The following is a 60,948-nucleotide window of genomic DNA, read 5'->3' as shown; positions in this document are numbered from 1 at the left end:
TACATGCTTCCATTAGGTCAGATTATCTCGTTGCGTAACGTGAACTACCACAGCTATGCTGATGACACGCAACTGTATTTATCAATAGCACCTGATGACCCTGACTCTGTTGTTTCACTAACACAATGTCTTACTTGTGTTTCTGAGTGGATGAGTAGTAATTTTCTCAAGCTAAATAAAGAAGAAACTGAAATTTTAGTGATTGTAAATAATGGATATAATGAGGTTATTAGAAATAAACTTGATGCATTAGGATTAAAAGTCAAGACGGAGGTAAAGAATTTAGGGGTAACTGTTGACTGTGACCTGAATTTTAAATCACATTTTAATCAGATCACTAGGACAGCATTTTTTCACTTAAGAAATATAGCAAAAGTTAGACCTCTTATACTGTATCATTGAAAGATGCTAAGAAATTAGTTCATGCTTTTGTTTTCAGTCGACTAGATTACTGTAACGCACTCCTCTCAGGACTACCCAAAAAAGACATAAATCAACTGCAACTAGTGTAGAATGCAGCTGCTAGAATCCTAACTAGGAAAAGAAAGTCCAAACACATTTTTCCATTTTTGATGTCACTACACTGGTTACCTGTGTCATTCAGAATTGACTTTAAAATGCTGCTTATGGTTTACAAAGCCTTAAATAATCTCGCTCCATCTTATATTTCAGAATGTCTGACATCTTATATTCCAAATTGTAACCTTAGATCTTCAAATGAGTGCTTAGAATTCCAAGAGCTAAACTTAAAAGAAGTGGTGAGGTGGCCTTCTACTTTTATGCACCTAAAATCTGGAATAACCTGCCAATAGGAATTCACCAGGCTGATACAGTAGAGCACTTTAAAAAAACGCTAAAAACTCATTATTTTAACATGGCTTTCTCATAACTTCATTTTAATTTAATCTTGATGCTCTGCATGTTCAATTAATTATAATTACTATTCATTGTGGCTCCAAAATCCGTACTAGCCCCTACTCTCTCTTCTGTTCTTTTTCCGGTTTTCTGTGTTGGCGACCTGTGCCACCACCACCTAATCAAAACACTGTAATGTCCCTACATTAATGGATTAAAGGCCAGAAGTCCATATGACTGTCATCATCAAGTCCTTCCATGAGAACCATGAATACAATGAGGACTGATCATTTATGTTAGGTAGAATGCCTCGAGGGGGCTGGGCGGTCTCATGGCATGGAACCCCTGCAGATTTTATTTTTTCTCCAGCCGTCTGGATTTTTTTTTGTTTTTTCTGCCCTCCCTGGCCATTAGAACTTACTTTTATGCTATGTTAATTAGTGTTCCCTGATTTTAATTCTTACTTTGTCTTTTTTCTCTTTCTTCATCATGTAAAGCACTTTGAGCTACATTATTTTTATGAAAATGTTCTATATAAATAAATGTTGTTGTAATATGCTTGTCTTGCAGTGTTGTATGTATGTTATCATCCAGTTGACCCACAAAACTGGCCAACTGTATTTAATTTGAAAAGCAACAGGGGCGCGGTGGTGCTCAAACATAAAGAATGCTGGTGGTCACCTCCATTTCACCCTCTTGTTTTTTTTTAGTTGTTTGAGAAAAACATAATTAAAAAAACACAACGTTAAAAATAAACATAAATTAAGAAACAAAGAATCGCTAATGTCCTTGTCTTGCGGTCTTGTATGTATGTTATCATCTAGCTGGCACTTGGAACCGGCCAACTCTATTTAATTTGAAAAGCAACAGGGGCGTGGTGTTGCTCAAAAATAAAGAATGCTGGCAGTTGCCTGGTATATACTAACTGTGTAAGCACGGGATCCTAGTAAGTATTTTTATCGTCAGAACTACTCTGGGCATCTCTCTGCTAGAAGGATTCATGTTGCCGAAGTGCTCTCATCATTTGCGCATTAGCAGCTAAGAGACTGTCTTTCTTTGGAGGTTTCCTTTTGCCGGTGTACTGGCCTCGCTTGCATATCCTCGGAGCTGGAGCCCTCCCCCGACTCTACGTCTCACTTCCGGGCTGGGCAGACACACACACTTCCACGCATAGAACTGTATTTAATTTCAAAAGCAACAGGGGCGCGGTGGCGCTCAAACATAAAGAATGCTGGCAGTCGCTTCCAGTTCGCCCTCTGGTGGTCATTCTGAGTGTCAAATGGATAATAACATGCATACAAGACCGCAAGATTACCCCCACCCTACCCAGAAGGGGTGGGTTACGGCTGATTTCACCCTACAGTATTTTTAGTTGACCAATGAGGACATTGTACCAAGTGTACCAAGATTCATGAAAATCGCTCCAGCCGTTCGGACGTGATGCTGGAACATACTTACACAAATTGACTTTTATATATATATAGATATAGATAGTGTTCCACAGTCAGTTAAACAAGTAAAACAAAGAACAATGCAAAGTTTCTTCAAAAATAAGTAATCCAGAAAATCCAGTGTATTTGGTGAAGGTTAAAATCCACATATAAAATGATCCAGACATCAGGTTACTATCCCCACCCAGTCTAAGTTTTCCCAACTGACCCCATTGGGTTTTCTCAACTAATTCAAACACCAGCAGCTGTGGTCACATTTTTCGGCTCTCATACTGATTTCCCCCTTTGGCGTTTGCCGGGACTCTCTTAGCTCTTTAAACTGTCTTTCCTTACCCCCATATTCCCTCTTCTATTTTAATAAAACATAACATTTTCAAGCCCACTTAACAACTTCAAGGTGACTGGGGCTGGCACCTATCCTTACAACACTGGGCATAAGGCAGGAATCCACCTGTGATGAGAGAGGTTCAGGATGCTGTAAATTTGAAATAAATAATCGAAAGTCCCAGAATGTACAGACTCCAGGTGCATGTGGGAGTGACCCCAAAGTTGATTGGGGTGTTTGGCTGATCGTGTATTCATGTGCAAATGTGAGTGGATCAGTCAAGTACAACATTCATACCTCAAGGCAGGGGACTGTAACAGTACGATGGTGGTGTTCTCCTAGAGATCCTGAAGATGCTAGGAGAACATAATGGAAGACGGAGGAACAGCCAGCTTGGAACATTTTGGCAGGCACCAATGGATGCAATCTGGAGTGTGGATTACAGCTTCAGTAATCTCCAACAGTTGTAAGATCTGCTGAGGAAACAAAGGAGGCAGACACGCTGGGTTCAGGTGGACAAGAAAAAAAGAGAAAGTACCTGATGAATGTGTGGTTATATGCCAGTTTTATTATAGGGTTTTATTGGATTTTTAATTTAAATTTAATTTATTGTATTTAATAATTTATTGTATGAAGAGCACTTGCACCTACTCTTGCTGACTCTGTGTGTGCGTCTGTCTGTGTGTTTTCATTTGCCCAGCTCATCCTCGCTTTCTTTATTAGTGGTTCGAGGTTCAAGACGCCTGGGACCATGGAGTCAACCTGGACCATCACACCTCCCTGGGTAGGCGGTCAGCAGGGCCCACGCACTCACACCCAAGTTTAGAGTTGCCAGTTAATGGGATGTGCAGCTGACAAGTTGTGAGCTCCCCCTTATGGCTCACTGAGGTGGTACAGTAACCCAAATTTCCTAGGTTTGAAACTGGCAGGCAACGCTCAGCCACAACATCACAGACACAGCCGCTGAGCTGAGATTCAAATCTATGAATATAGATCTGTTACGCAGCAGCAGTAACTTCATTAATTCACATCCACAATAAATTTTTCCAAAAAAAAGGAAGAAAAAAGTCTTTTTGAAAGAAGTACACCTCACATCTTGAGTACAGTCTGACTAATACCCAAATGCGAGACCACTGACTGATGAGACCAAACTTTACAGTTTTAGCTTCAGGACTCAATGTTGTGTTTTTCATTAGGTGTAGAAACCAAATACAAAACTGGAAGCATCAGTCTTTAATACACACACACACACACACACACACAAAAGTAAGTCTCCTTTCAAATTACACAGTAAGTTAGTGGAAGACATTAAACTAGCAATCTTGTACTTTACAGGCCGATGGTTTAGCCACTAGGCCCAGTATGATCCTGTCAGTTGAATGGTAGAAAGGAATGGAAGAAATAATTAAAGACAGTAGTAGACAACAAGAAAGAATGGTAAAACACGGAGCTATTTAAATTTTATTTTCCCTTAAATTTGCTGGAAGTGCTCCACACATTCAAGCCAAGCTCCCAGTTAATCAGCTAAGCAGTTCAGCATTGTGTGTTGTTGAATAGAAATCTAAATATAGACATTGCTTGTCTGTAAATTGGATGCATTTTTTTATTCATTGTTATGCGGGGACAGCTGTTTTTCAAGAGCATAATTAATATTTTGCAACATGCTTGTTTAAAAATGAGGTTTGTCTCTTAAATGTGACCTTTTTATACCTATCAACTGTCAGAGTGCAGCAGTCTTGCTATGTGTGTTTGTCTGATTAAATCATCTCAGAGCAGAAGTGTGCGGGGGTGAGGCTGCTTATAACAACTTCATTTCATTCCTAGCCAAAAGTGTTGCTGAGTAATGGTCTTTTTAATAATGGGCCCCACTGAGATTATTACCCATTGATTACAAGATTTTGCTAAGCAGAGCCTGGCTGTGTTTCTTTACGGTCGTCTTCAGCACATTCAGCCTGTCTTTTACTTCTTTCATTAAGACAAGTAGCTAAATATCAGCTGTCTTAATTGTTTCTTTTTAACACACTATAGACACACACCTTATGAATGGGTGATAATGTACCAATCACTTATTTTAAATCACCAGTAAAATAACAGATGCAAATCAGTAAGTGTGTCCACTCAACAATGCACTAGTGTAGTTTTTAGTTTTGGCAGCCTTGTAGAAATATGTGAGCACACCCTTGCATCGTGTCTCAATTCTGCATGTTCAACCCTCAATTAAGCACACCCAATTTATAGGTAAAGAGGGGCAGCTTGGTGGTGCAGTAGTTAGTTCTCTGGGAACCTGAGTTCAAACCCTAGCCTGTCCACTCTCTGTGTGAAATGTGCAAGTTTTCTTCAGTTTTTCACAAATTCTGGTTTAATTTCAAATGTCAGGAGTGTCTTATGCTTTTATGACTCTAGGTTGTGTGAGTGTGAGTGCTCTGATGTGGACAGTGCTCTCGTCTAGGGTATGTAATGGAAAATGTAAATGGATAGAATGTAAACAGATTGCAGAACTACTAGAATAAATGAAGATTTGGATTTTGGAGCAGATTCACAGTTTGGAGTTGATAGAATATGCCACTTTTTTGTTTTTCCCCAGTTCTAAGTATGCCTTGTACATGAAATACGGGATTGTGGTTTTTTTGTTATTTATTTTTGGTATAATTTAAAATTTACAAAGCTTAATTTCCATAATATTGTTGTGCCACATTGTTTATAGTAGAATGTTGACTGTTGCCACAGTGATCTCCCAGAATCACCTGGGAGTGTGAGAAAACCCAGCACTTTCCATTCCAGAGCATCCAATATTAGGATTCCTGTGTTGGTGTGCATTGTATTAATTCGATTGGTCAAAAAGTAGTTACAAACTGATATTCATCTGGTTAAAAGACTTTGATATTTTTGTTTTGTTTTAAACTGGTCAGCTGTCTTTTCTGATTTGAAGTCTTGCATTTTTTCTCGACTGTGTGTCATCGCCTGATCCTTTATTCATCAAAATCGTTTGCCGTCTTGTCTTGAGGCAGTACAATTTTATACCACATACTGCATCTTTGTGTGCTGACAACTCCATTCACCTCATTTACTGTTTAGGTGTTCTTAGCTCTTTTCATATGACTATAATATGCACTAAATATATTAGAAATTAGTATGCTATTGTAATGTCTGCTTCAAGTGGTTTTGCATGCATATTTTATGTCATTGGCCATATTTAACTGCTTATGAATAGACTATAGATTGCATGTATACACACATTAAAGTGAAAGCAGAATGACAGCTGCTGCTATCATCAGTATTATTCTTTATTTTATTTTAATAGCAAACCAGATGATGTGTGTGTGTGTCATTATGAGAGTCAGAGAGATATCACAGACATATCATATGTGTTCAGTACTTTGTTGAGATTAGTAGAACAAAAGATGGCAAAAAGAGTGAGGAGGCCTCCAAATACTACCATCCAGGCAGAGACTTCACTATCCTGCCCCAAAGTAGACCTCACCCCAGGCAGCCTGACTACAAAGTGAACAGGCAGGCTTCAAGGCCTACGCGAGCTGAAAATGGTGTGTAGGCTTTTAAAGTTCATAAATATCAAGTCTAGTTTTGGAAGTCCCTTCTTGGTAGCATATTCCACATGTCTAGGATCCACTATGTCACAGGTGTCGAACTCCAGGCCTGGAAGGCCACAGTGGCTGCAGGTTTTCATTCTAACCCTTTTCCTAATCAGTGACCTGTTTTCACTGCTAATTAACTCCTTTTCCCTTCATTTTGATAGCCATGTTTTTAAGGATTTAGTCCTCTCAATTGATTCTTTTCTTCATTAAATGGCAGCCAAATAGAAATTAGATGTGAAACAAGCCAACAGATGATAAACTAGGGTTTCAAACTCCAACCAATTTTACTCCAGCCAGTTTTTTGAAGAGAAGCCAATTCTTGCTGTTAAATAAACCCATTACTTAATTCCACGGCTTGCTGCTGCTCTCATTCAGTACAGCAGACATTTCCCAAACTGTTGATTTTCTGTTTCTGATTATTGACCTGAGAGATTAACCTTACCGAGCCCCTCACCTTTCTTTATGTTCAGATAATGTGGTTAGCTGGTCACCTGTTTGTTCATTTTGTCTCTCATTATTGTTTGGTTGCTAATTAAGGAAACAGAAGGAACTAAGGGATCTGAGTCAAGTTAATTAAAACTAAGGCAGAAGAAGTTAATTAGCTGAAAAAACAGGTCATTAATTAAGAAGGTGATTAGAATGAAAACTTGCAGCCATTGTGGCCCTCCAGGACCGGAATTCGACACCCTTGCTCTATGTAAAGAAAAACATCATAATGTTTGAGCAAAATATACCCCAACAAGTTTCCAATTGTTTCTCTGTGTTCTTGATGAACTCATTTTAAAATAATAGTCTTGCTCCACTGGGCTGATTTCCTTCATAATTTTAAACACTTCCATCATGTCACCTCTTAATCTCCTTTTTTTAAAACTGTAAAGGCTCAGCTCTTTTAATCTTTCCTCATAATTCATCCCCTGTAGCCCTGAAATCAGCCTAGCCGCTCTTCTCTGGACCTTTTCTAGCGCTGCTATGTCCTTTTTGTAGCCTGGAGACCAAAACTGCACACAGTACTCCAGACGAGGCCTCACCAGTGTGTTATAAAGCTTGAGCTTAACCTCCAAGGACTTGTACTCCACACATCAAGGCGCTATATAACTTAACTTTCTTAATGACTTCTGAACACTGGCCGGCAGTTGATAGTGATAAGACCACTACAACTCCTAAATCCTTCTCATAATATTCCAGACCGCCCATTGTGTATTCAGACCTAACATTTTTACTTCCTTTGTGTAATATTTTACATTTACTGATATTAAAATTCATTTGCCACAAATCTGCTCAAGCCTGAATGTTGTTCAAGTCTCTCTGTAATGATTTAGTGGATTCCAAATTATCTGTCAATCCACCTATCTTCGTATCAACTGCAAACTTAACCATCTTGTTACCTACAGTATATTGCTATCCCAATCATTTATATTTATTAAAAATAGCACGACCCCGTGGAACACCACTCTTAACATCAGCCATTTCTGACAGGGTTTCCTTGCACCATCAAGCTCGGCTACCTGAGTCTTAGCCAATTCTGTGCCAATCTACAAACATCACTCTGAACTCCCACTTCTTTCAGTTTGATGCCCAGTCTCTCATGTGGCACCTTATCAAATGCTTTCTGAAAATGCTAATGATTTCTGAAATGTATGCTTTAAAAGCCCCACATTTACAAAAACACCATTCAACAGAGAGGAAACTGTAAAACCTCTTGCTTAAGAAGTGAAGACCAATGGAAAATCTTTATAAATAAGGAATGTATTCAAAAATATTAAAAAATGGAGGAGAGAGAAAGGACAGAACATACACAAAAAGGGCATGCCTACAAAGTCAACCCAAGACAAACAAAAAAACTCTGAAATCGAGAGTAAAATCCAAAGACAAAGTAAGAAACAATCAAAAAACAGAAAATCCAGACAAAAGTTATATAAAGATTGTAATACTCTGTGTAGCTGCTGGTAAGTAAGGCAGGATCAAGCGTGGGTCAAACGCGTACCAAAAGAAATCTCTCAGTCCAAAATAGGTTTGTTTTAAATACTTTTAGTGAAAATTCAAAGCAAACAGTCCACACAAGAATAAAGAAAATAGGTTGTTACACACATAGAATAAAAGGCAAAAAGGAAAAATGTTTCTTCTTGTTAAACGTAAGTTGTTTTTATGCTTAAGGATGAGTTACAGTATTTCTCATAAGCTCACCTCTGATTTGATGTACAGGTACAAATGCTACTAAATGTCCTAGTGAAACAGAAAGACACAGTTTTAAGCACTTTACAAATTTATTCTTTTACACTTACAGAGTTTAACAGCTATTTTCCAGTTATTTAGGACACGTCAAGTTGACAGAAGTATTTTCTTAGTTATATTAAATGTTTGCTTATAAATTAGTGCATAGTGTATGGAAAGTTCTTATAACCCCCACGAGCTAAATTGAATTGATATATTCTAACTATTTCTTGTTCCTCTGACCGCAGATTAGACTGATTAGACAGTTAGTGACCTGCCTTGGAGGGTACACTTTTTCAAACTGGGCCTTAATGTGCTCAGTTGTATGTACAGAGCTGTATGTTTAGAGTGTACTGAATGTGAAGCGTAGAGAGATGACCTTTTAACTTTTCTCAGACCAGATATTTACCCAAGGCTTTACTTTGGGACCTTTAGATAAAGAATAGCATTGTGATGTTTAAGGGTCTTAGTGTTTAGTGTCCTTTTATTCCTGTAATTAGAATGCTTCCTTGACTGTTATTTAAAAGACCCTAACTGTCAAAAGAAGTTATTCTCTTAAAGACTGATCAATCTTGCCATAGAGAACTCAGCTGTTCATATGGAGGGGCTCCATCTTTGGATTAATTTATAGCGGTGACTCATGACTATTCTTTATCTATTCTTCAGAGTATTTTCTCTAACACACTCCAACAATTAATGAACTCAGAGTTTCTACCTGAAAATAAAGACTGAAGGTGGTCCCTCCCCTTGAATCTTTGTTGTAAGGAAACAGAGCACATAAATATTAAAAATACATAAAAATAAACCAGATAATATTCATCCCATATTGACTAAAGTATGAATAATAACATAGTACAGTGGTGCCTGGTATTTCAAATGATTCTAACTTTGCACATTCCAGAGTTTAAACTCTAAATCTGAGAAAAATTTGATCCAGAGTTTGAACGATGCTTCTACATTTGAACTGCGCACGCAGTGAAAAAATGCAGCAACAGATGGCACATACACAGTGAGCATCTGTTGTGCGCCCAACTCGTCTCTTGCTCTCACTGTGAAAGCATCTCTTGCATTACACTCGTTTGTTTTCATTGCTTTTTTCACTTTATTTTTGGTGTGTTTGGTTATATATGCATAACTCTTATCTTTTAACCATGGCATCCACATGGGATATCGCCACTCCTCACTAAGGTACAGTAAGTTTATTAATTATTTTATTTCTTGTTTTCATGTTTTCATTTATTATTTAGTGAATATAATTGTGTCATTTTTATTGTAAATTATGTGTATTTGCTCTTTAAGTTTATGGAAAAGGGTATTGTTTAGGATTAATTCTCTTTCTCTTATTTCTAATGGGGAAAATTGATGTGGACTTTGAACAATTCAGTATTCAAACAAGTATGAGGTTCAACTGTATACAAAATGATATTTAAAAAAACATAAAAATAACAAAATAAAAATGTGCCTGAGTCAGAAATAAAACCCTGGCTAAAGCATAAGACAATAGTCGCCATCTTCTTTAGTTACACATTGGATTCTGTCACAACTGGCTGCACAACACTCTATACAGCACCTGCTCATCCCAGGGCTGCAGGACACAAAATAACACCGGCACTGCAATAGCTGCCTTCTGTTCAGGGCATATATAACACATGCTGCCATAGAGTGACAACACTGTTTTGAAAGATCTCTGTGACACTCATGATACTAGAGTCCTCAGTTCTTTTCTGCAAAGTTGATGATGTCCTCCGGCTTAGAGAGTTGAGAGAGCTGAGAGTTTCAGTCACATAACTAGTCATCAGTTTGAACTTGACTAGAATTCCTCACCTCCAGTGAAAGTGGAAAACCAATCATTATTGTATGACATTGCCCCTACTTTCTGACCTGTCTTCTGTATACTCTGCAGCTTCTGCCCCCAACATCTCATCAGCCACTACCCCTTGGCACCAGGTCTGCTGTTGTGCTCTTCTTGTTTTTAAGCCCTCTGTAGTTCTTTCAGGTCATTAATAAATCCTTTTCTCAGACTAGATAACACTCCTGTTTCTTCTTGTTTGTTGTGTACCTTGAGGTGCTCCATGAGGCCACAGAAATGATGCTTCACTTTATCACACCACTGAAATTGCATTTATTTTCAAACCAACTGTGCAGTGACTGGTAAAAAGCTCAGGGTCAAAAGTCAGGATTTTCAATGTTGACTGCAGAACACTGAAAAGGATTAAAACAAAGCAAACGAGAATAACAACAGAAAATCAGACAAAATAATGAGAGAGGATCAAGGTCACTACAAAGACATCATGCACTTAATCCAAGTTTAGCATCTAAGAGAAGAGAACAGAGGAGCTGACCCCCAGTGGAACGCCATTCGATGACAGGGCACACTCGGGCACACACTGGTCATTTTCGACTCACCTCTTATACATACAGTATACTCTTATATATACAGTATATCCTCAGGGATGTGCATACAATATTATTTATCTCAGTTTTAAGAAGGCTTTCGATAAGGTTTAATATGAGAGGATCGTGATCAAACTAAAAGAAGTGGGGATTCAGGGTACAGTGTGTTGTTGGATGGAAAACTGGCTTAAACACAGGAAGTTAAAGGGTATGGTCTGTGTTTTCTCTTCTGAATTAGGTACTGTTAAAAGTGGTGTCTCTTAGTCATGAGTTGCATGGCCACTTCTCTTTAGAATATACATAAATATTCTTGCTGTAAATGTAAGTAGCACCTGGTTACGTTTGCAGATCAGGGACCTTTATGTGTGGCGAAGAATAGGATTTAAAACTCAACTTGATGTTTTTTTTGGAGAAAGGGTAGATTGATTTGCTGAGCTTTGTTTGGCTAAATGCCCTGTTCTTCTCAAAAATGTCCTAATCTTCTAATATTCCTGTTGATTCTAAACTACAGTTGGATCTGGATAGAATTTAGAATTTACTTATCATAAATAAATGTAAAGTACAAATGTTAGATCCGAGTACACATTGGAAGATTGAGTTTTTGAAAGTTCCCCTCATAACAAGGTATGATGCCCTGTGCCCTCGGGCCTCAGTAGGCAACTTGTAGTTCATTACCGAGTGATCAGGGGGGAGATTGACAGATACAGAAACATGTTCAGTGGGAAAATATTAAAAACTTTATTCCATTCAGTGCCAAACAGGAAAAAAGTTGTAATATGGACGCTTTATAGCTCCCGACCCGACACAGACTGACGCAGAGGCACGTATAAAATTAACACAGGCTTTATTAAGTCTCTTTGGCCATGGGACACATCTTCCCTGTGTCACACAGCCCAACACAGTCCCAAAGCACAATTACAACACACAAAGGAAACACCACAACACTCTTCTCGTCCATCACTCCTCCTCACCAAGCTTAGTCCTCCTCCTCCCGACTCTGGCCCTCGAGTGGTGGTGGTTGGCCCCTTTTTATAGCCCACCTGAAAGTGTTCCAGGTGCTTGACCACCTGGTCCTAATTGCACTTCTGGGTGGGGCTGAAGACTCGTCCAGCCGAGCTGTTGACTACGTGCAGCTCCTCCTAGCGGCCATCCGGGCTCCCAAACAGGCTGTGGAGGACTCCATCTCCCTTAGAGCCATGCGACCGATTGGGGGATTACAGTCGGCCAGGGAGGCTGCCACCAAGCGTCCCGGGGAGGTATTGAGCTGCCCATGGTTGCTCCAGATGCAGTAGGGGCGTCCCAGCCGGGTCCATCACAAAGTATAATGTACAAAAAACAAATTTGTTTGCTTTCCCATTTCCTTTTTAAAAGTTTCTCAGCTGTAAACAAAACATATGAAAAGCCAGCAACTCACTCAGTGTATCCAGTTCATAAGGTGAATCAGAGGATGCAGATGACTTGTTCACCACACCAATGCCAGATTCTGCCTCCACTTAATAGGGCAAATCGGAGGCCACCATATCAGACACTGCACCCAATCTTCTCTCCAAAATGGAGCAGTTAGAATGTTACTAGAAACAGATAGACTGAACAACCTAGAAACAAGAAAATGATAAGACAAGAAGACAGACAAACGTGAGTCACCCTCTAGAAACTGATGCACCATTTTATATGTTCCCGGGATTGCTGCAACCAATGTCAACTGACACTCCACTAATCCTCACTAATAGGGTCATATGTTGCCAAATTCGCCATGCTGCATGTTTGCATCAAGAGTTAACTAACATGTGATTCAGATTCATGCACATGCAAACATGTGGACATATCCAGTGCTCAGGTAACTTCCCTTGAAGTCTCTTCAGGTAAAACTTTCCTGAATTTTTTCTCACAATTCTTTCTCTTCACCTGCTGGCAACTAACCATTAGCTCTTTCCCCATATCAATTAGGCAATGTCGAGACAATGACACCTCCACACTCGGACACGTGTTCAGCCCTGCTGGCCTCCTTGAACACCACACAACTGCTGGTACGTGCTTCCTCCAGCTTTAATGCCCCATTTGCTGCTGGTACCTTACACCACACCACCTCATTTCATTGAGGTAAGTACCTAAAACTATTTATAAAATGAAAGGGTAAAGCTACTGTGTAAATAGTTTCTCTTCTATAACTAAGCCACATGACACAGCTATTCATACAAGGACCAGACAATCAAAGTGGACTCATCACTTTCCACATCCAGACTGTGTACAGAAGTGATTAAGACAGATAGGATGTTAGGTTATGTAGCCTGATGTGTAGTGTACACGTCAGTGTAACATGTTGTGATTGTTTGTTAACCTGTGATATAGCTTTAGGGTGTCGCTATTTTTAAAAAGTGAAAAATAAAATTGGACTGCCATGTTTGGATATGGTGGTGCACTGTTAACACTGCTGTGTCAAATCCCTAGAGTCATTGCCTTTGTGGACTTTGCATGTTCTCCCTTTGTGTTGAATTGTATTTCTCCCATATTGTGCAGACCGGCATGCTAGAATGATCGATGGCTAAATTTGTCTCATTTAAGTGAGTGTGCATGACTCTGATCTGTGGTGGACCAGTGTACTGTACATTACTGGGGCTGGTAGGATCTGTACTAACTCCCAGAGTAGCTGCAATGGTTAGAAGGAATGAATGGACAAATGAATATACATGTATGTTGAGGGGAATTTATAGGAAAATAAGCAAGAGTTTTGCACTTGTTGCCTATGTATAAATGCAATCTTTTTAATGCTGCTTTGTGAAGAACTCATCTGTTGGCCCTGCTAATATTTGAGCCCAGAATTATATGGATATAGATTTAGAAACACATACAGTGGTTGGATTTGTTGACTATTAATTTATTTTATGTCTTTTGTTTGATGAAAAGCTTAAGAGTATATTTTTTTATTACTTCTATAGAGCTCAACAAAATAATCTGGGTTTGTTATTAATTTTGTTGAAGCAAGCCCGATATAGTAACTTAATGTACAGTGTTTTCATTATTATAATAGGTTTTAGTAGTGGAAAATGGCATCATTATTGCCTGCTGTTTAGGCTATTTTGAGGTATACATCTGTAATATTAAAAGATGACTCATTGAGGGCTGGTCTTCCTTAGTTATAAAGATAAGTACAGTATATGAAAATTTTTAAGGTCCATTCTGTATTGCCAAACAAGTATGTTAGGGTAGTCATCATGCAAGGACCATCTTGCTTGGAGACTGAAGAAGACTCATCGTGCTACTTCAAGGTGCAACTGTTGTGAATGAGAGTTTTGGAATGTTGGGACTCTATTATCATCAAATGTGCACTGTCTTGTTTCAGTTTTTCAGTTTTGCGTGAAGTTAAGGGAAAGAGTCGTGGAAGCTAGGGTTAAGAAGGGATATGGTTTCATGCTGGGAAAGAGCACTACAGATGCGATGTTTGCTTTGAGGGTGTTGATGGAGAAGTATAGAGAAGGACAAAAGGAGTTGCATTCTGTGTTTGTGGACCTGGAGAAAGCATACGACAACAGTGCCTCGAGAGGAGTTGTGGTATTAGGAAGTCGGGAGTGGCAGAGAAGTATGTAAGAGTGGTACAGGATATGCACGAGGGAAGTGTGACAGTGGTGAGGACTGCGGTGGGAGTGAAAGATGCATTTAAAGTGGAGGTGGGATTACATCAGGGATCAACTCTGACTCCTTTCTAATTTGAAATTTTGGTGGACAGGTTAACAGATGAGATTAGACAGGAGTCCCAGTGGACTATGATGTTTGCGGCTGACATTGTGATCTGTAGCAAGAGTAGGGAGCAGGTTCAGGAGACCCTGGAGAAGTGGAGATATGTTCTAGAGTGGAGAGGAATGAAGGTCAGTAGGAACAAGACAGAATACATGTGTGTAAATGAGAGGGAGGTCAGAGAAATGGTGAGGATACAGGGAGTAGAGTTGGCGAAGATGGATGAGTTGTAATACTTGGGATCAACAGTACAGAGTAACAGGGAGTGTGAAAGAGAGTTGAAGAAGAGAATACAGACAGGGAGGAGAGTCAGGAGTGATTTGTGACAGATAGGTACCAGAAAGAGTGAAAGGGAGGTTATAGAAGTTGGTAGTGAAACCAGCTCTGTTATATGGGTTGGAGATGGTGGCACTGTGACCAGAATGGACAGGAATGAGTACATTGGAGGGTTTGGAGACAAAGCCAGAGAGGTGAGATTGCGTTGGTTTGGACATGTGCAGAGGTTAGATGCTGTATATATTGGGAGAAGGATGGTAAGGATGTAACTACCATGTAAGAGGAAAGAGGAAGGCCTAAGAAAACGTTTATGGATGTGGAGAGAGGGGACATGCAGGTGGTTGCTGTAACAGAGCAAGATGGGGGACACTATCAATCAAGCCTAAATTCCAAAAGAACACACAATGACAGGTGAAGTCCAAAACAAACAGGGATTTATTGAGGTCGGGTAAAGTAACACCAACAAATAGTGACCACAAAGAGTGAAATAAATTATACATCAGATGCCTCAACTCACCATGGCTTAAACAGGCTTCACTCCCTGATCCATCATGGTCTCACTTTATCCTTTGAACCTTCCTTTGCTTCAGATGAGTATTTGCCTCAACTCTAAACTCACCCGGCTGCTGCACCAGTGGCCTTTTTAAAGGTTGTCCTTCTCCATCTTTGAAGTATGCAGCTGTCTCCTTAAAGTGCCCCAGTTTTTGGGCGGAGCACATCCTGATAGGCCTGAGTAGCTGGGAGAACTAACTGTTGTTCTCCTGAACTTCTCCAGCAGCCTTTAACCTTCTGCCTGGAGTGTGGCCTCCTTTAACTCTTAGATGGCTCCATGTCATCCCTGTGGTCCAGGCCATCACCCAGGTGGAAGTAAACTCCTGTAGTGGCTCTACTGCTATATAAATTATATGTTTTATACATATATATAAATTATGTTAAAATATATACTCACTGGCCACTTCATTAGGTATCAGGTATTAAGTACCTGGTTGGACCCCCTTTTGCCTTCAGAACTCCTGTAATTCTTTGTGGAACAGATTCAACAAGGTGCTGGAAACATTCCTGAGAGATTTTGGTCCATATTAACATGATACCATCAACACAGTTGCTGCAGATTTGTCTGTTGCACATCCATGTTGCGAATCTCCCTTTCCACCACATCCCAAAGGTGCTCTATTGGATCTGGATCTGGTGACTGTGGAGGCCATTTGAGTACAGTGAACTCATTGTCATGTTAAAGAAACCAGTTTAAGATGATTTGAGCTTTTTGTCATGGCGTGTCACCATGCTGGAAGCAGTCATCAGAAAATGGGTACATTGAGGTCATAAAGGGATGGACATGGACAGCAACATTATTCAGGTAGGCTGTGGCATTTAAACAATGCTCAATTATTAAGGGGCCCAAAGTCTGCCAAGTAAATATCCCCCACATCATTACGCTACCACCACCAGCCTGAACTGTTGGTACAAGGCAGGATGGATCCACGCTTTCATGTTTTTGACGCCAAATTCTGACCCTACTATTAGAATGTCACAACAGAAATGGAGACTCATCAGTCCAGGCAATGTTATTCCAGTCTTCTATTGTCCAGTTTTTAATTGTTGCCTCAGTTGCCTGTTCTCAGCTGACAGGAGTGGCACCAGGTGTAATCTGCTGCTGCTGCTGTAGCCCATCTGCTTCAAGGTTCGATGTGTTGTGCATTCAGAGATGCTCTTCTGCATACCTTGGTTGTAATGAGTGGCTATTTCAGTTACTATTGTATTTCTATCAGCTCACACCAGTCTGGGTATTCTTCTCTGACCACTGGCAACAACAAGGCATTTTTATCTAGACAACATCTGCTTACTGGATATTTTCTCTTTATAAGAGCATTCTCTGTAAACTATAGAGATGTGGATCAGCAGTTTCTGAAATTCTCAGACCAGCCCATCTGGTCCCAACAACCATGCCACGTTCAAAGTCACTTACTCACCTTTCTTCCCCATTCTGATGTTCAGTTTGAACTTCAGCAGGACGTCTTCACATTGTCCACATGCCTAAATGCATTCAGCTACTTCCATGTGATTGACTGATTAGATATTTGTGATAACATGTGGTTCAATGCATGTACCTAATAAAGTGGCCAGTAATTAAAAATGAGCTTTAATTTTTTTTTTCACTTCTGTTTTATTTTTGTATACTAGAATTGTAGACACTTTGACTTGTTTTGCAATGAGTATTTGGTCAAGGAATAGCTGGACATGCTGTTGCTAATCAGCTCTTCTGACAAAGTTCTAGTGCCTGAAGGAGGATCTCTGATGTTTTTTTCCACTGAGGTAGGTGTTATTGTTTGTTGATCCATCCATTTTCAAGGTTTAGATTTAGGTTTGCGGAGGGCAAAGCTGAAGGCAGTAACAAACAGAGTGCTAGGATATCATGAGAACACAAATATATACAATACCAGACCAATTATGACTATTCACTTAATCTTCAAGCACATTTATTTAAGGATATGAAGGAAAACTAACATACCCTCTGAGGCAGTGACCAGGAGCTTTCAGGCAGAAGAACTTGCCATCGAACCATAATTCTGCCCTTTTGTTCAGCCTATTTGTTTGACCTCTTAGCCGTAAGATTTTTTTTTAAATCTAATCAAACAAGAAAATCACCCTATTCTGTACTCCCTATTCACTTTCACTCACATATGGCTTTTGTTCTGCTGGGAATGGTCAAGTTGAAGCTCCTTTGGTCAAATAAATGTACAATGCAAGCTGAGTACACTGCAGTAACAGGACTTTATTAGCCATCCGACCGCAGTTCAAAGCAGAGGTGATAACGTGCTTGCATGTGTGGTTTTAAAAGTCATTGTTCCAGCTGTCTATTTTAAAATCGGAGCCCTGAGGTATGCTGCTGTGGGTTTATTGTTATTATTATTATTATTATTATTTTTGTACTAACTATAAACATGGAAGATTAAGGTCATAAATTGGAAGCCATTATTTTAACTTATTAAGTTAAATGAAGCAAAACAATGTGGGATGGCCATCATGCTGGAAAATGATCAAAGGCAGAATGAGGCTTTAGGCGGGTAAAAGAATCGTAAAAGCAGCAGGTCCTGACTGGCAGCACATGCTGGACCTCTGTGGATTACAAGCAGTGGCTTCTTTAATGTACTTCAGGCTGGATTTTCCCCAATAAAAATGGTAAATAATAAAAGTGAGGTTATAAAAATTGACTGAGAAAACCCCATGGAATAGGTTAGCAAGTGCACCAAAATCCTCCCTCTCACCTAATGACAGAGCATCCATTTTACTTCCTGTGCTCATCGGCGGTAACAATTTATGAAAGCATTACAGTTTATGTTTTACTCATTTCTTTTTTTCTTTATTTTAAATTATGGTTGACAACAGTTTACACCAAGCTGCTATCTGATCTAATTACTGCTCACTGAAGTTTCTGTTGTCGTCTCTCATGCAAGCTCAGTTACAATGTAACTGTTCAGTTCCAAAGATTTCTCCCCAATGTGTCTCTACTTTTAAAAAGGACTCTATGACTTATTTGAGTCTTGAGCCCAGGAGGGTGATTCTGATTGTGGTTGAAGGTGAATGACAATTCTGGAATAAACTTAATGTTGTTCCGGGTAAAACAGAAACATAACGATATGAGATCAATCACCTACAGAGCCAGAGAAAAATGAAGAATGGGCAGATGTGCCCAACAACTGCTGTCACAGACTCAGTTTAAGATCTTTGTGCACATAAAATGTGGCCAGACAGAAATAGAATTTTATGATCATGGCTCTCAATATAAAATTTTATATATCTATAGCTGGAGTGTAACTATTGATGGGCCCTAGGCTAGGCTCACATAGTCAAAAGGCTGAGCTATGCAATTGTATTGCATTTGGTTATATAATTGAGCCTTGCTGTTATTCTTGCAATTTGTTCATTAAAGTGACCTTTTTGGTTTTATTGTCATACTAGGCATGGCAGGCTGTCAGAGACAGGTAATAAAATAATTTTAAAAATATTTGGTATTTCTTGTTTACATCATGTACTTTCAGGGCCTTTCTTCTGTATCCTCATGTGTCTAAACCTCTGAGAAGTAAAAAGTCTTTTTCAGAATTTCTATGCGGAGTGAATTTGTAAGTCATCCATCCATTCATCAGTTTATATAACTGGGTTCTCCTTTACATAGCCAAAAAAACATATATTCATAAAATACTAAATTAATGCAGAGTACACTCTCACACACTTCCACACAGTCTGCATTCTGCTCCTTCCTTTGCATTTTACCGTGCACTGTGGTGCTGATGAGAGAGTGTATGTGTTTATGGAATACAACAAATGTGTCCTGGTAGGTCTGCCTCTGTTAATCATTTTGTTTTCTGTCCTCCCCAAGCCCTCATCCAAAGCCAGGAGGAGTAACTTGGTTAAACTGATATCAAATTCAAGCTCCACGCTGACCTTGCAACATACAGGACAGTGGGAGAATCGTAAAGACTAAATAAAGGTCAATATCCATGATTGTCACAGCTGTTATCAAAACAATATAAATAGCCTTTCTTGCAGCTCTGACATGAGTATAATATGCTAAAGCTGATCTTCACTTTTAATTTTAATGCAAAAAATAATGGAGTCTTCCCACAAAGATTATTTTACAGTTTGCTTACCCTTTATGTGATGAGAGCTATTTTTATCATAAATCTGGGTTTTTTTAATCTATAAGAGTTATATTACACAGTTTTGGCATAAATAGCTTTTGTTTATCCCTAATGTTAATTATTTTAACCTTTTAATGTGGCTGTTATGTAACTATGTTACATCATTTTTGCTTTCTGTGTCCTTCCCAGATGACTCCATTTTGTTTGGTTTTGTCACAGATGTAGCCATTTTGTTTATTGTTCCTATGGGTGTTGCCAATCATGTGGCACATGTGACATGTCTTAGTTTGGACCATATTTACTCCCTTAATCTTACTGTGTTTTGCTTTAATTGTTTAGTGGTGGGATGCTGCTAAAAGGCACTGCCAAGAAGATTTAGTGTCAGGACTTTCTGCTAGTTCTATGACTTTGCTTCTGGATTTGTGCCCTAGTGTTTACCATCTGTTTTGGTTGCTTTTCTGGTTTTCTGACTCTTGTCTGTCCTATGACCATGATTCTGCATTTCCCCTTAGTTGTTTATTCATTTTTTAATAAAGAATAATTTTGAATTCTTTCTAACAAATGTTTTTTTTTTTCTGCATCAAGTGATAGGAGGACTGATGGTTGAGGCATAGATGTGGCAGTAACAATTTTATGGAGCAGCTGACAGAAACTACCTGAACTTTGTTGAGAATAAATAAAACCAAAACTAATTTTGTATCTACATTCATCAAGGAAACAAGCCATTAAGTGGAGCACTAATTTAAGCCTGCATTCTTTTTGAAAAGTCAGATGTTGTTTAATGTAGTGGAAATTATGGCCATATTCAACATCTGTAAGAACAGAGGTAATTGAACCCAAAAGGCAGAAAAGACTTCTGGAGGAAACCCATCTGGACCTGAAGATTTACCATTTTGGACAGAAAATGAATTGATTTCATTCACCCCGCTTTTGGATTCTACTTAAATTTTACACACTCCATAAACCTAATTTAGTTAATATAGTGGCCAATTATTCAACTACTTTTGCATGACATTTTGTCCTCCCTGCAGCTCCTCAATCTTACTGAAAACCCTTTTCATTTTAGGCTTGCTCAATTTACTGACAGTATTTGTAAAAAAAAAACACAGTTCTTTTCTATTTGTATGCTTTTGTAAAAGACATGGTTTAGGTGTTGAGGCAAAATGATTGTTAAAAAACAAGGACAAGAAATTTTTACTGGAAATGCAAATAAGACTGGCAACCAAAACCCAAAATGCAAAATAAAACTCAAGCAAAATTTTGTGACCAAAAATACAAAAACCACAAAAAAAAAATTGTATTCCAGATCTAGGATCTCAAATGCTGCATGTTGCCTACTTACCATCAGCTGTTAGTGACGTGATGAATAGAGCAATGTGGATGACATAACGGCCACTATAAACGATACAGCGGTACTCCATAAAACAATATAAAATGAGTGAATATGGAGCAAAAGGAAAGGAAAAAAGAATAACTGATTTAAATGCTAATTAATCAAAAATCACAATTTCTTTGTGACAAAAGCCTTTTTGACCCAATGGGTTTCTGGGGATAAGTGAAGGAATAGGTTTACGTAAACCCTGATTTTGGGAAGTATTTAGTTTGAAAAAGTGGTAAAAAAGCAAGCGGATCTCCAGTGCAAAATAAGTATTTGCTGTTGAGGTCATGTGGTCCTCTTCCCATGAGATATAACCCCAAATCAGAAAAAGTTGGGATGGTATGGAAATTTCAAATAATAAAAAAACAGTGATTTTTAAATTTACTTTGACTTTTATTTAATTGCAGACAGTATAACCCAAGATGTTTTATGTTTTGTCTGGCTAACTTAATTTCATTTGTTAATATACCTGTACATTCATTCCTGCATGTCAGGCCTGCAACACATTCCAAAAATGGTAAAATAATTAAATAATGATGTGATTCCATACAGGTGATTGTAATCATGATTTGGTATCCACAAAAGGTTGAGACCTTGAGGAGCAAAGATGGATAGAGGATTTCCAGTTTGTCAACAAATGTGCTAGACAATTTTTGAAATTTTTACAGTTTTCCCCAAAGAAAGATAGGAAGGGATTTGCATATTTGTCCCTCTACAGTGCATAATATCATTAAATGATTCAAGGAATCTGCAGGAATTTCAGTGCATGAAGGGCAAGGGTGTAAGCCTAAGCTGAACACTTGTGATCTCCAATCCCACAGATGGCACTGCATCAAGAACATTCACCTATCACTAGCTGATATAACCACATGGGCAAAGGGATTACGTTGGCAAACCTTTGCCAAGCTCTACAATGTGAAGTTAACTCACAATGCCACTTAAAACTTTACTGCGCACAAAAGAAGTCTTATGTTAACCATGTCCAGAAGAGGCGTTGACTTCTCTGGGCTCAGAGACAACTAGGATGGACATCACAGAGTGCAAACTTGTATTGTGGTCAGACGAATCAGTATTCCAGATCTTTTATGGAAGAAATGAATACAGTGTTCTCCGGATGAAAGATGAAATCGACCATCCAGACTGTTATCAGGAACAAGTCCAAAAGCCAGGGTCTGCCATGGTATGGGGTTGTGCCAGTGCCCTTGGCAAAGGTAATTTATACTTCTGTGATGGCAGCATTAATGCAGAAAAGTACATTGAGATTTTAGAGCAATATATGCTGCCTTCAAGACGACATCTTTTCCAATAAGACAATTTAAAACCACATTCTGCACACATTACAAAGGCATGGCTGTGGAAGAACAGGGTATGGGTACTGGACTGGGCTCTCTGGAGTCCTGACCTTTCCCCAATAGAGAATGTGTGGAGAATTTGGAAATAAGAAAGGTGACCACAATGACCTTGTACTCTTGTACACTTTAAGACATTTTTGCAGGAAGAATGGGACAAAATAACACCTGAAATGCTTCATCACTTGGTATCCTCAGTGCCAAAACATGTTTTAAGTGTTGTGAGAAGGAATGGTGACTTACAAAGTGGAGAGTGCTTTACAATCCCACCTTTTTTTTGGAATGTGTTGCAGGCCTGAAATGCAGGATGTATATTTATAAATGAGATGACGTTGGCCAGACAAAACATGAAATATCTTGGGTTCGCATTTTCTGCAGTGACAGAAAAGTCAAAGTAAATTCAAGAATCACTTCATTTTTTTTTTTTTGCACTTTCTGATTTGGGGTTGTACTGCTTTATCTGCCTATGATTGGTCCAACTTTGTGCACTTCCTAACGCTCTAGGGGTTTGTTTTGGCCTTGTGCCTTATGTTAACTGTGATAGGCTCCAGCCCCTACCGACCACACAACCCTGGTTTGGACTAAGCAGGTTAGAAAATGACATGAAACGACTTAAAACATCTTTGAATATGTGATGTGTAGATGGCTAAGGATTTTCAGTTATTGTTTGGCTCTTTGCATATTTTTATTGACCACTATTTTTTGGCTTTCATTCTGGCTTTGACATTTGATATGTTTTTGATCTTGCCAGTTTTGACACTTAACCTGTTTCTGACAATGCTGGTCTCTCTCATCTCCCAATCCTTTTTCTCATTCTGCCATTAGGTCTAGCATTTAGGAAGACCTGCATCCTGTGATCACAGTAAATGCTCTGTGGTATACATATTAATAGTAAGACAGGCCCAAGACATTTGTGACTTTATGTTTCAAAGAAAGATTTCAAGCCACAAACACACATGCAAAAAGATCAGTAAAGTGCCCAGTTCAAAACCAAAATATTGAACATTAACTCATGCTTGGTCTATTTAATGCAAACTGGAACTTACAGTAAATTAAGCCACAGGACAAAAGGGAAGACCTAGCAAAGGGTGCTCCAGAAACCCATCATCAAAGCTCTTTCCCTGGACAGGTAGATTCTCCATATTTTTCCAAAATACACTTCACATAAGAGCTCAGTGAACATTTTAAGATCTGTTTAATGATCCATAAATCTGATACAGCAGTGTTATTTTGGACTTAATCATACTGAGTTTCACTGGGCAGCACTTCATGTGTGATGATCTCCTAGAAGTGCTTTTGAATCCTGACTATATTAGTGAAACTGAGAGTCCAAATGCTGGTCAGGTAAGTAAGTCTGTGATGAAGCCATCTTTAAAACAAAAGTGCAAGGGGAGAGCTATTTTGTTTTGCACATGTGTCCAGAGTACACACAAACACTCTTGAGAGAACAGACATTTAAACTCCTACTCAGTATATCATTGTATAGCTCAGGCTTCCAGAAAAGTCTCAAATGAAAAATATTACAAAGGTAGATATATTCAAAAATAGCTAAAAAAGGGCAAAAATACAAGACAGCAAATTAAAGGAAAAGAGAAAAGCAAGCCAGAACTAAGGAATCGGTGAAAGAAATTTAACATCATTAAACAAATTAAATAACATGAGAATAGAGAAATAAAATCTCCCTTAATTCTGAATGATCAATCCTGACAATGTTTGGTAGAAAGCAGGATAGAGTTTAAAATCACCAGTCTACCAGTATATATTTTGAAATTGTGTTAAGAAAACCCACAAAGATACAGGGAGAACCTGAAAACTCCATTTGGGAAACGACTAGATGTGGGGTTCAACAGCAGATGTATGAGGCTACAGTGTGCCACTGTGCTGACGTTAATAAGAATCTGAAGCAGTAATTAAATAAATAATGAAAGTCCAGCTGTTATGCCTGTTCCTCTCTGATGTGGTTCCATAAGCATATTTCAGCTACAAGAAGGCCAAGACCAAGCTCGTCCAGACACTTATTGAGCAGGCATCATGCAATTCGACCAACTTGTTTGGACTCCTGGGGGAATCCCAAGGCAGCTAAGAATATGGCCACATGGCAGCTCTACTCAAATTCAAATAATGGGCACAAATGGATGTACCGTATCATCTTGTATACCAATACAGTATCTACGGTGCCTATAAAAAGTAGTCATCCCCTTCAAAGTTTTCACGTTTTATTGTTATACGCACAGTGGATTTCATTAGGTTTTTTTGTCACTGATGAATATAACAGACTTTTTAATATCAAAATGAACACAGATCTCTGCACTGAGGTCTAAGTTAATTACACATACAAAACACAAAATAATTGATCACATGAGTGTTTACTCTTTTCAAGTCACGTTTTGGTAAATACACCTTTAGCAGCCATGACAGTCATGCGTCTGTGTACACAGATCTCTCTTTATCAGCTTTGCATATCTGGACACTGCAGTATTTCCTCAGTTTTCTTTGTAAGACTGCTCAAGCTCTGTCAGGTTACATGAGGATCGTGAGTGAACAGCCTTTTTCAGGTCCAACCACAAATTCTCAGTTAGACTGAAATCTGGTCACTGACTCAGCCACTCCGGGGAATTGACATTGTCGTGTTGAAGCCATTCCTGTGTACCTTTGGCTTTATGCTTGGGGTTGCTTCTTGCTGGGAAACAAATCTTCTCCCCAGTGCTGGTTTCTTGCGGATTGCATATCAGTTTTACCTCAGTATTTCCTTTTACCTCAGTATTTCCTTGTATTTTGCTGCCTTCATTTCCCCCTCTACCTTCATAATTCTTCCAAGGCCTGCTGCAGAAAAGCATCCCCACAGCGTGATGTTGCCACCATCATACTTCATGGTAGGGATGGTGTGTTTTTCTCAATATGCAGGGTTCAAAAGTGCTGTTTAGTCTGGTGGCCATAAACCTTAATTTTGGTCTTGTGAGACCATAGAACCTTTTTCCAGCTGACTTCAGGATCCCATGATCCTCGGTAAATTCTAGTAAAGATGATGTATGTGTTTTTTTTTTCTTTGCCATTCTCCCATAAGGCTGCAACTAGTGAAGCCAACAGCAACAGTTGATGTCTGCACAGTCTCTCCAGTTTAAACATCTGCAGCTTGTAACTCCTTTCTCAGTTTTTGTAGATGGAAGATTTAAAGCTGTGCCATTCTCATTCCATTTCTTAATGGTTGGTTGAAGTGGACTGCAAGGGATATTCAGTGACTTGCATATTTTCTTGTCTCCATCCCCTGACCTGTGCTTTTCAAACACCTTTTCATGGAGTTGCTTGGAGTGTTCTTTTGTTGTCATTGTATGTCACCATACTGACTCACCACATGCTGGACCTTCCTGATAAGGTGCATTTACACTACAATTAACTGAAATCCCAGACAGATGATCTCCAGTGAACTAATGAGGTGACTTATAAAACCAATTGGCTGCTACAGAGGAAGATTTAAGTGTGGCATTATAAAGAGGTTGTGAATGCTTTTACAATCAATTATTGTGTGTTTCATATATTTTATACCACTTTGCAGAGATTTGGTTTCACTTTGACATTTAAGTAGCTTTTTCTGTTGATCACTGTCACAAAAGTCAAATGAAATTCCACTATGATTCAATGCTGTACAACAATAAAATGTGAAAATATCCAAAAGGTGAATATTTTAATAGGCACTGCATGTCAAAATAACCTAACATTGTCAAACCTGCTTAATTAAAAGTAAAAACAAACAACTAAACACTTAAAGAAGAAAATCCACCTGATTATATCCAACATACAGTATGTTTTTCCAGTACAGGGTCACAGTCATTTGCCAGAAATCAAATATGTGTGAGATATCAGTGCATAGAAATGCACCCTCAAGCATGCACCCTAACTCTCTTGGCCTTGACTCAAGTTCTCTGAGGAACTGTACACATGCTCAGGGAGAATGTCCCAACTCCACATGCATAGTAATCCTGCTGGAAGTGAAACTGCTGCACCTCCACTGTGGCTCTTGTTATACCACAACATAACGTTAAAAAAATGTCAAAGTCACTTAATCCAGTTCAGGTTCACGGGAGCAGCGTGAAACTATCCTGTGAGCATCAGGCAGGAACCCTCGCAGGACAGGATGCCAGTCCGTAATTCACTGTTGTCAATTGGTTTAACAAACCTTTCTTGTACAACATATGAGCAAAACAGGAGTAACTGGAAACAAATGTCACAGCCATGGGGAAAATGTACATATTCCATTGGTACCCAGAATAGTGGAACCATGAGGCCACAGCTCTAACAACTGCACCACCCTGACATATTATAGGCATAATAAAGTTAAACAACATTTACTATTAGATAAACACAATGAACTAAAGGTATGAACAAGCTAGAAACATAAAGGTAGCAAAATGAATGCATGAAACCAAGAAAACAATGACCCTGGTCACTGCTTCATGTCCCTGGCATATTCAGTGTGAGAAAGTAATCAATATTCCTGCTTAAACAACAATCTGCATCACTGAATGAAAAATGTTTCTTGGGAAAAAGAAAATAATATTTGATTCAAGAATCCAGGACAAAGCATCTAATCTGCTTGTAAAAGCTTTAAGCTACTGATCTAAAATGCATGATGTACCGAATCTACAATACGAGGCTGTCTGCATGCACACAGATTCTCTTCTGCAAACCTCACTGACACCATGACATTTTAAGATGTTTGCTAAATGAACCATAAATCCAATCTACCGGTGTTATTTTCAGCTAAATTGAACCAAAAATAAATAAATTAATAGCTGAAACATCCCCACGCTCCCTCCCTTACCATCTCATGTGAAGTGGATTCCTGCTGTTTTAGGAAGGCAGCAGTTGGTGCGAGTCCCAGCACTTAACTTCCTCACCCCACCACAAGTCTGTCTCTTGTCTTTATAAGAGTTCTGTCTCGATTGGCCAGCAGATAGTGTTTTAGAAAGAGGGTTTTTGGGCCATTTGACTTTTGGGATGTCACTGAAAGATGGACCCTTCTACATGCAGGTCACACAGCAAATTATTGTGGGAAACTCTGTTGATGTTCTCTTTCTTCTTCCTACCATAGCTAAGTCCAGAAGGCATCTGTATGGAAGCATATTAGGGCCACAGAGAAGAAAAAACTAATACGGACACAGCGAAGAAAAAAAGTGTATGTTGAGATTAAAGTCGACATGTTGACTTTATTCTCGACATTTCCACTTTAATCTCAACGTTTACTTGATATCATTATAATGATGAAATGCATTAAATCATGTATTAAATATGTGGGGGCATGATGGTATGGAGGTTGCACTGTTGCCTCACAGCAAGGGGGTCCCGGGTGTTCACTGCCTTGAGTGTATGTCTGTGCTCATATTCACCCTGTGATGAGCTGGTGCCCCGTTCAGGAATTGTTACTGCTTCGCACACAATGCTTGATGGGATGGACATAATTAAACCTGTATAACGAAAATTTTTCAAAGTTCCGAACACTCCGTGTCCTAAGTTTATGTCTAGTTTTACTTTCACAAAGACATTTATTGTATGGTATTGGTTATGTGGAGAAAGAAAAAGGAAGGTTAGGACCTCAGGTTTTGGTACATCAGACAGAGACAGCATGAATGCAATAAAGAAAGCCTGCTCAGAAGAACATCCATTGAATTCTGTGTTTGTGTCTCCGGCCACCAGCACACAAAACCACAATTTACACAATATTTTAGTTAAACCTGTGCGATACCCATTCATACATCCAACTTTTTGGAGCCTCGTCACACCTGCCATAAAGGTTCTCTATACTGAACGCACACCTGGGGACCCCTTACTGCGAGGAAGCAGCACTACCGCCACGCCACCGTACCAAACCCTCACATGTTTAATACATGGTTAAATGCATTTCATCATGAAGATTACATCAACTATTTATCTTAGCATTCTAAATGTTCAGAAAGCAGCAATATCATGAAGTGAATGTTCTGTGTAGCGATCGCTGCCTGCACCTCCTCACAGTGCAAGAGGAAGTCAGTTTAAGAAGCACGCATCGATTAACATGGGTTGGGGAACACTTAACATAAAGCATTTAATGGGCTACATTAGTTAAGAAGGGGATTGAGAAAATCTAGTAAATTAAACATTGATTTTAAAATGAAGTTTATGATATGGCAAAGTTAAACTAGAGAGAGAAAAAACAAGGGTTTAAACTGGAAATGTCGATTTTAATCTTGACATAAATGTTGAGAATAAAGTGAAAATGTCGACTGTAATCATGACATAAACCGTGAGAATAAAGTGGAAATGTCTCGACATACACTTCTTTTTCTTCACTGTGTCCATATTTTTTTTTCTTCTCCGTAGCCCTAATTTGGTTCCATACATCTGTGCATCTGCATTGACTGCTCTTGAGTCATTATGTAGTGTTGCTTCAGTGTATTCTGCAAAGTAGACCATGGTGAGACCGGACTGAATAATGATACTCTTATAAAACGAGAGATAGATAGATAGATAGATAGATAGATAGATAGATAGATAGATAGATAGATAGATAGATAGATAGATAGATAGATAGATAGATAGATAGAACTTTATTTGTCCCCAGGGGGAGATTTGGCTTTTACATAAGCTCTATAAATAATGTAAATACAATTAAATGCAAGATATAAAAACTGACTATCATCCTACATGAGTGCAAGCATTACAATCAAGTTTCATTTTATATAACATATTTCTGTAGTCATTTTATAGGCACAGAATTATAGTATAGTTTTGGCCTATAGCAATGGCACACATGCCAGACAGTTTTATCTATACTAATAAAAGGCAAAGCCCTCACTCACTCACTCACTCACTCACTCACTGACTCATCACTAATTCTCCAACTTCCCGTGTGGGTGGAAGGCTGAAATTTGGCAGGTTCATTCCTTACAGCTTCCTTACAAAAGTTGGGCAGGTTTTATATCGAAATTCTACACGTAATGGTCATAACTGGAAGCAGTTTTTCTCCATTTACTGTAATGGAGATGAGCTTCAACGCCGTGGGGGCGGAGTTTCGTGTGACATCATCACGCCTCACACGTAATCACGCAGTACATAGAAAACCAGGAAGACCTAAAAAAAGCGCTGAAGAAAACATGCATTATATAATTGAGAAGGCAGCGAAACAATAAGAAGCGAGCGAGTGACATATACAACCATATTCATGACTTCTGCTACTTCGGAAACAAAGCACGATGTAAACCTACACTTTAAATTAAGTTCATAGACAGGCTGCGCTGGCGTTTGTAATTTAGTGCCTGCCCATATAAGGCCGTCCGTCCGCGGCAATCCAATAGCAAACTCCCACTAAATATTCACGGGTGAAGGACTGTGCTTATGGAGAGGAAGATGAGATGGTCAGGGTGGTGTTTGACACAAACTCAGCGAAACTGCGAGAGAAAGTTTTAAGTGCCAGGACTAAGGTAACATTAAATACAGCCATGGACATAGCACGAGATGGCACCAGCACAGCTGGGAAACTTCGATGCATGTACAGCGAGCGGCTCACGTGAACTGACGCAGTGCACAGATAAAAAGCAACAGTTCCAAAGAGCGCTGAACAAAAACCGAATTACACAATTGAAAAGGCAGCAAAAAATATGAAGCGTCTGATACATACAAGCATATTCATAAATCCAAAACAAAGCACACGTTGGAAAAAGTCAATGTCCCGCTAAAGGAAGACAGTGTAAAAAACCCGTGCATGCAGTGTGTCAGGTCTCAGATAAAGAAGAAGACGAGCTGTTTATTGATGCAGTAAGAAACGAATCGATGAATGAAACCTGTCATCTTTACAACGATTGACAAACACGGAATGTAACTTGAACACAACACATCCTACAAATACGAACCTGATTGAAAGAAATAATGATAATCAAATCCTTGATGACAGCAACACTCAGTAACACTCACAAAACAAATACTGTATATTGACAGTCATGTTACGTTATTTTTAAAATGTTCCCTTTTCTTTTCTAGCTTTTTAACACACTACTTCTCCTGCGATACGCTGGTATATATATATATATATATATATATATAACCCGATCTACATACTCGAATAATGGATACTTTATTCGCCATCAATGATTGTTTTGGTAAAGCCATACTCAGTGTATTCATTAGATGAACGGTAAAAAAGTAAGAGCGAGGGGAGGATGACTTATTGAGGCATGCAGGCTGTAGTGCGCGTCAACTCTATCTGAATTGCGAGATCACATTTGAAAAATATATCTTTTCAAGTTCTATTTAGTCCATATGTGTCAAACTCAAGGGCGCGGGCCACATCCGCCCGGCGTAATTATATCCGCCCGAGATCATTTTATATACTGTATTATTGTTATTAAAGCCCGGTATATGAAGCGCTGGTAACACAATAAACTACAGATCCCATAATGCAGCGCTTCAGCTGCCTTGCCAACACTTACGCGCTTAATCAAGTCTACCTTAGATGCTGCAAGTTATTGCGGCTAGCTCACACGATGCTGAAGAGAAAAGTTGATTCTGAAAATAGAGCCTTTAAAACCGATGGGAGGCTGAGTATATGTTTACTGAACCCGTGTGTCTCATTTGTGGAGCTAATGTGGCTGTAATTACAGAATTTAATCTAAGACGGCACTATGAGACAAAACATCAGGTTAACCTGAATGCAATGCAGAAGATACAGAAAGCAGCATAATTAAATAAGAATCTGACACTTCAGCGGACGTTTTAACCCGTGCACAATCACAAAGTGATTTCAAGTGAAGCTGCTTTTATGGGAGACACAAATGCACCAGTGCACCTTGCCCACTTTCCCTGTTGCCAAGTAATGTTAAACCAAGTCGTCACTACGGTGTTCCCAAATCGCACTTTGCTGATAAACTGAGCGCACTGAGTTTGCACGGCGCTTTGGTGACTTTGAAGAACAAAAAAAGTCCGTCTACATGTGGCTCGAACCTTGTGCATGTTTGGTAGCACATATCTGTGTGAGAAGCTCTTCTCAGTGATAAAGACTAACAAAACAGCACACAGGAGTCGCCTCACTGATGAGCACCTGCAATCCATCCTGAGAATCTCCACAACACAGAACCTCACACCAAACAGAAACGAACCTGTGGCCAAAAAGATGCCAGGCGTCCAGCTCTAAAATGACATATGAGCAAAGACAACTGAATGATTTGATTTGTTATTGCTGAAAGGAACACATTTTATTTATATTTCTAGGTTTTGTTATGCAGCATGTTCATATTTGAATTTGTATCATTTTGACAGGATATATTTTTATGGAGAGCAAAATCTTTTGGGATATTTAAAATCTAAGTTTATTTTTTATATAAAATTACATAAGAGTAAAGAAATGTGAATGTTTGTTCTTTTAACGTTTACTTTATTTCTAACTTGTATAATTTAGACAGGATAAATTTTTATGGAGAGCAAAATATTATAAGTTGTTTAAGGTTTGAGTTAATTTATTCACGAATAATATTCCTGTCTGTTTTTACCATTCCTACCAAAGATATTTCTGTCGACTAAATAAAAATTCCTTCTATTTAAAATTTAAATAGAACTTGAACAAATACGATAGTTCATAATATCCACGCAGACTTGCGTAAGAGCGGGAGTTATCCGTTTTAACAAGCAGCGTATTGCACTGATAGGAAATAGCTGTGTGTGTATATATGTAGATATGTATGTATATGTATATATATGTTTATATATGTGTGTGTGTATGTATATATATATATGTATTTGTGTGTGTATGTATGTATGTGTGTATGTATTTATGTGTGTGTGTATATGTATGTGTATTGTCAGGGATGCCAGGGGCCATGACCCGGCCGGGACGCCAGGAGGGACCGGAAGAGGGTCAGAGCCCTGCCTGGATCAGGTGGGGTTTGCCTTCCGGGTTGCTTTGGGGGCCACGGGTCAAGGGCATGGAAGCCCTTCCCTGTAGGAGCCCGTGGTCACCGCCAGGAGGCGCCCCAATGCCTTGGGGACTTGTTTCCCCAGCACTCCCGCCACACCAGGAAGTGCTGGGGGGAAGACTTTGGAGGATGCCCGGAGAGCAGCCGGGAGGACAGCCGGGACTTCCGCCACACTGGGGCGTGGCCAGAAGAAGATTGCCGGGAACACCTGGGGCTCATCCGGTCCTCTATAAAAGGGGCCGTCTCCATTCATTCGAGGCTAGAGTCGGGTGGAAGAAGGACGAGGCAGAAGAGAGTGGAGGCAGCCCGAGAAGAAGGCATTGTGGCCAGGACTGAGTGTCATTATGGGGTTTGTGCACTTTATGGACTTTGGACTGGGCCTGCGTGACCATTATTATTTGTGTAAATATTGTAAATAAACGTGTGGTGGTATTTTAACAACATGTCCGCCTGTCTGTGTCCGGGCAAAGTTCACAGTATATATGTAGATATATATATGTATATATATATATGTGTATATGTATAGATATGTATATATATATATATATATGTTTATGTATGTGTGTGTAAATATATATATATATATATATGACAACAACACTCATCACTCACAACAGTGACAAAACAATTACATTGACAATCATGTTACGTTATTTTCAAAATGTTTCCTTTTCTTTTTCATTGCTTCTTTAACACACTACTTCTCCGCTGCGAAGCGCGGGTATTTTGCTAGTCATTAATAATCAGTGCTCTTGTATTATTCCAAAGAATAATCACATTTTTATGTAAATCAGGCTTATAAACTCTTTTTTTATTTATTTATTTATAGTGTTAGCAAATTCTAAACCTATTGGAAATTGTTATCTATGCAAGATGAATGGTAATCTACTTGCTGAAGTTTCGCCAGTATCAAACTTAATATGTGGAAGGAATACAACTTATCCTCCATGGTCACCAGTCATGATTTTGCCGCCTTTTGAATGTTTATGCAGTTTTACAATTTGTTAGCATGTGCCATTACAAAGGCTTTATTTTTTGACTACTAACACACAACCAAACTACTACTGATCTTAGCACTGTGGATATATATAAGGTATTTTGTATGACATTTGCATGTTCAATTGGTTTTATTGGCATGAGAGTATCATTGTTATATTCTCCTCATGAACACAAAAAAATTATATATAGATGTATACTATACGGTGTATCGATGTGTTGCATGAAAACGTCAAATGAAATTATACTAATGTTTTTATATTTAAAGAATAGATATATAGAATTACTACAACTGATGCACAGATAGGTTTAGTCACTTGTTCAAATTCACACATTGATTCAGAAGCAGAAATTGAATTGCCAACCCTGTGTGCCTCACTAGAGTCTGCATTTTTTGATGTGCATACTATTTTTAATATGATTATGAATTCTTTTGAGAAAATGCTTCTAGCATCTGAGAAACTGACAGATTAAGTACATTTCAGGATATGGAAGTGCTATTCAGAACCTGGCACAGTTGAACAGTGGATCACAAATTCAAGAATAGAAAAATCCTGACTTTTTAAAAAGAATTTATTTTGGACACACAACTTTCTTACTGAAGTCTGTATGTCAGTTACACAAGTAAAAGAATATTTAGGAGGTGATGCAGTGAATCTGTTTTCTGCTGCACATTTATTGACTGCCAATGTACTGAGTACTGCGGTGGGTTGGCACCCTGCCCAGGATTGGTTCCTGCCTTGTGCCCTGTGTTGGCTGGGATTGGCTCCAGCAGACCCCCGTGACCCTGTATTCGGATTCAGCGGGTTGGAAAATGGATGGATGGATGGATGTACTGAGTAGTCAGGTCAGATCTATAAAGCAATTGAATGTTTTAAAATGGCAAGCTCCTGCTGCAAAGGCGGCACTACTGAAGGAATAGCTGAGCAATTTACATAAAGAAGGGGTCTGGTCATGTCAGTGGAACCATTATAATGAATAGCATAGAAACAGTAAAAAAATAAAAATTAAAACAATGTGGCACATTAAAAATATGATTAGATGCCTGACTTCTCAGTTAAGCTTCAACAAAAATCCACTTTCTACTTCTAATGGTTGTCACAATTCTAAGTTTTAATATCCTGGAATTCATTTCTGTATATTTTGTCACTGTTTAAAAAAAAAGTTTAGATTATTGTTAATAAATGATGTCACCCACTTCTGTTTCAGGATGAATTTTATTTGCCAGCTTGCTATTTGAGTTTAATTTTGCATAAGGTTTTGAACATTTTCACTTAAAATTCACTATGTATATGATTTCACAATTAACATGAACTTTTTCTGATTTCTTTTTTTAAGTCTTAAGGCATGCACAGCAAAGACTGTTGCAGCCTAAGAGTTATTCAACACACAAAACTGCTGTCTCCTTCCTCGGCTGCCCTACACTGCCTGACTGATTTTCTACAGCTTCTTCCATGTGGCTCCATAAACCCCAATCTACCACATGCATTCACACTACCGGCTCCACCTCACACCACTTATTTGAAGTCAGACATAACACTGTGCTTACCTTCTCCACATCCATAAGCCAATCCGAGCCAGGATCCTTCTAGAGAGTCGTTAGTGGTCACGCTCCCAGGCCAATAGGCTTTAACAGAGAAGAAGCACCTCCAATGTGCTTGCAGATTAAATAGTTTCTAGCCTTGTCTCACTTTCCATGTTTTTGCACAGAGATAAAAGGGTTGCAGATGAAATGAAAATGTATGTCCTAATGGAGCAAATTTCACTTGTATTGTAACACAGTTGTAATGAGGTATTTTTTAAAGAGAGTTTGGGAAGTGAAAGGATGTCACAAAACAAGCAGTCAAAACTATAAATCTTTCCTATCTTTCGGCTCATTCAAATCACTAAACAAACACGTATTGAAAATAACGTTGCACAATTTCTGAAACCAAGAAGACTACAAGTAATACAGATGCTCTCAAACTTTTTAAATGTCTAGCCAATAATCAGCAAGTGCATGATCCTCTAGTCTCTATCCTCACATCAGGCATTGAGACATCTAGTTGTCCTGCACAGCAACGTAGCTAATAACTGTACATAATCCAAGTCCAAAATGTCGGACAAATCAGACATTAAGTATTTTTGCAGGACTGATTTTAGCACAAAGTAAACCATAAATATGAATTCTCCATATTCCAAAACACCCACCACAAATAACAATACAAAAATGCTAAATAAATGTATAAAATATTAAAGAAAAACAGAATTATAGCAACAGTTGTTTTCTCATAAAGTGAAACTATTCAATTTTGCACAAATAGTTTCACTCATTACTAGTTATGACGACGTTTGCTTCCCATGACTGGTAGCCTTGTGGTGCACAATGTCATTGCATGTTCTTTTTTTAAGGCTTGTCACAGGACCAGGGATACATTTGAAAAGTGCTCTTTTAGCTTTAAGTTTTCTGTCTACAATAGTGTTTTCATATCATTTCTTAGAAGATTATCATCTACTCTGAAACACCATAAGTGTAAATCTTTCTTACTAGGCATACATTGCTTATCAGCCAAAAGTGTTGTTTGTTTAGAGAGCAAACTTGATATAAATTGAATTGCCTAAAGAATGAGGTAAAAGGCCAAAACAGACTTCTTTGTGAGGACAGAGAATAATATGCAACAGTTTTTAAAGCTTACAAATGAGCACATGTTTGGGAAATATATAATGGGAGTCCAGTGAAAACAAATTCATTGAAATAGTCGACTCTTTCAAGGTGGAGTACTTGATTCCGAGAAGTTAGGAAAGAAGGTAATTGAGATTAGTGCCTGACCACGTGACAGTCATAGATGTGTACCTTTGAAAAGCTCTGTTTGCTGTATTCATACTACTATATAAGACTCAGAATTTTCTAATTTAAGCACTGGATATAAGACCAAAACGAGTGAAAACAACATGTGTTTTCAAATGTATCTGTGCTAGTTTGGACCAGCTCTAAGATGGTGGAACAGTAATATTGGTTTCCTGGCTTTGGGATAAGTCTAAAATCCTCAATTTTTTGTATTCTAGCTTTGTTTTGCTTAGGGAGTGTTCTCGATAGTCTGGCATTGACCATTGGCTTTAGATTTTTGAAGTTTGCTTAGAGCTTAGTCTTTTCTAGTTCTTGGATCCTGTCTACTTAATGGCAATCAGCCCACTCTCCTGGTCAGTTTTCAAATTTAACAAGTCAGTGAATGCTTTGACACTTGTCATTGAGTGACTCCTGGCTCATAACTGCTACTGTATCTGCTCAGTTTGTCTACATTGTGTGGCGTGTAAAGACTGCAGAGGATAAAATGGAGTATGAGCACTGAAAGAGAAAAAAACACACGGATGATGAGACAATAGCTTCTGGTGCCAGGAACCGAAAGTCACCCATTGCTACTGTTACTAGTTTTTGTGAGACATGCAAATGTGAATCTCACTGTAATGGAACTGGTGAGAACTTTCTTGCAAGTTCTCTCAGAATGCTGTAATAACAAAGCAAAGACAGTGAGAAGTTCAGGGGCACCCATAGGAGAAAACCCCATATAAATGATGGCTCAAAAAAGAGAAATAAAAGCATGTGTTAAAGCATTATGTTGTGTCTTTTCAGACAGGAGTCTGAATATGAGTACCAAAGATGGTGGGTCCAGGTGAATAAACACCACAAGTGACATCAGCAGTGTAAAAGCCATTAATCTTCCAGTTTGTCCAGGGAGAAAAAGAGAAGGCACCATTGTAGAGCACCAACCTCTGGAGTGGCATAGAATTACTGTCACCATAGCCCTTAAACTGTCCCCTGTGCACACATGTGTGACAGTGTATGGGACATTTTAGACCAGTGGCAGAGATCTTGATATAATTTCCCTGGCTCCACCCAGGGACACCCGATGCTAGCATGCAGCTAGCAGGTCGCACTCTGCTCCGCTAGGACAGGACAAAGGAATCCGGTAAGAGCATCGGAGGGGGGCTCTGTATTTACGTGCATGAGAACTGGTGCAACAACGGAACAATTATAGACAAACACTGTTCCCCTGACCTCGAGTACATGTCTGTAAGATGCCGGCCTTTTTTTGTACCAAGAGAGCTAACAGTAGTGATTGTCATGGCTGTGTACATTCCACCCAACACCAATGCAACCACAGCGCTCTCTCTCCTGCTGAATACCATTAATGAACAGCAGCGAGCCCACCCTGACAGTGCTCATATAATTGCAGGAGACTTTAACAAGGCCAACTTGAAGACTGTACTCCCAAAATTTTATCAACATGTTAAGTGTTCTACTAGAGGGGAGAACACTCTGGACCATGTTTACTCCAACATTAAGCACGCGTACAGAGCTATATCCCTCCCCGAACTCGGACATTCGGATCATTTTTCCCTCCTGCTTTCCCCAGCCTACACCACCCTCAGACGCATTGCCAGGCCCACCATAAAGACTGCTACAACCTGGCCTGAAAATGCACTCTCCAAACTACAGGACTGCTTCGAACAGACAGACTGGGACATATATGAACACCAAGAGCTGGAAACATTCACAGGAACGGTACCAAACTATATCAGGTTCTGCTCTGCAGTTGGAAATGTGACTGTGGAAAAAAACATTCAGGTTTTCCCAAACCAGAAACCCTGGATGACCAGCCAGGGCCGTACGCTCCTAAGAGACCGTGATGCTGCCTTCAGGTCAGGTGACAGAACTCTGTACAGGGCTGCCCGAGCCACTCTGAAAAGTGTAATGAAAAAAGCCAAAACGGACCATAAGAGGAGCATAGAGTCCCACCTGTCAGGCCACAATACATGGGAGGTGTGGCTGGGAATACAAAACATCACAAACTACAGAGGCTGTGATGCAACAACAGGAGATCTGAGTGCGCCACTAGCAGACGAGCTTCTTTGCTCGCTTTGAATTATCACAACAGCAGCACTCACCTGCTCCAGCCCTGCTCCCACCCTCACCGGGTTCCTGCACTACACCACTCACTGTAAAGGGGCACGATGTCAGACGGGTGCTCCTGGCAGTGAACCTCAAGAAGGCTGCCGGCCCAGATAGAGTGCCTGGTAGGGTGCTCAGAGCATGTGCCCACCAGCTCACCTTTATCTTCATCAAAATCTTCAGCCTCTCCCTAGCCCAGGCAGTCATTCTGTCCTGCTTAAAATCAGCCACAATCATTCCAGTGCCGAAGAAGTCTTCCATCACCAGCCTAAATGATTATTGCCCTGTGGCCCTCACTCCGGTAATCATGAAGTGCTTCGAGAGACTGGTTCTCCAGCACATCAAGGACTATCTCCCCAAGACATCGATCCCTAACCAGTTCGCATATCGCCATAGCTCTCCACTCTGTGCTGAGCCATCTGGAGCAGCAGCAGAGCTATGTCCAGATGCTCTTTGTGGATTATAGCTTGGCTTTTAATACAATCATTCCTGACATTGTCATCATCAAACTGGTCACTCTTGGCCTCCCCCCTCTCACATGTGTCTGGATAAAAGACTTTTTTACCAATTTGGCTCCAGACTGTGAGACTCGGCCCCCACCACACCTCCATTCGCACACTGAGCACCAGTACCCCACAAGGCTGTGTGCTGAGCCCCTTTCTGTACTGTCTGTACACCCACGACTGCAGTCCAGCCCACAACAACAACCTAATCGTCAAGTTTGCAAGTTTACTGATGACACCACAGTGGTCGGACTCATCTCAAAGGGAGACGAGGCAGCTTACAGAGAGGAGGTCCTGAAGTTGGCAGCCTGGTGTTCAAAGAACAATCTGGCTCTGAACACCTGGAAAACCAAGGAGATCATTGTCGACTTCAGGAGGCACTGCACCGACTTAGCTCCCCTTTACATGAATGGCAAGTGTGTGGAGAGGGTCCATACCTTCCGGTTTCTCGGCATCCTTATCTCCACTGACATCTCCTGGACAGACAACATCACAGCTGTCATCAAGAAGGCTCAGCAGTGGTTACACTTCCTGAGGGTCCTCAGAAAGCACAACCTGGACTCCAACCTGCTACTGACCTTCTACCACTTGTCCATTGAGAGCCTGCTGACGTACTGTATCACAGTTTGGTACGGCAGCTGCATCATGGCGGACATGGAGAGGCTTCATAGAGTAGTAAAGGCAGCACAGAAGATCATCAGCTGGCCTCTCCCCTCCTCATGGAAATTTACACCTCCCAATGCCTCAGCAGAGCAAAAAACATCATCAAGGACAGCTCCCACCCTGGCTCTGACCTGTTTGACCTGTTGCCTTCAGGGAGGCGCTACAGGTGCATCACAACAAGGACAAACAGACTCAAGAATAGTTTTTTGCCAAAAGCCATAACCATTCTAAACTCACACAGTCTAACCCCCCAACCCCTGGACTTCTTTCTATCCATCAACTGTGCAATATCCAATATCTAAATGGTGCTGATAATAACTGTGCAATATCTGTATACTGTCCAATATCATTACTCTCAGGGTCCATCATCCACTACTCACTGCACATGATCATCATTATTGTGCCATATTTAAATTATGTGCAATAACCAAATAGTGCAATAGTTATTATTCTTTCCGTATGTATATTGTGTCGCAGAACTTTTTTGCAACTTCTTTGCAACTTTTTGCACCATTTGTTCATTTACTTATTGTGTTCTACATATATGTCTGCACTAAAGGAGCTGCTTTTAATCTCATTGCACATGTGTATAGTGACAATAAAAGGCATTCTATTCCATTCTATTAAGGAAATTTTAGAAAGCTTATCAGAGAAAGCAGGATCAGTTTAGTAATAACATAAATCAATCAACTTGCCAGAAAACTCATTACCTCATTTTGTTTAATTTTTTGGAATGACTATTGTGGTTGTTTTTCATTTCACTCTTATCACCATGCTGCCATTTTGTTTGATTATTTTCCATTGGATCTGCTGTTTAGTTGATGGCAGTGACACCCATTGTTAGTCAAATGGGCCAACAGCCAATTTATGATGTCAGCACTCTTAGGTTAATGTCTGGACATTGTCATAAGAAAGAGTCAAAGACGTCATAAAGATTTGGGGCAGCCACCCGTATATTGTTTTTCCCGGCTGCAAATGTTTGATTAGAAGTAGCATGATGTGCATAGAACAGAACTGATTGCATGGAGACAAGATGGCGGTTTTAACTTATCAAACAGGAAACTATGTCATCATCGGCACTGGAACAAGAAGCGATGTCTTCATAACCAGAAGGGACGTCATCCTGACCGGAAGTGACATCATCGTCGGTGCCAGAACAGGAAATTATGTTTACCTGACCATAAGTGATGTCATTGTCGGCGCCGGAACCAAGTAGGATTTCCCGAGAATGGTCTGCAAGAGACTGAGAGAGAAAGTTAGCACACTCTGCCGCCCTCTGGTCTGGCGTATAATTACTATTTTGTAGGCCTTTTAGCTGTTTCCCATGCGCACTTGTGTGACAACATTGAATTCAATCTTACCAGAAATCTCACAGAAAATGTTGAAAAATCAACATGGTTTACTGTCACCACAACAACCAACGACAGTGGGAACATCTGCCTCTCAACACACAACTCTGCTGCAGTTATTGCTGGCGTTATGCAAGGCCAATCCTACATCTCCCAGCTCCTATATCAAGCCACCCAGCCCACTTTCTACTTCTCTGTATATCTTTGTTTTACATCAGGGTATCTGTAAAACTGACTGATTTGTTCTTGTTCTTTGTGATCCCAATTATAGTTCATGGCCTATCCTTTTTGATTCTGCACCAGTCCATAACTTCAGCTGTAACTGACTGTCCCAGACAGGAGAAAATTTTCCTTGTATGCCATAAGCATTATTATGGGTGCTGCTCTTGAGCATAGGTTAGCCAAATAGGGATATCATCACTGGGTGACCTTCTGTTATAACTGTCATGGTTAATTGGGAGAATGGCAGTCTTTTTATTTAAAAAGACAATCTCCATAAAGCACAGTTTGAGCTGCAGAATCACATTGGTGCATTTTGGATCAGGTAGGTCTTCAGTTAGTCAGAAATTGAATAAGTAGCCGTGTGTGATTATGCAGTCTCAGTTTTCAAGGGAAAATAGATTTGTGCCCACCTTAAATCAAAATTAGGTTAGCAGTTTCCATAGCTTGATATTGGATGACCTGCAGGTGCCACTCATCGCTAAAAGTGCTCTTAGCTGGTTGTTGATCCCTTGGATATATTGGGTTAATTGTCCTTGGAATGAATCAATTATCACTGCTCTCTCACTTCCATTTTGTACAATCAAATCTTTTTAAAAGGATTGTTGACATTTGATGTCACTTTCCATATGTCGTGTATTTCTTATGCATTTGCATTGAGTAATCATTTTTATTCAGTTTTGATAGATTTTAGTCTGACCTCTGAGATGAGTAAGTAGCGGCAACACATAGCTAGAAATGTCTGATGCCACTTTGCTTGTTTATCACTACATAGTGTTTAGTATGTGTCTTGTGATGTTTTCATGATGCTCCAACAATGATGGACGGATTAAAAGGCAGAAGTCTACGTGACCATCATCATCATCATCAAGCCCTTCCGTGAGAATCCTAAATCCAAAGAGGACTGTTTCATTTATGTTAGGTAGAATGCCCAGAGGGGACTGGGCGGTCTCATGGTCTGGAATCCCTACAGATTTTATTTTTTCTCCAGCCGTCTGGAGTTTTTTTGTTTTTTCTGTCCCCCCTGGCCATTGAACCTTACTATTATTCGATGTTAATTAATGTTGATTTATTTTGTTTTATAATTGTGTCTTTCATTTTTCTATTCTTTAATATGTAAAGCACTTTGAGCTATTGTTTGTATGAAAATGTGCTATATAAATAAATGTTGATGTTGTTGTTGTGTGGTCGTCTGTACGTCTGCAATCAACTCCTGTGCCTTAAAGCAATTTTGCCCCAAAGCATGGCAGTGAGGGGCTTTATGGGAGTTCCTGTTTGCTGTAGAAGTCTGCTGCATATATGAAATGGGATTAAGATGAGGGATTCCTTGTCATGTGTTTGTCAGCATCAATACACAACAAAAGGTAAAGAAGAACTTTGCTAGCGTTTGACTTGTCATTTCACTACTGAAGGAGTACAATTGCCAGACGTTACTCTGGAGGTCTAGAGAGATGAAAGGGATCTTCACTTCTGAAGGCTCAAAGTCTGTCACCTGGATACTAAAGCTAGAAGGACTAAATTGTAAATTTTATTTGGGGAAGCCATTAAATAGCCGTCATCTACTGTATGGTTGAGATCATTGAGCATGGTCATCTGCAAACTCTGAAATACATTTTTTTGCAAGTCCATGTAGTGTTAAGTTTGACAAGGAGCTGAATATTTATTATGTTTAAGTCTTATATTGAATTACGGTTTTGATACATAATTGCAGCATTCATTGTTGTTTTCAGGCTTTTATAATGTTATCATTTTTTAGTTTTATTACATCCTTGACAGTGTTTACAGGGTTTGTCAGTTTTCAGAGTTGGGCTTAGTGTTGGCTTTGACCCTAATGCATTGAAGCATAGCCATCTAAGGGAAGGCTGCACACCCCTGGGCAACAGTAAGTGCAACTAGGAAGTAAAGACACAGAAAATTTGCCATAAAATGTAAATGAATATTAGACAAAATGAATTACCAAAGAAATGTGCTCAATGCACAGGACAGTGGCAGAGTTCACTTTGAAAAGAAATCGGGTAATGAATTGTAACCAAAGTGAGAAGCAGTGGGACTTAACTAGTAAGTTAAAACACAAATAATCACAGATCAATACATGTGGCAAAACTCGTAGTCTAATAGAGAGGGCAGGAATTCTAACAGCAATAAACACAAACAAATCTGAGCCGGAAATCATGAATTAGAAATATTTCAAAACAGCAAAGTAATCAAAGATTGAAAGGTTGGGTTGAATCCAATCAAATACAAGCAGGAAGTGCACAACATGGCCTTTATACTCTTGACCTGGATATGTTACACGCCACACACATCTGATTGAACTAACCTAGCCATGGCATAGCAGCCATACCCAAATACTCCTCAAATGACAGTGCCCGTAATTAAAATAAAATGAAGTTGCACAAGGACACTAACTATATTCAATATTGCTAAAAATATACCAAGTACCAAAACAGAGCAGACCATGAAATCCTGTGACCTCTGAAACCCCTAAGACAAAGTTTATAAAATTAAAAACAAGAGCTTAATCGTGACAAGTACATTGCAGAAAAATTTAGAAATTACACAAAAAAAAACAAAACAAAAAGTTAAGCATGTGTTAAACTTGATAGCCGTTTCCCCACTGTGTTGTAACAGGAAAGTGCAATGTTGTCTTTGCACACTCGGAACAGAAGTAGTTGAATGGAAAAATGCCATGCTAGTAATGCAGTTAATATATAATTTAAAGTTTAGGTCAGAGCCCCTGGTTACACTAAGTTTAGATAATTGAACCATTATAAAAAAGCAACATGTAATTTAGTGATAACAGCAACAACAAAAACATTTATTTATATAGCACATTTAAATATAAACACTGTAGCTCACAGTGCTTTACAAGATGACATGAAAAGGAAGTTAATATGAGGGGCGTTCAAATATGAACAGGAATTTATGAACTACGTTTTATTTATTGAATATAATGAAACCACTCACACACTGTTTTTCTGCATAGTCTCCTGCCATTGCAATCCACTTGTTCCAATGCTCAGGAAGCTCCTAAATGCCAGAAGAGTTGAAGTCTTTTGACTTCATTTTGACCCATTTTTTGCTCAGCATCAGTAACTTCATTCGACTTGAATTTCTTCCCTCCTAAACATTCCTTAAGTGGACCGAAGAGATGAGAGTCCCTCTCTGAATGACTTGCACCAATCATACACTGTAGACTGAGAGAGAGACACTCATCCCCAAATTGTTTTTTAAGTCTCGAATAATTCTGAGATGGAATGACTCCTTTATTTGTCAGAAATTGAACAATAGTGCACTGCGCACCACTACTGTGTACCTCCTGCTCTGACATGTTGATTACAACTGACAAGAAGGGGGAGAGAGCAGCTAGCACTAGCTAACGTCAAATTCAAAGATGCATGCATTTGCCCAATGAGTCATGTCTACCTTGCACTATTTATAAGAACAGAGCTTGTTTATAATTGAACAACCCTCGTATATAAAGCATAAACAAACAAGATTAGGCAATAATATTATAAAGTATGTAACAAAGAAAAAAGTAAGGTCAGATGGCCAAGAGGACAGAAAAAACAAACACAAAAAAAACTCCAGTTAGGTTGGAGAAAAAAAAAAACAAAATCTGCAGGGGTTCCAAGGCCAAAACACCACCCAGCCTCCACTGGGCCTTCTATCTAATATAGATGGTCTAGATAGATAGATACTTTATTAATCCCAAGGGGAAATTCACATACTCCAGCAGCAGCATACTGATAAAAACAATATTAATTAAAGAGTGATAAAAATGCAGGTATAACAATCAATAATCTTGTATAATGTTAACGTTTACCCCCCCGGGTGGAACTGAAGAGTCACATAGTGTGGGCAGGGAACGATCTTCTCAGTCTGTCAGTGGAGCAGGACAGTGACAGCAGTCTGTCAATGAAGCTGCTCCTCTGTCTGGAGATGATACTGTTCAGCGCCCGTCGCTCTGCCAAAGATATCAAACTGTCCAGCTCCGTGCCCACAATAGAGCCTACCTTCCTCACCAGTTTGTCCAGGCGTGAGGCGTCCATCTTCTTTATGCTGCCTCCCCAGCACACCACCACGTAGAAGAGGGCGCTCTCCACATCCGTCCGGTAGAACATCTGCAGCATCTTATTGCAGATGTTGAAGGACGCCAGCCTTCTAAGGAAGTATAGCCAGCTCATTCCTTTCTTACACAGAACATCAGTATTGGCAGTCCAGCCCAATTTATCATCCAGCTGCATTCCCAGGTATTTATAGGTCTGCACCCTCTGCACACAGTCACCTCTGATGATCACAGGGTCCATGAGGGGATGGTCCTCCTAAAATACACCACCAGCTCCTTGGTTTTGCTGGTGTTCAGTTGTACAGTTGTGCTTGAAAGTTTGTGAGCCCTTTAGAATTTTCTATATTTCTGCATAAATATGACCTAAAACATTATCAGATTTTCACTTAAGTCCTAAAAGTAGATAAAGAGAAATCAGTTAAACAAATGAGACAATAATATTATACTTGGTCATTTATTTATTGAGGAAAATGATCGAATATTACATATTTGGGAGTGGCAAAAGTATGTGAACCTCTAGGATTAGCAGTTAGTTTGAAGGTGAAATTCGAGTCAGGTGTTTTCAATCAATGGGATGACAATCAGGTGTGAGTGGGCACCCTGTGTTATTTAAAGAACAGGGATCTATCAAAGTCTGCTCTTCACAACACATGTTTGTGGAAGTGTATCATGGCACGAACAAAGGAGATTTCTGAGGACCTCAGAAAAAGAGTTGTTGATGCTTATCAGGGTGGAAAAGGTTACAAAACCATCTCTAAAGAGTTTGGACTCCACCAATCCACAGTCAGACAGATTGTGTACAAATGGAGGAAATTCAAGACCATTGTTACCCTCCCCAGGACTGGTCGACCAAAAAAGATCACTCCAAGAGCAATGTGTGTAATAGTCGGCGAAGTCACAAAGGACCCCAGGGTAACTTCTAAGCAACTGAAGGCCCCTCTCACATTAGTTAATGTTCATGTTCATGAGTCCACCATCAGGAGAACACTGAACAACAATGGTGTGCATGGCAGGGTTGCAAGGAGAAAGCCACTGCTCTCCAAAAAAAACATTGCTGCTCGTCTGTAGTTTGCTGAAGATCACATGGAAAAACCAGAAGGCTATTGAAAGAATGTTTTGTGGATGGATAAGACCAAAATAGAACTTTTTGGTTTAAATGAAAAGCGTTATGTTTGGAGAAAGGAAAACACTGCATTCCAGCATAAGAACCTTATCCCATCTGTGAAACATGATGGTGGTAGCATCATACTTTGGGCCTGTTTTGCTGCATCTGGGCAAGGACGGCTTGCCTTCATTGATGGATCAATGAATTCTGAATTATATCAGAGAATTCTGGAGGAAAATGTCAGGACATCTGTCCATGAACTGAATCTCAAGAGAAGGTGGGTCATTCAGCAAGACAACGAACCTAAGCACACAAGTCGTTCTACCAAAGAATGGTTAAAGAAGAATAAAGTTAATGTTTTGGAATGGCCAAGTCAAAGTCCTGACCTTAATCCAATCGAAATGTTGTGGAAGGACCTGAAGCGAGCAGTTAATGTGAAGAAACCCACCAACATCCCAGAGTTGAAGCTGTTCTGTATGGAGGAATGGGCTAAAATTCCTCCAAGCTGGTGTGCAGGAATGATCAAAAGTTACCGGAAACGTTTAGTTGCAGTTATTGCTACAAAGGGGGGTCACACCAGATACTAAAAGCAAAGGTTCACATACTTTTGCCACTCACAAATATGTAATATTCAATCATTTTCCTTAATAAATAAATGACCAAATATAATATTTTTTGTCTCATTTGTTTAACTGGTTTCTCTTTATCTACTTTTAGGACTTGAGTGAAAATCTGATGATGTTTTAGGTCATATTTATGCAGAAATATAGAAAATTCTAAAGAATTCACAAACTTTTAAGCACAACTGTAGATAATTTGAGTCGCACCATTATGTCACTAAGTCAGTCCTCATGGTTTACAGGCTTCAAATGGAAGAATTTGATGATAATTGTCATGTGAACATCTGGGACATCCGCCATTCAATCCATAAACACAGTGGGCAGCATGGTACCTTGATCAGGTGGTGATGGTGCAGATCGCCACCACAGAAGAACCGAAAAAGACAACAGAGAATAGTGGGGATTAGTACAGAATTGCAGAACCCAGAGGAAAATGATAATTCAATGCCCATATTGTCTAATAGGGATACAACTAAAATTAAGGTACAAAAAAGCCATTTTAAAATAATGGGATTGTAGCTTTTTTTAAAATTGTTCTACAGTATTAGCCTGGCAAATTTCTGTTGATAACGTATTCCAGATTTCAGGTGCATAACAGCAAAAGGCAGCCTCATCATTTCTTTTCAGGTTGGCTCTTGGAATCATAAGTGGACCATCATTTTAAGCACATGGATTATAAAATAGGACAAATATTTACATGTTAATACAAAATATTTGACAAAAGACAAACAAAACCAATATATATATAACAAATAATCAGCTGCTCTAAATTCTTGCCATTCTTTTAGACGTGCCAAGAGTTAAGTTTCTATCTGAATCTACAAATTCTTTTTTTCATTTCTCAAGGTAAATTCCAGAAATTAGCCTTTTTTGCATGTGTCTCCTTGTAACCTGCACGTCCTTGTCTGATTTCTCAGCTTGCTGTATTTAATGACTTCTTTGCCTTGTGCACTTTAACATTCACATAAAGTGTGACCTATTCTGTGGCACTCAGCCAATGTGTGATGTAGCTGTCTACCATGTTGCTGAGGCCTTGTGCTACGGTTCACCATTTTCAGTAAGGCTTTACTTCACCCTCTCTTCAGGTTGCATTCTTAGCACAGAGTCAGGGCTTCGGGGCACACAAACACACACACAGATACGCACAACTTGGCTGAGCCCTGCTTATAATGGAAGAAATCTTCCCTGTCTTCACTGGGCGGCAGTGCACATTTGATTCCTGGACAAAATCCACCTCTTGGATGCCCACAGGTACCTCAGACTTGGCAAGAGATCAGTTACTGGTAACAATTAGCATTTGGGGACAGTGAGCCAAAACTTCAGTTTGAAGTAATTAATGTGCTGGTTCCTCTTGGTTTAAAACATGCGATGTTAGGGCCTCTCACCTGATAGTAAGTTTTTAGTGGCTTCAATTCAGAAGGCTAACAGAACACTACTCTCCAGGTTATGGCAGTGGCATAGACTGCAGAAAAGCTAATGTGCTGCCTGGCAAGTAAGAAACAATTTTACAGTTGTTCATCTGTTCTAGAGGAAGTGGGGTATAAAATGAGAGGATGCTTTTCTGAGAAGTCAGGCTCTACTAAAAAGACCCCCAAGTGCCACTGACAGCCTCAGCAAAAAAGAGAAAAGAGAGACAACACATCTCCTGGGAGAAGCCCTGAAAGCAGCTTGAAGAATCCTACCTGTCCCAGCTAGTGACTGACCTGTCTGCTGCCACCTTCTGGTTCGGAATAATTAGCTTGGCATCGCGCCAGCCCTTCATGGCCTTTCTTCCTTGCCCACCAGTATCAGCCTGCCATTGCCAGCGTGTTTCAAAAGACTCCTTTGTTCTGTTTGACTTTTCACCTGCCTAACGCTTTCTACCTTCCATTAGTGGTCCCGTGTTTCTTATTTGTTGGTTTTCACACTACAAATACATTTGGCGTGATGATAAGCCTAATGAAAACATTCCAAGATCCTGCCGTTCCAGCGATGCTCCGTATCAAACAAACAACGCTGTAACTGTCAACCTTTTTGTCTGCACTGAACATTGAACAATTATCCTGATGACACGTTCCAAAGGGAATAATTACCCGGTCAGCTTTGTATGGTTCATGATTTCTGCATATATCAGCAGGTTTCTACCAGATGCCACTGAGAAGATATAAAAGTAAATTAAAGTGCATTTACATTTTTGGACACGAAAAGAGCTGCTTGCGGAATAATAAAGAGACATTAAGCCATAATTTAGTACCTGCATTGGATAAATATGCAACAACTGAAAACACAGGAATGAATGAAGCCCTCCATTTGCAGTTGCCTTTGTATGTAATTAACAAACAGATGATAAAAATGGATAAAGCTTTATGGGGATAAAGACAATGATATGGGTAATTTAATGAGAATTGCTGTTTCAGTGCTGATCAGGAGTCACACTAAACTGAACGGCTCCCTCTCTTCTCTGCTTCCTCTCTTTTCATGGCAGTCAGCTTTCTGAGTTGACTAACTCGTCTGAGTAGGTCGGTGTGGCATTTTCATGCAACAACACTTTTTTTAGCATTATGGGATATACAAAATTTGAGAGTTCTCTCATCTGGTTCCTTAAATATACACAACCTGTGGGAAATATTTTCATTTCAAAAGTTTCAAATTTTGCATAATGCAATTTACACAGCCTCATTAGTGCATGGTACCGCCATTCGTTTTCCAGATTTTCATATATCATATTTAGCATTTATCTTGAGGAATAACTTTTGTTTTTGAAAGGGGGTCGATTATTTATTGATTCAAAGAGTTTGATACACACCCCATGAATAGAGCCTAGCAGCACATTCAAAAATCAACTAAATGCACAGGCAAAGAGAGGAGGGAAAAATTAGGCAACAAAAGCACCAAGTACAGCGCCAAATGAACCCAAGTGTGCTGCAACTGCAAATAATTGAACAGAAATGGACCAATTCTCAAGATAGACTCTAAGGATGCCCCATTCATCCGAGTGTTAGGCAGTTCCTAAAGAATTAGATTAAAAAGGAAAATCATCCATTTTCAAAAGAAAGAAGCTCCGGAGATTTCCACTGAGACATAAGAAGTAATTTAGCTGCTACAGTGCTAAGACAGAGCAGTTCACATTGGCGAGAGGTGAGAGAAAGCTTTAAAAAGTCTAATAGAAGCAGCGTTTAAGGAAACAAGGAGAGAAAATGGTAACCAGAAGGAGAAGACAGAAGGACATATAGAGAAAGGTATCAGGTAAACCAAGGGAACAAAAGTGACAAAGTGAATTGGGAAAGAGAGAAAAAGAGAGACAGAGAGAGAGAGAGAGAGCCATGAGAAAACATTTAAGGGGAGTTGAGTAAAGTAGTTTGGGTTTCTGTAACAAAATCTGACAAAATACTTGATCAAGAGACAGGGGAACAGGAGTATAGGACTTGCTAGAGTGGGAGTCAGCATTCATTACTGAACCCACATATGGAAGTGTGACCTGTCCTCCCAAAGAAGGAAACTTCAAACCTAGACAGCAGACATCCAAACACTTCTTTTGTTTTTCTTTTTATTGTTCATTTTTTATTATTAAACTGGATGACCCAGAATATCCCCTTCATCTATATACTGTATATAGCAGTTAGGAGACCCGGGTCCTCCCTGCGTGGAGTTTGCATGTTCTCCCCGTGTCTGCGTGGGTTTCCTCCGGGCGCTCCGGTTTCCTCCCACAGTCCAAAGACATGCAGGTTAGGTGGATTGGCGATTCTAAATTGGCCCTAGTGTGTGCTTGGTGTGTGGGTGTGTTTGTGTGTGTCCTGCGGTGGGTTGGCACCCTGCCCAGGATTGGTTCCTGCCTTGTGCCCTGTGTTGGCTGGGATTGGCTCCAGCAGACCCCTGTGACCCTGTGTTCGGATTCAGCGGGTTGGAAGATGGATGGATGGATATATATATATATAGTAATAAGAGGTGCTATATTGGTGCCTGACTAGACACAAACAGACACAAGAGGCACACTGATAAAACAAATAAATGTTTTATTTCTATTTCTTCGCCTGTGGGCAACATCTTCCCCGTTCTCACAGGCACAACACAGTTCCACAAACACAGCAGCAAACTTAATTCTCTTTCTCTTCTTCTTTCTCCACAACTCCTCTCCAGCAAACTTTGTCTCCCGCCTCCCGACTCTGGCTCTCGAGTGGTGGTCGCTGACTCCTTTTATAAGGCACCTGGAAGTGCTCCAGGTGCTTGATTGCCCATTTCCGGCTGCACTTCCGGGTGGGGTGAAAATACTGCCCACAAGGGCCCTGGCGGCACCTGCAGATCTCAACAGGGCTGCACCAAACTCCAACTCCCATGAAGCCCTGCGGGAGTCTGAGGCATCGTTGAAACCCAGGGTGTTTGCCATTTAACGTCCTGGGGGAGGTATTGGGTAGCCCATGCTTGCTCCCCCGGAACATATACTGAAAGAGCGTCAAACATTTACATCTTTTATTTACACCAGTTGATGGAGTTCCACATGCTCTTGTTAATGAAACATGGCAGACTGAAAAATATCTAACAGGAGGCTTCTTTAATCAGTTAAGTCATTTACATTGAATGACTATAAGGCATTTCAGAAATGCCAATCAGCATACAGATAAATGGTATGATCCAGGAACATGACCTGTGCTATTAAGTATTACAGTATTTAAAATCCCCAAATAGTTAACCATTAACAGGTATGGGTGATATCTCATTTCTGCTGCTCGTACTTGTGATCTCATTCTTTCATCCATTCATTCACAACTCATGAACATACCTGAGAACAAAGATGTACACTGATCGATAAACCAAAAATTTTATTTTGACTCCCACTTCACTACCACAGACTAGTGCAGCGCCCAACAATCCCCTTGTTGATTTCACATTCCCCCTCTCCATCACTCGATAACAACATCCTGAGATACTTGAACTCATCCACTAAGTGTAGTGGTCCACACGTACACCTGGAGACAGCAATCCACTCTTTCCTGAAATAGAGCTATGACCTCAGACTTGGAGGTGCTGATCATTATCCTAACCACTTCACACTCATCAGTCTATGCCAACTGCCACAGTCAGATGAGGCAAAGAGGATATCCTTTCCATGAAAACCACATACTGGAGTGTAGACAGGACACAGCCTTGATGGAGCCTGACACCCACAGTGAATGGTTTCGACAAGTATTTGGACACAGCTATCACTGCATTCACATAGGGAATGAATAGCATGCAAGAGTGGCCCTGTTACTCCATTTTCCTGCGACACCTCCCACAACACACGATCATATGCTTTTTCCAGATTTACAAAACACATGTACCCTCCAGCGACTGTGCCAGGGAAAAGAACTGATCTACTGATCCTACTGCCCTACTGGCATACAGTTTAGTGGCCGGCATGGACAGGAAAGACCTGGACAGGCTAGACCCTCAATGAAACTTCACTTTCATTTTCAGTCCCAAGAAACAGTGAAGTAACAATGAATATCCCTTATTAAAATTTGGTTTTACAAGATCAGTCAGATTCTTTACCAAATGAATTGGTGTTTTCTTTTTAATAAATTTTGCTCAAACAAAATATAATAATATTGCTGAATTCAACTTCATTCAACATTTAATTTCCTTAACAGATTTATTGATGTTTAAGACAACTTATAAATGTTAATGAAAGATGAAGTAGAACATGCTATTCATGGAATATCCATCAAAACAAAATGAAATTTTCACTAAAGCAATTACTCCATATCTAATTCATGAACATTGTGAAGTTTTCACAAAAGTTTGTTTGAAAAGTATGAAAGCTGCTGCTTTTATTTCTGTTTGCATTTAAATACAAAATGGAGTCAGAATCATTGTGCATTACAGTGCTTGGGCTGTGCTGATGTTTCGGCCTTGGTATGAATTAAGGGTTAGACATTAGTGTGAATATCTGACCTCTGCCAAAGTACTACTGTTTAGAGGCCCCAGTTAGGCAAGCAAAAATCGTTTGTAGATGCACTTACATGAAAGGGACTTCAATTCCCAGCATGCTGCAGGATCACTGTGCCACATGACTGCTTTGGCCTGTAAAGGTGCACAATTTTAAAGGACTCGTGTTGGACAGAGGAGAGATGTCATTTTATCTGCTTCACACCATTTTGTATTAATTTTTTTTTTTTTGGTTTGCAAAATCAATGCACTGTGAGTTACAAATCTTTCCTGAATTCATGTTCTTTATCTTTCATCATCTGAGTCGTGAGTTGGATTTGGTTGTTTGAAGACATTGGCAAGACTTCAGCACACAGAGCACATTTCTTCCATCACAGATTGGTAACGAACATTGAAGTTGTTATGGTAGGACAAAGTTAACATTTTTCCAAAGAGCTCTCATTTTAGGCTCTGTTAATCATTTTGGAAGTGTTTTGCTTTACTGTGTGTTTAAACAAATCAGCATCTTTATGTGTATTCATTATGTAATTAGTATTTTGTAAAGTTTGTAATTGCATTTACCTGTCAGGTTGTTACCGCTCTTTGAATCTGCACAAAAATAAACTGAATTAGGATGAGCGTTTTACGTACCTCACCATCATCTTATTCTGGTAACCCGAACTGTGGTTTTTGGCTGTGTTTGTTAGCAGTTTGTAGTGTGATAGTGATGAGAACTTGTAAATAATTGTAGATTTGGATTGTGTTTGTAAATAGTTTATTGAACACATATATTGGAGTGTCTGCGGTGGGTTGGCACCCTGCCCAGGATTGGTTCCTGTCTTGTGCCCTGTGTTGGCTGGGATTGGCTCCAGCAGACCCCCGTGACCCTGTATTCGGATTCAGCGGGTTAGAAAATGGATGGATGGATATATTGGAGTGTGTTGGGCGATGTGTGGGAGTTGGACCAGGCTGTATGCTATGCTGGAATCCCCACTAAAAATAAATAAAACTCTGAAAATCAGTGTGAAGTTTAGCTCTACATTTTCATCCGAAGCTGAGGGTGCTTGAAAGTTTGACTGAATGGGCACTGAGTCACAAACTGGTCACACTGGGACCAGTCGCTGGGTATATCAGACTTTTTGATTGGTGGTTGAGGTAGTGCACCACAACTGTCGCTACGATTATGTAAAGATAGTCATGTAATGTGTTAGGGGCTTTACTCCGTCAATCCAATGAGAAGTCTGTCATCTCACGTGAATAATCAGGCCTCTGAATGTGAGGATGTGTTTTTGAGTCCCACTACCCTCTCATCTCAGAGAATTTCACCATCTCTGTCAAGGTGCTTCTCATGCTGCTTGCTCACAGCCTTAACTGTACTTTTTTGCTCAGGCAGCATTGCCTTCACAGCTCACCCCGACTTGGTTCTCAGGATATCAACTCAGGTCTGCACTCTGCAGAGAAATCAACTATCTTAGTCAGAGAGGCTGAATTGGTTTCAGTGGCTAATGGGTGTCTGACTGTGACGGTGTCTCTTTGTGGAGGACACTGTTCATTTTGGGAGAGGCTGCACTTTCACAATTTTTGCACTTGAGCTCTGTAGAAGACTTGTCTTTGTTTCTTTCTAATCCTATCATTGAGTTCAGAACACGTGAGTATGGTCTTCTCATTCTTCTGCTGAATGTACCAGAAGGAATGTTAACGGCCTCTCCAAATGGTCATGCTGAATTTATTTTATACCTCATAAATCTGCATGTTCCATTTGTTTAGCACAAAGATTTTAGTAATGGGGTCTGTAAAAGCAGCCTGTGTTGGCAAGCCACTGAGGAGCTGGGAAGAGTTGTGTCGAAACACACTCAAGGTTAAAATACAGATGAAGCGTGATAGTGGAAGGCCTTGCCGCCTATAAATATCTCCAGCAGTGATAAACGGTGCCCATTGAGCTCCATCAGTAATAGATCTTGCCAGGAGAGAGACGAGGCTCCCCTCACACAAGTACATACATTTTGTCCTGACAACAAGCTGCTGCTGCTGCCTCTGCCGCTGCCGCTCAGTGCTAAGTCAGGAGGATTCACTATTTTTGTGCTTCTGCTCACAGTAATACACCAGAAAAACTAGGTGGCCATCCTTGAGTTTACCTCTGTAGCCCTCACTCTGTAAGCAATTTTTCAACTTGAGAAATGTGTCCTTCCTTTGTTTTTAATACCTGTTATATTTAAGCTAGTGTCACTATATTACAACTAAATTCCTTTTTGAAGTCTTTTTTGTTTATTTTTGGTCCTTTGGCTACTATCATTTATGCTAATGTATTTTTATGTTTAGTAATTATGTACTTTTTATCATCTTTAGGCGCATTCACACATAATGCACGAGCACCTATTGCAATAGCCTGGGTCTGTCCGTCTGTCCACATGAAAGAATTCGGCCCCATGTAAAACAATTTTGCTGAAATGTGGCACACTTATTTTTCAAGAATATTTGTCAACTCACTTCAGTTTATGTGGGAATATATTGGACGTAGTTTTAAAATTTCAAAATCTCCCATTCAAAAGCATTGGCGACTTTATGACTATCTTAAAACTGAGAAGCATTCCGTGTGACTTCAACTACAAATCAGTTTACTGTTTCAATTTTACCTTGACAGTGGTTATGCCAACGTGTATATTTTGCACATTTTTCTCTTTTATTCATTTCCAATACCCACAGCTGGAGTTAGAAATTCGTTGACACTGGCTGCTTGCATGTACATGGGATGGCCATCCTCCATCATTAAATTAAGATGGGTGCACATGAGGAAACCTCTGTTTTAGCAAGTCGTTTCTACTTGATGAAGTCTTCCCAGCAGATTGAGTGCAAACAGAAGAGAAACAGTGCACTAGCATCTCACTCCTGCAGATTATTTCAATTGTAACGGTTAAATTAAATGATTTTCCTAATCGTAAAAGTATAAAATGCAAGCACAGAAAACAAAAGGTTATTTAGATATGAATGTAATATTCTGTGATGTGTTAGCCACTGTGCACACAGAAAATAAAGATTTACTTAGCATTTACGTTACACTAAACAGACCTCACAGCTCCATTATTTGCAGTTTATGACTCACTGTTTTACTGAATAAGGTGACCAGACATCCTGATGACAGCAACATTCCCGATTTCAGGCTATGCATCCCAAGAAATAACTAATGAATATCAAAATGTTCTGGTTTTGACAACCTACCCATCTAAAAAACATTGCTCTGCTGACACAACCATCTACATAATATATTTAGAATATATTTACAAAAGTCCAAGTTGCATGAAACTACATAACCAAATCCCATACCAATGTAATAGATGAATAATAACACGGTCAAAGCTCTAACAGGGAAAGCTTCACTAAGAACTTGTGCTGAATTTGAACAGCATGACAAGGATGACAGTACTGACACTTCAAGCACTGTGTGGGCTATTATATGTTTATTTGTGAAGGTGTTTTATTTTTGTAAATGCCCTGACCAACCCGCAGCCTTAATACAAATGAGGATGAGCTTTATGCATGGGCATAAATGCTACACAAGTGTCCTAAGTTTGGACTTTGAAAATCTGGTTATCCTATACTTTACCATCAGAGTCCCACCTTCACCTGCTATCCATAATGCTCAATCACTGTAATAAAGTTTGCCTTTCACTTCTGTCATTCCCTAACATTTGTGGTAACCAAACAGCTTTGCAAGTCTCATTTCATGAAAATTACAATGGCCAGACACACTCAAGCAAAGACACAATTACAAAAGGATTTTATTTATTTAGTTAGTTATTTTATGTTAGTTGCCACTTGTAAATTATCACTGTGTGTGTAGTCATAGGTTTGAAGTGTGTCACTGTAATCTATGAAGTTTATTTCAAATCCATTATCTTATAGCTCAAACTGCATAACTGGAAGTCAGGCTAATTGCCCTATTTGGTTCATGGCCAAGGGCCCTGTCTGCAGAAGTCATGACTTCAATTAGAACAATGGAAAGTGTTGTTTGGGCACAGTGAAGAAATAACAGACTGCTCCGATAGTAGAAGCCCATACCTGGTAAGGTTCATAAAAATTTGAGCAGCGTGTATACTCACGTTTACGTTCTCCTGCATATAAGTCGGGACTTGATTTTACCGTTTAATTTCGGTATTCTATAATGTTGGTCGTATAAGTCGAATGTGGAAAACTCATGCTCTTGGTCCAAGAGATTACGATATGCTAATGCCCACCTAAGAGAGTAACCATGGAGCACACTGCCTTTCTTTTACTATGCATTGTGCCTACATGACCACACGGTAATACCCAAACTTTTCCTAAGTGAAAATTGCACTGTTCTGTGTTTTTTGCATCTCACACCCTCATACACCTTTATTATAAGACCATCCCTTATCTATGATGGAGTGTTCGATCAGAAGAAAATATGAAGCTGGTTTTAAATTAAGTCATTGATGTGGCGAAAGAAATTGGTAACTGTGCTGCTGGGATGGGTTGCACTGGTGTGTAGTTACTGTATCTTCAAGATATGCCACAGATTCTGCATTGGATTGAGGTCTGGGCTTTGATAAAGTCCATTCCTTGACAATTTCATGTTTTACTTTTAAACCACTCCAGTGTAGCAGTAGCAGTATGTTTAGGGTTATTGTTTTGCTGGAAGGTGAACCTTCACCCCAGTCTCAAAGCTCGGGCAGACTGAAACAGGTTTTCTTCAAGAATTGCCCTGTATTTACTGCCATCCATCTTTCCTTCAATCTTAACCAGTTTACCTGTTCCTACCGATGAAAATCTTCTCTAGAGCATGATGCTGCCACCAGCATGCTTCGCTGTGGGAATTACATGAAGAGAAGTATTGGGTTTGTGCCAGTTCAATTTTAGTCTCATCTGACCAGAGAACTTCTTCCATGTGTTTGGAGAGTCCTACTGAAATACCACAAAGAAATCCAAAGAGGTGTGGGAAGAACCTGCTTGTTCCATACAGGGAGTGACCAGGCCAGGATTTCAGTGTATTGAAGCTGTGTTTAAAACCTCGCTACTGTATAGTCTTTTTAAAAGTAAGTAAAATCAACAGTTTGCCTTTACATTTAAAACTGGAAGAAAACATCAGTTGTTCTGTCTTAATAAAAGCACAATGCTGGACTTTGGTGTCCCATTTAGGCCTGGCTGTCCGCCATTTCTGGATTAAGCTCAGGACACCAGATAGGAAAAAGATGATCTGTGAAATTAATAGGTGGGTGTCAAAGTAACTGTGGGAGGATCTATGCCTGTGCTCAGCTTTTATAATATGGGCCTTTCATTGTGCTCATCATTCCAGAATCAAGTTACCAAAGTGAGAGCTTGTCTTTTTGCTTTCTTGCTTCATTTTTGACAAGTGAGTGTGATTATAAATGCACCAGGGACCTCTGTAGACTCTGCTCTTCAGGAAAATACTCAACGATACAAAAGAATCCAGAGATGGACTTCATTTATTACACCAGCTGAGTTCTCTGTTGTTGGATTCCCCAATCTAACAGAACAGCTTCTTTTATCAGTTAGGTTTATTTACATGACATTTTCAAAAACCTTTCAATTTACACCAATCGGCACACAGATAAATGGTATATTCTATTCACATTCTTATTGTCTTCATATTATCAGATAGTCCAAAATAGTTAAAATGTGAAAGGTCCTTGACGCACACATTTATCTCTAAAGAGAAACTTCTAAATTATACATTCTTGAAACAATAAGACATGCTTAATTATAATTATCCCATTGTTCCCATGGGGTACTGTTTAGGATATCATAGATACAGCGTATCTTGGTGTAACAATAAAAGCACACCCAGAAGACTCATAAATTCACATAGACATTTAAAAAACACATGCAGGGCTATACTTTTATTTTTATTTTTCTCCTACAATTTGTACACAGTTTTTATAATATAGCACCTTTCATTGTGATCCCCACTCCATAATCAAACTGCAAAATCAAGAGCTTGTCCCTTTGTTTTTGTGCTTCATTTTTTGCAAGCGATTGCAATTATACAGGGACCTCCATAGACTCTGAAGGAAAGGTAATTAAACAGAAAGTAACCTCCACAGGTTCTTAGGTTGCTTCAATGTTTCATGCCAGCCTAGCAGCACAGAAATAAGCGGTACACTAAAGTGTGTTGAAATCGGCAATGAGAAATAATATGAAATTCAGCATGAGCTACAGAACACAGGTCTTGTGGAACTGAGAATATGCTTTTGGTCGCCTAGATATGAAATTGAAACCAGTGTGGATCAAGACCTCAGTAACAAACCTTTCTGAAGTGAAGAGCAGTGGAGTAAAGACAGTGAAAAGGAGGGTATACCCCCAATTTATGTCTTTGTGGTTTAGCCTATTTGACCTACTAGTTCTCACAAGTCCAAATCTATACTAATAAAAGGCAAAGCCCTCACTGACTCACTCACTCACTGACTCACTCACTCACTCATCACTAATTCTCCAACTTCCCATGTAGGTAGAAGGCTGAAATTTGGCAGGCTCATTCCTTACAGCTTACTTACAAAAGTTGGGCAGGTTTCATTTCGAAATTCTACGCGTAATGGTCATAACTGAAACCTATTTTTTCGTCCATATACTATAATAGACTTCTCCTCGATGCCCGTGGGATGCGGAGTTACTCCTCCCACGTAATTTAGTACCTGCCCATATAAGGCCGCCCGTCAGCGGCAATCCAATAGAAACACTGCCGCTAAATATTCACAGGTGAAGGACTGTTCTTATGCAGAGGAAGATGAGATGGTCAGGGTGGTGTTTGACACAAACTCGGCGAAACTGCGAGAGAAACTTTTAAGTGCCGGGTCTTAGCTATCATTAAATGCAGCCGTGGACATCGCACGAGATGGCACCAGCATAGCTGGGAACCTTCGATGCATGTACACCGAGCGGCTCACGTGAAATGACGCAGTGCACATTGGATCTCGATGAATGAAATATTCAAGTGGAAAATCCTTACTGAGTTATACTGTGTACTTTATTGAGAAGAAAATGATGTAACAACGGGCAATGGAAACCAAAATGACCACCCATTGAGGGCTGGATTCAACATCACACTGAACATTAAAGTCAAAAATTGAAATCACAGGCTGATCCAACTTGCCTGAAATTGATCACATCAACTCATAATGTGACTCAGTGGTGTGTATGACCCCCCACAACAACATCTGGACATGTTCAGATGTGCTGGGTGATCTCCTCCAAGACCTGGATCAGGACATCGGTGAGCTCCTGGACAGTCTGTGGTGCAACTTGGCGACATCATATGCACTGATACATAACATCCCAGAGGTTCTCAATTAGGATCAGTTCTGGGGAATGTGCATGCCAGTCAATGGCATCAATGCCTACATCATCCAGGAACTGCCTACACACTCTGGCCTGGCATTGTCCTGCACCAGTAAGAACCCAGGGCCCACTGCACCAGCGTATGGTCTGATAAAGGCTCTGAAGATTTCATCCTGCTACTCTGTTGCCAAGCACATGGAGATAGTGCTCCTCTCCAAGGATATGCCTCCCCAGCCTGTCACTGACCCACTGCCAAGGGGCAGCTACGGATGTTGCTGCTGGGCTGATGCCCTTCTACAGCCCTGTCCAGCTCTCCTTGTGTAATGGCCCATCTCCTGGTAGACACAGCAAACCTTCTTGTGACAGTATGTATGGATGTGCCATCCTGGAGGAGCTGGACTACCTGTGTAAAATGAGTCCGCCGCAGGTTCAGCCTTAAGCTACCAGTAGTGACAAAAAAACAGCCATACACAAAACTAGAGAAGAATCAGTCAGGAAGCATAAGGAGAGAACAATTGTCCCTTTTTGGGGGGTGTCTTGCTGTTGCCTACCAAGTGCAATAGTTGTCACTTTCATTCACATCAGAGTAGGTGAAGCTGATTCACCATCGCTTGTGCATCCTAACTTGACAGATTAATATCCCTGAAACTTAATTCACTTGGTGTTAGACTGTGCTGATTAAGTGTACCCTTAATTTTTTTGAGCACTGTATAATGTACCTGTTTAATTAGAGATGGGCGTGCTTCTCTGTCACTGAAGATTTTCTCCGTCTTTTGGAAGGATGGATGATAGGCAAACTCTGAGATCATTCTCCACATACAGTTGTGCCTGTACTTTGTTCTGGCAGTAGTCAATGCTGAGAACAAGGACTCACAAAGCCAAACTCTGTATAATTATAATCCTATTTTCCTTTCTTAGATGAAGCTGGCTTATTTTCATTTGACGATGTAGAAGCTTGAACCAATAATCTATTTGTTATTTAAAAAGTTGTTTTATTAATCTTCAAACTAGCTAACTTACTTCAGTGCTGAGCAAAGAGAACAGTGCGCTCTTTCAGACCGAGCAAAGCAAAGTACTGAGTGATTGACTGCAGTAAATACCAAATGAGTGACGCAAGCCCTCCCAATGATTTTCATTGGCTCAGAATATTATGGGAGT

The 60,948-nt window shown here is 39.7% G+C and overlaps 1 long non-coding RNA gene across 1 annotated transcript; it reads left to right on the top strand.

The window, feature by feature from the left end:
* Positions 1-9,495: 9,495 nt before the first annotated feature.
* LOC120537403 lies at positions 9,496-20,581 on the top strand. Its single transcript, XR_005635314.1, has 5 exons — positions 9,496-9,623; positions 12,777-12,929; positions 17,019-17,150; positions 19,216-19,326; positions 20,063-20,581. It is a non-coding gene; the product is annotated as an uncharacterized LOC120537403 (long non-coding RNA).
* Positions 20,582-60,948: the final 40,367 nt, after the last annotated feature.

Source organism: Polypterus senegalus, chromosome 10 (genome assembly GCF_016835505.1).
Source record: "Polypterus senegalus isolate Bchr_013 chromosome 10, ASM1683550v1, whole genome shotgun sequence".
Lineage (NCBI taxonomy): Eukaryota > Metazoa > Chordata > Cladistia > Polypteriformes > Polypteridae > Polypterus > Polypterus senegalus.
The sequence above is the reverse complement of the archived record's forward strand: the minus strand, read 5'-3'. Positions and strand labels throughout refer to the sequence as shown.